At 43.1% G+C, this 72089-nt stretch overlaps 1 protein-coding gene across 1 annotated transcript; it reads left to right on the top strand.

The window, feature by feature from the left end:
- The first annotated feature begins 44131 nt into the window (after positions 1 to 44131).
- Positions 44132 to 46315, top strand: LOC148017598 (eukaryotic peptide chain release factor subunit 1-3). The gene is made up of 2 exons (XM_087662506.1): positions 44132 to 45744; positions 46104 to 46315. Exon 1 carries the CDS (start codon positions 44312 to 44314, stop codon positions 45623 to 45625), a length of 1314 nt encoding a protein of 437 aa, XP_087518632.1. The 5' UTR covers positions 44132 to 44311; the 3' UTR covers positions 45626 to 45744; positions 46104 to 46315.
- Positions 46316 to 72089: the final 25774 nt, after the last annotated feature.

Raw genomic sequence — 72089 nt, 5'->3', positions numbered from 1 at the left:
TTTGCGAAGCCACCGGTAGAAATCCCTACGACCATGCTTCAGCCCGAGTCTGAACAGAAGGAAACTACGGCCTCGTGCCGGGCTCTCGACCCCAGGCCCAAACCCACCAAGAGCGCTCATAAGGCCAAAGAGTCCACGTCTCTATGGGTGCCAAAACGGCAAAAACCGCATCCGGGTAGACCACACAAGTATGATCCTAAATGTCAAAATTATCAACCATCTCGACCTAAGAGGCAATCTAGGCGCTATCGCCGTAGACACACAACCACGCCGCACTAGATTCCCAAAGATCTCTTGCAGGCAAAAGGATACTACGATGGCAATCCCTGGATTTGGGTGCCTAAAAATGGCTAGCTAAGAAGCTCGTCTACAAGCAATCTCACCCTAATGAGGGAGGCTTGCACAAGTGGCGCCCAGAACATAGTCAGTAGGCCATGGCCAACTGTAACTAGCAAGTCTTAGCTCATCTATCAACCAAAGCAAATGCCACAGGCCTTAAACCTACCTAATCCAGAGAACTTAAAAACCACTATGACTGCTCACTCAGAACCTAGCACAACCCCCATGCCCCCGGAGCTTCCTACATCACCTCAACGTGCTTCAGAGTGCAAGGCCCAACCCGTGACACCGATGAGGGAGTCACCACTATATCCAGTCCAGTTGCACCACCCCACCAGCAGGTCTTAAACCTTCATACATGATACGACCTTTTCTCTCCTTGGCTAAGGACCTTGCCGCAACTTCTAGGGATGACTTAATAACCTGCATTAAAACGTTGGATGAAACTTTCACTACATTTTCTAGAAGTTATGAGAGGCTAGACCTAGGTCTTCTTGACAAAACGATTGCTTCGGATGTTCGTGCATTACCATGCACTTGGGAGGAATACAAACTTATGACCACTAAATTCCCCAAAATTGCTGCCGATAGCAAACGATGAAATCTCAAAGGATCAAGCTGCCCTCAGAAGACTTATCACTTTGTATCGTAAGCCTCCTCGTTCTGCTCCTGAACAGGAGTTGCAAGAGCTCACGCAGATGGCAAGCTCACCTTCCACGTTCTTGTAGCAGTGGTTTACACTAAGGATTCAATGGGAGAAAAAAGGTTGTCGAATAATGACCAATGCTGAGCAACGCACGGCAGTTAAAACCATCGAATATGACCCCACTTATGTGGCACCTATCTCGTTTAGGGTCTTGGCCATCACTCGTAATCAGCCTTTGGACGACCATGTGCTTGCCCACCCCTACATTGACCAATTCCTCACCGCAGAGGAATTACATGTGGCCAGTCGCCTCAATACTGGAGATCTCTTCCACGATGTCTTGACCTACATTTTCCAAGTCTCTATCCAACCATCTACTCTTGATTGTCATGCCCAACTCGAATACAATCCAAGCTTCTATGATTGGTTGTTGGCCAAGTAAGTCAACCCACACGAAACAGCACTTACCTTGTCCTCCCTGTGCTAATCCTAGGAAGGATTCCTTGAAAGATCCCCGATGGAAGGGGGAGCAATGTGAGCAAGAGCAGAGCAAAAATGAAAGTTATGCTATCTAGCTAGCAGATTGTTATAATTAAGTAAGTTTCTATGGAAGAATACTGCAAAGGAAAACAATAGCAATGGTCAAGCCTCTAAGCAAGTATACCCATTTTGGGCACATACATTTTTCTCTCAAACTGAGTTTTGATTAGAAATAAGCCGATTGTTAGGCATTAATGTTGGCATGGTGTGTTGACAGGTCACCACCATGGCAGGACAAGACAAAGAGGGCAAACTCCCATTCTCTGAAGAAGAGATGACCAAATTCGGCATCAGCATCGAGACGCGAGGATTCAGTCAGATCACTTTCAAGCACACACTGAATCTAGATGAGGCCATCCTGGAGGAACCTTCAATTAAAGACTTGGTGGACAGATGCCACCTCCACAAGTATGTGGAAAAGGTGGGGCAGGCCGTGGATTACAGCATGTGTGCAGATTTCCTGAGGAACTTCGACAAGAGCAGGAACTGTGGCACTATCATAGTAAGGACAGGGGAGCAGGAAAGAAGAATCGAAGTGCCCCTCAATGCAACAATCATAGAAAAGGCCTTGGGGCTCATGCCCAAGAAAGAGAGACGGCCGAGATGGGATGTTTACGCCATGCTGGGGGTAAAGAAAGAAGTGGTGCACACCGTGGATGTGTATCATTTCTCAGTGGCAACGGAACCAAAATGGAGGGGATCTTCAAGCTCTACCCCAAGACCTACAGACCACTTATTGCTCAAGTGTTTCTAACCGAGTGGCCATGGCTTCTTCTCACATAGCCGATGCGCAATGCCTACCTTACGGGTGTAGTGAGCTTACCTTGAAGTGGTGCACACGAAGATCTATGAAAGAGCCCATGCCACTGAGGAATGATACGCATCCTGTAGACTGGCCCCAGGAGTTGGTCATCTAATGTCAGCGAGAGTTACATAAGAAGCCGTTCGAGCTTTCATTTTCTTTCCCATGCTCTCTAGACCGGGCCCTGCCTCTAGAAGTCGTAGCCAAGATCAAAGATCTAGCTAACGAACTTGCAAACAGATGGATGGAAGAAAGGAGCATGATAATGACTAGGTAGTGCAAAGAGCCACAAGAATACTGGGAAGACAAGGTCAATCTGGTTCCCAAAACCGTCCAAGGAGAGGCACAGCCGAAATGGCGAAGGAGGATTTGGGACACCAATTTTGATGCCTGGACCGCATTTTGTAGTTCACTCCCCGAAGAGCGTAACGATCCCATATACATGCCCTACCCCCGTAGGCATGGAGTGGACTATGATAGAGATTTACATGGGGATTATGACTTTCCGAGAATATATAATGTAAATGCTAGGAGCCCTGAGGAGTGCTTAGTGTTTAGGGTAGAAGATATACTTCCCTCCATAAATCGTTTTCTTGTAGACTTTTCTTCCTGCCCCGATCCGGCATTTTTGACCACTTGTAATTACCTCCGACTTATCAAATTCGTGCTACTCCAGAAACCCGTAGCAGAGAAAGCCCATCTCCCCCCACTCTTCTTTGATATTAACCTAGGAATAGATAGTAGAGCCATGACTAGGTTGATGATGCGGGCTGCTCTCCTCCCTGCCTTCTGCCTAGAGCTCTTAGAAAATATGAGTGACACCCACTTTGCAAGGTGTAATCACCCCTTCTTGTCCACCACTCCTCTGAGAGCTAAAGCTGGTATTAAAGAATACCTACAAAGTCACGCATTTTTATCACAATGCCTGCGACCGCCCCATGACTAAATAGGTGCCATATACCTTGCCAAATGTACTCTCTCCTATTCTCAAAAAAAAAAAAGAGGGCCAGACAAGAGCAAAGACAGCAAAGCTGAAAGATGAATTTACTACTAAACAGGTTGACAGGGAGGACACTTCACATGTGCTTGCAGTCTTTCTTCACTATTATTGTGCACCACACTCACTGCATCTAGAGTCCTCTCTAGCCCCTCCCCCACTTCACACTTAGGGCACATCAAGGGCAGGAGTTTCAGACCTGTCACCCTAAGTTTTGCACCGCACCTCCAATGACGCATGAATTGGGTCCTCAAGAGTGGGACATTACCAAGGGCTTGCCCAAGGTTAGACCCGTTTCCCAGTTCCACTGGCACAGGCACCATGCACTACACAGTGAGACAGACACACCCCCTAGGAAGTGCACAACTTTTCTTGCAAGTTATGTTCATGTCTCCAGAGCTGGCTGTTTGGCTGAAGAAGATCGTCCACTACATCCTCCAATGGCAAGGAATTTTTCCATCAGGACATAACTCCATTCCCACAACTTTGAAGCTTCACCACAAAGGTCTAAAGGGCTCCACACACTGTATGTTGCCAAACATCCGTCTCCTAATGGCTGCCATGACTGAACCAGATCAAGCAGAAGAAAACCCCGGATGGATCTGCCATTGGCATAGATCTTGGAACCTCATCGTCCAACGATCCCTGCCCAACGCCTCAAGATCTACGGATCGCTCATTGATTCCACAGGCCTAAAGACCTTCAACTCAAAATTGAAAACCTTCTACTCAAAGACAAGGATCTCCAACCACAGCCACGGGTTCTCAAGGCAAACAGCAGTTGGGGGTTTTTTCAGAATAAATCCCTCCAATACCATCCTCCTAAGGGATTGCTTATTGCTTCAAGTGTTTCAGATGCTCAAAGGAAAATCGACTACCTAACGAGGTGCCACAATAGTATGAAAGATGCCTAGGATCTTTATGGAGCCTAAGGCACACCGGAATCTCTCCTGGTTATCGTCATCAAACCCCATCACTTCTCATTCACAAGCATCAGCGTTATTTACTCACCCGGTCCACCTCACGACAACATCATCTATCCCACTACCTCCCACCACCGTGCCATGGGACTGGCACTTGGCTAGGAGGGGGTAATGTTTACCGCAGCACAGAGGAGCGGGAAATGGAAAAAAAAAAAAGAAGAAGGAAAAGGCGCCTTAACTGGCAACTAGACCCTGGAAAAAATTAAATGCATGGGCACGACCCTCAAGAAGTCTTAGAGTCGCCCAAGGAGAGTAAAAGAATGAAAAGCACAACATTAAGTGCCAAAACACTTCCAAAACCTTGTAAGAGAGCGCCAGGCTCACTCTTGTGCAAATTGTATGCATTAGTTGGGGATAGGATAGACTAGAATGGTGGGAAATGAGAAATGGGCCTAGGCTAATGGCCAGCCATGTGTGAGAGGTGGAATAGGGAGCTTCTTCTTCTTCTCTTGTTTCTTACCTTCTTGCTTGTGCTTGAGAGAGGGATTGAGAGAGTGTGAGGGAGTGAGGGAGTGATTGTGTGAGAGTGAGGGATCTTGGAGAATAAGCTCTCCATCTTCTCTCTTCATCTTCTCCTCCTCTCTTCTCTTCGCTTGTCTCACGCGTGGCTATGGAGGATGAAGCTCATGGGAGAGGGATTGAGGTTGCTTGAGCTTGCCTCAAGGATTGTGGAGCTACCGGTGTGCAAGAAAGAGGAGGGTACTCGATCGAGTATCAAGGTAAGCTCACTACACCCATAAGGTAGGCATTGCGCATCAGCTATGTGAGAGGTAGCCATGGCCGCTCGGTTTGAAACACTTGAGCAATAAGTGGTCCGTAGGTCTCGAGGTAGAGCTTGAAGCTCCCCTCCACTAAGCATCTAGGATCGTGGAGCTACCAATGTGTGTAAGGGAGGAGGCAACTCATTTTGGCATCAAGATAAGCTCACTGTACTCGTAGGTTTGAAGGCGCGTCGGCTAGGTGAGAGATAGCCATTAGAGCTCACTTGAAATGCTTGAAACAATAAGCGGTCCATGGGTCTTGACGGTTGAGCATGAGCTCCCTCCACATGCCAATAAAAGGGTGTGATATCCATGAGAATAATGAAGAGCTGAATGAGCAAGGACGTAGGATGTTTGTGGCTAATCATATTGTTGATTGTGATAGCATTTTGAGCCGCCTTGAAGAAGTGCATTTGACTCTGTCAAGAGAAAAGTTGGTTTTTGGAGTAGAGGAAGTATTAGTTGTTGGGAACATGTGTGGACCATACGGAAGAAAGCCCTCACCAGTAAAGATTGATGCCATAAGCAGGATGCAGGAGACATGTTCAAATGTATCTAAGGTAAGAAGATTTTTGGGTGCATGTATCTTTTACTTGATATGGATTCCATATTTTTCTCATATGGCTGAAAGTTTATATCAGCTCTTGAGAAAAGGGCAAAAGTTTTGGTGGGGAAAATAGCATACAAAAGGCAGTTCATAAGTTAAAGAGCTTATTGATTTTAGCCCCAACACTAAAGAGAGTAAATTATGAGAATGGGTAGCCTATTATTCTCACCATAGATACAAGCCCAATTGGCATTGGTTGGGCAATGGGTCAGGATGATGCTAATGGAAATAGGTATGCCATTCGGTTTGGAGCAAAGATCCTTAATGAACGGCAACAACAGTGTTCTCAAGTCAAAAGAGAGCTTTGGGGTGTAGTGATAGCCCTTAAGTGCGATTGGGAGTATTTTATGGGAGCTCATGTAGTGGTAGAGACTGATTATCTGTGCAAATTGCTCAACTCCTGATATTGCCATGTTACTGTGGATTGCATATATAAAGTCACTTAATCCTGATTTTCAGCATATTGCAGGTAAAGAAAAACACATGGCTGACATGATTTCACGAGTAAGGTTTGAAGATGAAGAGGAGCTGATGGAAGATGAAGAGGATGATGTGATAGGTGCAGAAAAAGAACCTTGTAATAGTAGGGAATTAGTATGTTGTTACTGCAAGTACAACTGTTGTAACAGGGATTTCAGCAGTAAGAAAAGAACTTACAGCCATGAAGAAGAGATGGTCAATAGAGAGGAAGCATCATCAGTGTTATGCTTCAGTGAAAACACAATTTTTGGAAGAGTTGTATGAGGATGATTGACTGAAAATAGGCCAATATCTCAGCCTCATGACAAAGAAGGTTGAATGGTTTGAAGCTGAATTCAAAAGGATTAAAAGAAATGCTTATGGATTTTTCTTAAAATATGGATATTTATGGAAGCATGCAAAGAAAAATAGAGGAGCTCCAGTACGTGTTTTGGGAGATAGGGCTTCTCAACAACAGGTGATGCAGAAGTTTCATGAAAGCTTATGGACTGGACATAGAGGAGTTTGGGGCACATTTTCCAATATCAAAGAGAAGTATTGGAGGTAAAACATGTATAAAGATGTGAAGCATTATGTGAAATCATGCAGTGTCTGTTAGATGTATTCCATGGTAAAGCATAGAGATGGGTTGCAACCAACCTATCCATTGTCTATGCATTACAAATGGGTAGTTGATTTGGTTACCATGCCTACAGGTTTATGGAATATGAGATATCTTTTGCTTGCACGAGAAGACTTGACAAATCAAGTGGAAGGTCGAGCTCTTAGTACAAAGACTATTCAAGCAGTTTGTAGGTTCTTATTGGAAGAAGTCTTTTGTAGGTATGGTTGTGTTGGTAAAGTGGTTGTAGATAGAGGAGAATTGGATGTGGATGAGGCTCATGACTTCTTTTCATGATTGGGTATCAAGCCAGCTTTAACTTCAGCCTACAATCATGAAGCAAATGGCAAAAGTGAAAGAAGTCATCAACCTATCATTAAGGCATTAGCAAAGTCATGAAAGGGTAGGATGAAAGAGTGGCCAAGGATATTACCCTTTGCCTTGTGGGCTGATAGGACCACTCATAATGCAATTACAGGGTATATTCCTATTGAACTAATGTATGGTCAACATCCAATCATGCCTATTGAGGAGACTATTGCTACTTGGAGTGTTCTACCATGGAAAGAGGGTTTGAATAGAGAAGAGTTGCTGGCCCTACGCATTAGATAGTTAGAAAGAAGGCTTGAAGACATTGAGACATCCATGAAAAAGCTGAAGACTGCAAGGATCACAAATAAGAAGAGGTTTGACAAGCAACACAAACTTCGACCACGAGCTATACAAGAAGGGGATTGGGTGCTGGTTTATGACAGTAGCTTGGAAAATCAGCATAGTGCTAGTCAAAAGATGGCAAAGTGATGGTTTGGTCCATATGTGGTAAGGTTTGTTTTTGATAATGCTACCTATGCATTCAATGAGATGGATGGGATAGCTCTAAGGGTTCCAGTGGGCTAGAAAATGTATCAAGCTCTTTAAACGAAGGGAATCTTTAGCATATGAGTTGAACGAGTTGGATACTGAGCATGAACATGAGAATATGGAAGAAGAAGAGGTAGAAGATGAAGACATTGACATGGCAGAGGTTACTTCTTCTAACATTGTATATCCCTAAGACTTTGGCACATGTAGGAGGATGTACAGGTTAGGAGAGGGTGGATGTCGTGGCGCTACGCGCATATTGTGTGAAAAACTCTAGAGTGTGGCTTTCTTATTAATCTAGAAAGCCAATGCCATTTTAGACATTAGTGTTAATGTCCATGGGATTTTAGACAAGTTTAGCCAATTTTTGATATTTTAGATATTATCTCTTGTAAAAATCTAAGAACTGTAGACAAATTCTAGACTAGGATGACATGTAAAAGAAAGTAGGTAGCTTTCAGTCATTTTTGAGAGGATTTTATGTAAAAAGAGGGATTGGAAAAATCATGCGACACGTGATCATTGTTTTCAGGTAGTGAACAACACTCCGAAGTGGGAGATGAAGAAGGAGTGATCTAGCAGAATTCTAGCGAGGTGTCTTGGCATTTTACCCCCCTTTAGGAGCCAATGGAAGCAGTGAGATTGGTGGTTTGAGCAGCATAGAGGAAGGCATTGTTTTATGTATGTTTTTGTCTACAAGAGATTTGTCTTCTCATAATGCAAAAATAAACTGACAGGCTTCAACTCTGTGAGTATTCTTCTACATCTCCTATTTCTTTTTGTGAGTATTCTTCTACGTCTTCTATTTCTTCAAATCCCTTCTCTTCTGTGTACTTCTCTCTTTGAATCTCCCTTCACCCTGGTATCTCTTACTCCTACAGTAGACTTTCGACCCCAAATGCTCCAATAGCATTGCCAAAAATCGGTGGCACGAAGCGATTTTAGTTCCCACGGTTTACATGCCGATGGAATCGAACGCGATCCATAGGCATCTGATTCCTAGAATTGGACGCTCGGACACCTTAGGTTTGCCCGATTCCTAGAATTGGATGCAGAACACTTGGGCTTAGACCATCTGATCGGCCGATCAGACGAACCAAAATTAGACACCCCAACAATCGGACCACTACCACGTGTTCAATCCTAAGGATTAGACACTCGGACCTAACCTTGTCCAATTTTGAAAATCAGACACTTGGACCACTCTGTCTGATTCGTAGAATCAGACATACACCAACCTGACCTATCCGATCAGACACACCCTGTCCGATTTTTAGAATCAAACAACCTAGAATCGAACACTGCAGAATCGGACTCTACAGAATCAAATCAGATTTTGATACATCAAAATTGACAAAATTAGCACATTTGGGACGATAGAGTGAGTACAACCCGCAATAGGAGAGCTCACAAAAAGCCTTACAGGCAAATCTAACCCTAGAAATCATGGTTGAACAACCAAGCATAGTGTTGATACTCATATCAGTATATTCGACACACCTAGATCCATAAGCTAACCAGTGGACCCCATTTGACCCTAACAATCTGAACGACATAGCACAAGCCCTAGAGACCAGAGGAAGTGGCCAGGAATTGAGCCTAGAGCCTCATTAGGCCAAGTACTTAGACAAGAGTATGAGAGCTGCAATCATCACTTTGTATTCGCACCCACATTGTTTCCCAACACTTGAAGTGCATGCAAGAAAAGCTAAAAGCATGATTCTGCATGGTGCACAAAATGAGCACGCACAAACACACGAAGTGAGTTTAATTGAGGATTAGTTGTAAATAATAAGGAACTCACTTAGACCTAACAATCAAAACGAACCCACTAGTAGGAGAAGACCCTAAAACATAGCCAGGTGATCGAGAACCCCAAAGTATAGGACCAAGCGCAGACTCGACCCAGGAATCAGATGATGCTGTAAGGACTGACACCATTGGAGGAGTAGATCTACTTGACTTGATCAATCTCATCGACAACCTAGTGGAGCATGAGACTGTAAATATGGCAAAGTCAAGCACTAGCCCCAGACATGGCGAAGAGCTTGACCTAGGCGGCTTCCTGACAGAAATCTAGTGGCTAGTCACCAATTACGACTGGCAGACCTTAATAGACCACCACGGTACAATATTTGAGGATATCATAGTAGACCTCGTAGAGAAGAGAAGACTAGCTCAGGAAGCTTTACAGGGCATAGTGACCTACAGGAACAAGAAGCCAAAATCTTGTGATGGAACATAGAAATGCATGAGATTCAGCAAGTGCTAGCCCTAGCAAGCAGAAATAGGACAAGCCTTGATGCAAAGAGGGAAAGAGCACTAGAAGGTGATCTCACATTGAGCGATCTTCTTACAAAGCGACTGCTAGACAACTCGTTAGTAGAGCATAGCACCACTACAATGGCAACCTCGTTGCTTGTAGGTTTAGGAGTTAACTAGGGCTCTAAGAGCCAATCAAGAATCCCTGTTGTGGCTAAGCAACTAGACAAGTACCAGCCAAATGATGACCCATATGGTTTCGTAGAGAAATTCAAGCAAGTCTACGAGGCCAATGGCCTCACTAATCTTACTATGTGCTCACAAGCTTTCGATCTATGCCTAGGACATAAGGGTAGGACTTGGTACATGAGTCTAAATGCTGCTGAGCAGACTAACTTCAACAACCTCAAGCATCTCTTCATTAGGAGATTCTCTAAGCCGAGGTACTCCAACAACCTTCTAGTGTGGCTAATGAACGTCAAGTAGAAGGACAATGAGGACATAAGAGACTACATCACCCACGTGTGGAGTTTCTTCACAAGAGAATCCCTATTGGTGAGTGACCCATCGAAAGAGCGGTCTCCACAGTCTTGATCAATGGGATACGAAGTGAGGAACTCTACAAGGCCTTAGCAGGCAATTCAAGCTTGCAAGGAGATGTGCTAGCTAGGATCTTTGACGAGGCAATTAGAGTGGATGACCAGCTCAAAGAGAGAAGCTCCAAGAGCTCAACCCAAGAGGAGACTAATGCTAGAAACTCTAAGATAGTTTCAGCATCAAGTGAAAGATCAGGCCTAAGCACCCAAGATAAAAGAAGGGGCACGGACGCAAGTCAAGAGCTAGCATGGATGAAGATGGGGCTAGCCAAATTACAAGAAATGATGAGATGACCAACACGCCCTCATGTCCAATGCGTGTATTGTGGCTATTTGGAGTTGAGACATTTAACGGAGAGGACACACCCATCCGGTTGCATGTCATGGCCCGCACGTAGACAAAGCAAGCAGGCATATCATTGCTAGGGCCCAACAACTTAGATGTAGCCTCAATTGGAAAGAAAATCCATAGGCAAAGGAGAAAGAAATCTAACACCAAGGTCATGCTCAAAACCGAGAGTGCCACGATGCTACTTGCTAGAAAAAAGGTGACGGACGCAAAAGCAGAAACATTGGCTCCAAAGACAATCAAGAAGTGGAGTGCAAAGGTCGGGGAGTACCCCAACCCGAAGCACCAACTTGAGGCCATCAAAAAGGTTAAGGAGTGGGTGAAAGAAGCCAAGGATCACCTAAAGGATGCTAAGCCTGTATTGGAAGATGAGATCGATGATCTCTCAAGTGTAAGCACACAAGTCTCCCCTCCACAACCAAAGTCGAGAGACGCAACTATGCCACAAGCAGTGCCTCGTAAACAAATCCTACACACTACGGGCCAGCAAACCAGTCAGGGCCATTGGCCAAAAGATGAAGAATTAGGAGAGAGGCAAGTAGTTAATGACTTGCTCACTACACTAGTGACCACCCCGGTGACTCTAAGCCTACTTAGGCAGCATCTGACGCTATGGCAAGAACTAAAGTAGTGGGTTGAGGGACCAATGGAGCAAGGGGGAGCTGATCTATACAATCACAACATAGTAACTCATATACCCATCCTGTTGCTACACTTGGTGCCCAAGTCCTTGCACGTCAATGCTTTTTGGGAAGGCACCAAAAGGCATGCAGTCTTACTCCTAGCCCTAGGAGACACCACAAGAAAAGGAATTGTAGATACGGGAGCAGGAGTTAGTGTGTTGAGCCATGCAGTACTCCAAAACTAGGGTAATCTGCCTGTTGAGAATGCTAGATTCAATGTCACCCTAGTCAATGGAATGAAAGTACGACCATTTGGAGTGTTAAAGTACTGGCCCTTGAAGATCGCAAGAATCCAATTCTCTATTGACTTTATAATCATGAAGGGAGTGGACTATGACATCCTGTTAGGCCGGCCCTAGATGTGCAATGCACGGGTCATAGAAGACTACGGCAATAGTTTAATCTTCTTGAGCAATTGAACAAAAGCAGTACGAGTAGTGATGGATACATGAAAGACCATACCAATCAACCTAGATGCCATATCCACCATGTTGAAGGGTGACATGCAAATTAGAAACTCTTATGGGGCACTCACAAAGTATATCCCTTGCCCAGAGCAAGATTGGATGCATGTACTTGCTACAATCAATCTGCCATTCTCAGATGAGAAAGATGAGTACAAGCAAGGTGTGGAGAAAGAGAGAGTGCCTAAGAAGGAGCCTATAGTGCCACTCTGCATGATGACCAAAAGCCCTTGCAACTAATCCAAACCTGTCACATTCCATGTCCCTAGCAATAGGCCAAAACTCCAAGAGGTCTTGGAGTACCTAATAGGCAAGTTAGCTGGCAAACCTACCGCTAACTTGAAACCTCTCAACAATCTCTTGGATGAACCCAAGTGGCGGTGGACTAAGGTGCACAACCTGAACTTAATGTACAATCGGACCTTAGTCACTGATAAAGGAAACGTCATGTCAAGACTTAGGAGATGATGAGCAATCAAATGAGAATAGTTCTCATGATGAATACAAGGATTGCTACTCTTTCAATGACGAGAGAAAATATGAGGACTGCTACTCCTTCAACATCGAGGACTGCTACCCACTCCACGAGTCTCCATTGCAAGAATCCCCTGTCAAGGTACGAGTGGCCACTATCACGAAAATCGAAGATGAAGATGAGCAAGCCATACCTTCGGCTTACTTGCACATGACTGTCACTACTCAGCAAATACACACATTTGAGACATTGATCGATGAGAGGACTAATTTTAATAACTTGACTCATGATCATTGGGTTCAAATTGGTAGACCATAGTTACAACCCACCAACACCAAACTCAACCCATTTGCAGATCAATCATATGCACTTCTGGAAAAGTGTAAGGTTGCAGTCTCTATCGAGTTTGAAAGAATACCAATGATCTTTTATGTGTCACCGAATGCGAAGGATGCAAGTCGAAATTGCTATTAGGATGTATGTTTAAAAAGCAAACACTCTACAACATTGACTATGGCTCATAGCGTATTCACCTTGCTATCGATAATGTAAGAATAGTCACCACTTTCACCAAGGCCAACACGATTCCATCAAAACCTACAAAGCCACTGATAGAGCAACCCACCACCAAGGCTAAGGAGGGGGGTTGTGACTTTTCACGACCTGCCAAATCTCAAAGCTAGCAAACCACTAAAATCAAAGCCAGCCCCCAAGCACTACAGTTCAAATGGATCCCTAAACATCAAGGGCCACCACCCAAAAGCGCATAATCACAACCTCGCAAGGCTAGGAACTCGAATTCAAAACTTAGGAGGCAGAGAAGGAACTATAAGCATCAACGAAAAATCAAGCAATGATGGATCCCCAAGAACTTATTGCAAGCACAAGGTTATTACCAGGGGGAATGCCTAGATATGGGTACCTAAAGACAAGATGGCCAAGGGCACTACTCAAATGCCACCTGCAACTTTGACCACACCAAGATACTTCACAAAAAACACCCCAGTGCCACAGATGACTCAAGCAGCAAAACCCATAGAGCCTCAAACACAGAAGCTAGCCAAGAGTAAAGAAGTCTATCAACCAAAGCCACACCGTGCTACTCACACACTACCTCAACCCAATCCTACTAGTGCCCCTAAGACCTCACTAGCATCTAGTAGCACGACAATCCCGACTCTAATCAAGCCCATTACACAAACAACTCAACCACACTCTCAGGAATGACCAGAGCCACAGCCATTAGCTGCCAAATTATCTAGTTCTATCAAGCCTTACCCACCAACAGGTCCTAAACCATCCTATGAGCAATGATCAATCCTCACATTAGCTAAGGACCTAGCTGAAAACACAGGAGATGACCTGGTCACCTACATCAAGTGCTTAGATGCCACTTTCACTCTACTTGCTAAGAGCTACGAGTGCTTAGACCTAGGTCTACTTGACCCATCCTTAGCATTGAAAGCTCGTGCCATGCCATGCACTTGGGAGGAATATGAATTCATGATGGTAAAAACTCCCACGGTCATAAAGGAATTGATCGACGATGCCAAGATATCTCAGGATCAAGCCCTCAAACAACGGTTGATCACCTCCTACAACAAGAGCAAAGCTACTGCCACAAGCTGAAGCCTACAAGCTAGCCGATAATGACTTGTCTTTCTTGAAGGAAGTGGTATTCTCTCAGACTCTAGTGGGAACAAGAAGGCTACTAGATCATGACCAATGTTGAGCAGCGATGTGCCATTAAGACCTCTGAATATGATCCCACTTATGTAGCTCCAACCTCCTATAGGGTGTTGACCGCCATTCGTGGCCTGACCCCTAGAAGAACACATCATGACATGATGGAGGAAGAGTTACACATTGCTAGCAGGATATACTCCGATGACTTTCTTACGAATGCTCTCACCTACATCACTCAAGTAGGCATATGTCCTTTCGACATGGACCACTATGCTAATCTTGAATACAATCCCAACTTCTATGATTGGCTCATGTGGAAGTGAAACACCACAAGCCAAGACTGAATGCCCTTGACCCCTCAAACCTTAATGCTAGGAAGGATTCTGGGGCAAGGTGGAATCAAACATGCAAACAAGGTGAATGAAATGCACAAATGAAACCTCCATCAGTGAGACCAAGAGAGCAAAAGAGAGTGGATAAAAATCAACTCATGGCTGATGAAAAGTCATAAAATCTTTGGAATGAATGGACTACTTGAAGGAAAAAAATGCTCTTCTTTGTAATTAAGCATGTTATTGTTGAGATATCGAGCTCCACTCGTGATATGCCAGGGTGACCGTTGTGCATTTATGTCACCGACTTGTCAGTTGTAGATGCGGTTGGTACACCGCCCATGAATAATAGCTACATGACAGCTATCCTTATCTACTCTAGTTCATGGCTCAGTTAGTATGCCACCTTAGTTAGTTGAGTTTGGTTTGAGACCCATATATAGGGTTCTTCTATTTCTTTGTATGAGACTTCTTTTTTGCTTACACAACTAAGAAGAGGAAAACTGTTTTCAGCCTCCATCTTTGTGTGTATTCCCCCATTGTGCAAGCAAGAAAGCTACAAGTGAGACTCCTTCCTTCTCTCCCACAATCTTGACATTTATTCTTCCCTAGAAAGTGTAATCAATTCGTGCTCACCTTTCTACAAGAAATTACCTTGAGAACACTAATGGTGAACTATGGCATTATGACAGGTACCCATTATGGCAAGTCAAGACAAAAGCAGCAAACTTCCATTCTCAAAGGAGAAGCAAGAAAAATACGGCCTCTCATTGGAGACAAGTGCTTATAATCAACTCAAATTCAGGTATATCGTGAATCTAGAAGAGATAGTCATGGAGGAACTAGCAATCCAACAAATGTGAAGTAGTATAGGCTGCAAAAGTACATGAAGAAGGTTGGTCAAGCCATCGACTATGAGAAGTGCGTCGAGTTCCTATGAACCTTCCACAGAAACTAGGGCACTATCACGGTGCACCTAGAATGAAAATGAAGCCCACCGAGTAGAAATTGAGCTGAGCCCCAAACTGGTACAAAAGCACTAGGTTTACCAAACAAAGTGGAAAAACGGCCAAAGCGAGATGTGTACAATATGCTAGGGATGGACGAAGTGATAGTCCACACAAACGATGGCATCAGCCTAGCTGACATCCCCGACCTTGAGGTGCAAATCCAAGCCAAAATGGTGCATGCTCTATTCTCCAGTCATTAGTGGTATAATGCATTGGTGAATAGAATTGAAGTACCAATGTTGGAAAGCAGTGCTACCTGATCCTTCGACGAGGTAAACCTCAATGGCTTCATGAGGAAGATGATAGAGACGTTGGCAAAAGCCTTAGCCATCGGTGGAAGATCCTCAGGGAGAGAGTCCTTGGCCTCCAAAGTCAAGAAATCATCATCCTCAAAGGCCTCCACCATTGGCTTCGGAGGAATCTTGATAGCCATCATAAGAGAAGCACTAGGGAAAGCACAAAAAGGTGAGCCAATTGGTAAAATGTTGGGCAAGTCCCTTTCACACCAAGACAGGAGCAGTCCAGTGAAAGGACCATGAGTGAGGACAAAGGAGAGCAATAAGCACAATCTGGCCAAGGAGGGGCCACAAAGCCAAAGAGAGAGACTCCACAGAAGAAGAAAGTCAAAGAAGAGAGGAAGCAAAAGGAGAAAACGAACCTACACAAAGCACAAAGTGAGTCCAAAAGCACGAAAGAACGATGAAAAAAAGAAGAAAATGACAAGAGACTAAAAGAGAAATCCTGAAGAGCTAAGGACAACAGAAAGAGAAGAGCTTGTCAAGAATCGTGTGGTGGAGGGACTTCCTTGAGCTACTGCGCCAAACACACACTATATACACAAGAGGAAGCTCACTCAAGAACATAAGAAGAGAGATGGAGGCCAAAACGTTTTCTTGCTGATTTTTTATTCTTCTTCTACACACTATACAATGTCCCAAAAGTATAGATAAGATACAACACAAAGGAAAGTGGCCTACTAACTCAAACAGTGCATAACAGACTACATTAATCGACTGGCACTATATCTTTGCCAATTGTAGGTAGGTGTAACAAACTAAATATAATAAGTGATAAGTTAATGGCCATGTGAGTATCATAATGACCACCAATGTGCTAAGTGTAGACATGTAGACCCATCTAGCTAAGCGGTCCATCATCAATGTCCGCATGTGTTGAGCTTGCTATCTTAACACTCCCCCTCAAGCTCAACTCTGCAACTCCAAGTAAGCTTTGGAACTTTCAAAGCTTCTCTGCATCCAATGCCTTTGTGAAAATGTCAGCTATCTAATCTTGTCTGCTGACATATACCAAGTCAATCTCTCTTGCATGTACCTTCTCTCTCACAAAGTGGTAGTGCACCTCAATGTGTTTTGTCCTAGCATGGAACACTGGATTCCTAGCTAGTTGTATGTTGCTTATGTTCACAATGAATGACAACTGGACCATCTCCCTGCACATCCAAATCACCTAATAACTTTTGCATACATACCACCTCACATGCTGCCATAGCAGCACCTCTATACTTAGCCTTTGTACTCGATAAAGCAAATACAGGTTGCTTTTTGTTGCTCCATGTAACTGCTGCACTACCAAGGGAAAACATGAATCCACTCGTAGATCTTATGTTTGACATGCTACCAGCCCAATCTGTATCTGTGAATCCAAAGACCTGTACATCCTTACCTGCCTCAAAAAAAAAGTCCATAATGTAAAGTGGACTTCACATATCTCAATATTCGTCTAACTGCATCTAAATGAGTCTTTCTAGGCATCTGCATAAACTGACTGACAAGGCCAACATCATAGCTCAAGTCTGGCCTTGTGATAGTCATATAAATCAAACTCCCTACTATCCTCCTGAACATAGTAGGGTCTTCTATCTCATCCCCAATGTCAGTACTCAGCTTCACATTTTGCTCCAATGGTACTGAAAGAGGCTCACATGCTGTCATACCATACTTGGATAACATATACAAGCCATATTGCCTTTGTTATAGCCATATACCATCATCACATTTGATCACCTCAATACCAAGAAAGTATCTCAGCTCACCCAAATCCTTCATCTCAAACTTCTTCTTCAAGAAGTCCTTAACTTTAGCAATCCCATTGTCACTGTCACCTATAATAATCAAGTCATCCACATAGATGACTATAATGACCAAACCTGGATCTCCCTTTCTCACATAAAGTGAGTGATCAGCATCAGAAATACAAAATCCAATATTGACAATATACTCTCCAATCTTGTCAAACCATGCTCTAGGTGCTTGCTTCAGCCCATTGAGTGCCTTCTTTAACCTGCTCACATATGTGGGATGCTCTAAATCCTCGTAACCTACTGGCTGCTCCATATACACTTCTTCTTGCAATTCACCATGCAAGAAGGCATTCTTAACATCTATTTGCTGCAAACTCCAACCTTTGGCTGTTGCCAAGGCAATCACGCATCTAACAGTTGCCATCCTAGCAACTAGACTGAATCCTATGAGACCCCATCATCATCAACTCACACGATTGCCCTTTTCAATCACGGAATCTTCATCATCTCAACACCGCAAATTGAGGGAACTGGCACCTGTCTAGGAGGGGGTAATATTCCATGACAGCTACTGAAACAAAGCAACGAATAACTAGGGAAGACCATGTCAAAAAGTTAATGAAGAAGATCTTTTTTGCTCACGCAAGAACAATGAAGAAGAAGGCAAGATCAAAAAATGTGGGAGAGCCCGAACAATTTTGACAAGGTCTTTGTCAAGGATGAAGGATTTTCTGTCAAGGATAAAGGGGAACCCCTAAGGTGAAGGGATAAGGCAAGAGAGCCTTGGCAAGATGCCCGATTGTGTAAAAACAACGATGGGTGTCCAAGGGATCTAGGAATTCATCCAACACCATCGTAAATTTTCAAAGGACAGATCCCCATACTATCAATGTTAGTGAAGGACCATTCCCAACACCATCTTCAACTTCAAGGGCCGATCCACCTGACACCATCCCCTACAAGGGCTTGTATACAAACTCAAAAAATCCATCCGGCTATGTTGGGGGTAAAGGCGCCTCCGCCTAGCTGCACTTGCACACTACAAGCAGTGGGTGCTTGTCACCATCACTTTATTCTTTATTATTTTAGCGACAAATGAATAAAGGGAAGGCCGGTCACACATTGTGACTATTGGAGTTCCCACATTGTGAGTCTCTCTCTCTCTTGCTCTTGCTCTCCTGCCATAGCTCTCCTGTGCAAGCTTCGATCCTTCTCACCTTTCAAGTGGTATCAGAGCATGGTTTCTTGAGCATTCGAGCTTGGTCCGTGACTCCTTCAACAATCATTTGAATCCCTACACCATTGGTTCTCACTCTTGGCAGTCATACTCGACTGCTTTGAGCTCTGATCACTCCCCGGCTTCCCAAGCATCTACCTGGCCCATTTGGGCACCCTCAGGGCATTCCTTTAGAGATATTGAAGCATTATTTTGAGTGTTTATTTCAGTTTGCAGGGTATAGCAGGAAGGGGCAGCCATAGCTCCAACCATTGGAGCTCCCCCATTTCATATCTTGGCTCTTGCTTGATTAGGCTTGACAAGGCTTTGTATAGGCCTTTTTTAGGCCCTACTTGAGCCCCCCTTCCACCCCATTAATGCCATGTGGACTAGCAGCATATCTAGCAACATCAGCCATGTTTGGGCTAGCTTGAAGACCTACAAAAATTCATTTTTTACTTCAGCCCTCCCTTGGCACTCATTGGCAGCTTGAAAACACTTCATTTTACACTTGGGAACACCACTTGATGCTCAGCATTGATTTGTGGACCAATTTATCTCAATCCAATACTATTTTCCATAGTCCACAGGTAGCCACAAACAATGTTACATCAGCACTTTATGTTTATGCTTGGTTGGCATTGACATTTGATGCCCGGTTGGTCCCTAATGGTCCCCGAATGTTAAAGGAATGTGTCCTTATTGATTGGCCATCATTTGGAGCTGATTTAGTGGCCTAAAATACTCAATTTTACACATAAATCAATGTTGTGCACTCCAGGGTTTAAGCTTATTTAGTCACTTTATGCTTTGCCTATTGATCATGGGTGCTTCCTGGGTGTTTCATATGACTATTGGGATGCAAATGAAGGATCGAAAATGCTTTGGATGGTTTTGGAATGTATTTTGAGCCTTGTTTGAGCTTTGTATTGGTTGACATAAACTTGTGTTCAAAGATGAGAGAGAGAGAGAGAGAGAGAGAGAGAGATAGGGAAACACCATATCCATGAGCCTTCAGGCTCTCAAAGTCTTTTTTTCATTTCCACACCAAACTGAGAAGCACACAAAAATAATGTAAAAGTAACCTAGTCTTAGTGTTGACTAGACTAACTAACTCTAGTCAGGTCACCTACTAACACAAACCCAACTTATTCAATGTAGTCACATGGAGACAGCACACACCTAGCTATCACAGATGTCGGTTACACACCAAGACAAACTAACGGGTGGAGCTTGATTTCTAACACTCCCCCTCAAGCTCAAACCAAAAACTCAAACCATCTGCATCACTCCAAGTAGCTGTCTAAAGTGAATGAACTTATCTTTACCAAGTGATTTGGTAAAGATGTATGCTACCTGGTCTTCAGTCTTCACATGCTCCAAGTCAATCTGATCTGCTAAAACCATTTCCCTGATGAAATGGTAGTGAACCTCAATGTGTTTCGATCTTGCATGATAAACAGGATTGCTTGCTAACATGACACTGCTCAAATTGTCACAGTACAGCTTGACTTTGCTGTCCAAGTGTACTCCCAAGTCATTTAACAATTTCTGTAACCACATAGCTTCACATGCCGCTAAGGCCGCACCACGATACTCTGCTTCCGTACTGGACAGTGCAACTGTAGGTTGTTTCTTACTTTGCCAACTGATCATGCTACTACCCAATCCAAATGCATAGCCGCTGGTTGACCTCCTGTCATAGGTGCAACCAGCCCAGTCAGCATCAGTATACCCCATCAAGTCAAGAGTTTTCCCATATGCATAAAATAGTCCATGATCTGTGATACTCTTTACATATCTCAGAATTCTCCTGACTGCATCCAAGTGTGGTTTGCGAGGCTTCTGCATGAACTGACCGATCAGCCCCACAGCATAACTCAAGTCAGGTCTAGTGATCGTGAGATAGATCAAGCTGCCTACCATCTGTCTCTACATAGTAACATTCTCAATCTCTGTCCCAACATCAATCTGCAGCTTGACATTCTGCTCTAAAGGTGTATCCATAGGCTTGCAATCAGCCATACCATATTTCTGTAACATGTCATGAGCATACTGCTTCTGTAGTAGCCATATGCCTTGAGGTCTAGAGACAACCTCAATCCCCAAAAAATATTTCAGCTCTCCAAGGCCCTTGACCTTAAACTCAACCTATAACCATGTCTTTATTTCAACAATCCCATTTTCATAATCTCCTGTAATGATTAAGTCATCAACATAGACAACTAGGAAAACATAGCCACTATCTATCTTCTTCACAAACAGACTATGATCAGCATCTCCCAATCAGAAACCATGTTGCTGCAAATAATTGATGATGCGAGCATTCCATGCTATGGGTGGCCACTTCCATCCAATAGGTGTTTTGCCCTCAGGCAACTGTATCAAATCCCATGTACCATTTTCAGCCAAAGCTGAATATTCCTCATCCATAGCAGCACGCCAATCCTCATCTGCAACTGCCTCATCAAACTTACTTGGTTCTCTAAAACCTGTTACTTTCATCATATAAGCATAATGACGGGCTAAATATCCAGTGTAAGTGTATCTATCAACAGGTCGTCTGACCCTCTCTGATCTCCTGAGCTGTGGCTCACTGTGAGCTTGCCTCTCATGAGGCGGGACATAACGACTCTGCCTAGCACCTGGCATCATAACAGATGGAATCCCCAATTCACTGTCTAAGCTATCACTGCTAGATGAATCATAACCTGGAGTGAGTGGACCTGTTACATCTTCAAAACCCTTTTCTTTTCCCTTATCTGTTTAATCCATTCAAGGCAACAGCAATCTCATCATCTTCTGATACACTTGAGCCAATGGTAGCAAGTTGATCAGCTATGGTCTTAATCTCAGTGGTATACACCTGGATGCTCCTGCCATTCCTAGACATGTTGTTGAACTATTGTTTCAACTGGATCTTCCGTGCATGTATGGTTCCATAATTTTTCATCAGTATGTCCCAAGCATCCTTCGGAGTCTCACATCTAGTTATTTGAATTACCATAGCATCAGATATACATAGAGAAAACCAATGCAGTACCTTGCATGCTCTCTCATTCCATAGCTTATGAGCTCTTTTCTGTTCGTTAGTTGGATTCATTGCAGGCAATTCAGGAGCAGCCTCATCTCCTGTACATAGATCCCAATAACCTCTGCCAACCAGAAAGTTTTTCATCCTGAATTTCCATAATGCAAAGTTCTTGTTGTCTAACTTTTCTCCAACTATCTGAGTGATATTGTCAGTCCCATGTGCATTAGCCATGATGCAATAGACTGTCTATCAAGCCCCTGACTCCCTGCAAGTCGATAAGTATCACTGACCAAGTTCAGTCCACAACAGTTTATGACAGTTTTCTGCAATTAATTGCAGTAAAAAACCAGGGTATTTCAGCCCACTGATAACCCAAAACAGCACACAAACAAGTGGTCTCAGTTGTAGGTATAACTGTCAATACATAAGCTATGTACTTGCTTTAGCTTAAGCTTCTGCAACCTCACTGCCAGGGTGAATACATGCAGTCTGAAAGTTGTAAACTGTGAGTAACCAGCAGCAATTCCAAGGTCAAAACTGAGTGGTATTCATGTCATACATGTCCCAAAACTTCCCAGATAGCTGCTAGTACATTTGGCAGTCAAGACATAAGCACAGAGGCACAAAATAGTGCATAACCAGCAAGTATACGTGACATAAATTTGCTTACAAATCACCAATAACCAATATTTTGGCAACCAAGATGTATTTCAGCTTCAAATGTCCTCAAGACATGTCATGCATTTACTTTGTAGTGGCAAGTTCAATACATGAGCATTTGAGTAAGCATAGACAACCTGTCTTCATTAATCACTATCAAAGAGTGCATGACTGTTCATAACCATGACTATTCACGACTAGCCCAAGCACTATCAAGGGACTTAATTCAGGTTCAGATTTGAATATTCAGCAGCATCCAATGCTTTCCTCAATCCTCCATACATTCAGCATACATATGTCAGTTCATATAGGTGATAGAAGCTCCAAGGTGACATGTATTGCTTCAGCAAGATACAATACTTGCTATTCACTATGTATGACAGTTTTTAGCCTGTCAATGATTTTCAAATCTGAGTATTCTGAGTAAAAAATCTCAGCTCCAAGACATTTGATCCAATGTATACATGCTTTGACACATTCTTGTGCTTCAAAGGTGCCTTTGAGTGTAGTACAAGGCTCCTGTATGTCAATAATGACTGAATGCATGCTGTCCATTCATGTTTACAGCAATTCAAAACTGATTACAGATTTGTGTCTGTTACTCCAGCTCATAACAGAGCTCCCACACAAGCATTTACCTCTTGTACTCTTCAGATACCTTCAAGAGTGAGCATACATGCCCTATGAGTCTTGTCCAAGTGCCCCATTGATGTTTGACAGGTTGTAGTCCATCCAGCTCAACAGGCGCAGTTCACGCTGATTTCCAAATCTGGTTTGATAGCTGGTCCTCCTCATCATGAGGCTCAATGAGCACTTACATATGCTCAAAGATGCCCACTAAGGCTCCCAGAAAGGCCTCAACCACTGTGATAAAGCATAGAGTCCAAAATTAGCAAATGCATACCTTGACAGAGTAATGGCAGCCTGTTTTGTTTTTTAAAAAACCTTGTTCTTCAGCTTCTTCAAGTCTTCTTGACTCCCTCTTGCTCCAGAGAGCTCAACCTGGCAATGCTCTGATACCATGCTCAAAGATGAGAGAGAGAGAGAGAGACAGGGCAACACCATATCCATGAGCCTTCAGGCTCTCAAAGTCTTTTCTTCATTTCCACACCAAACTGAGAAGCACACAAAAATAATGTAAAATTAACCTAATCTTAGTGTTGACTAGACTGACTAACTCTAGTCAGGTCACCTACTAACACAAACCCGACTTATTCAACGTAGTCACATGGAGATAGCACACACCTAGCTGTCACAGGTGTCGATTACACACCAAGACAAACTGACGGGTGGAGCTTGATTTCTAACAACTTGACATTGGTCTACACTAGCATGCTTTGTGACAAAGGTTATACCTATGGTCTATGTATGACCCGTTTGTACATGCTTGATGCTTATGTTACATACACATGCTAGTTACATTATTTGGACTTGAATGCTACTGGAGCTTCATTTGGGTTTAACTTTGGATATTTTGGAGCTTATTTTGGTCTTGCTTTGGCTCGTCAGAGATTGATTGGGATTGTCTTCATGACATTGGATGCTATCATTGGATACTTAACCGCTCATATGCTCTAGATGTCTTACTGATGTATGATCTTGGATACTCCATCACTGGTGCTCTTACATGCTTTGTTTGAGCTTATTTGCTTGATACTTACGGCTTTTGTGCCAATGGGAGAGTCTTTGTATGTTTATCAAACATTGAGCAATGTGGGTTATGCATATTGAGTTTTTGGATCTTTGAGATCAGGATCTCCTTGTGGATGATGTATGGTTGATATACCTTGGTCCGTATAGTATAGATGTACTTGGGCTGATTCGGCTTTGTATTCACTGAGTAGACACTGACTTGTGTCAGGTCTTGGCAGTGGTATGTACATTTTGCCCTATTGATTGGGGGGTGTACCAACTTTACTGACGAACTTTGTCTGACATGCTTGGGTGTTGGCTCATGTCAGTTTGACTATTACATGCTTTTTTATGCCCACTTGATGTTGGTTTTGCATTGACAATTAGTTATTGACTTGAATATTGGGCTTTCCCTATTGTCAGCTCTCATTGTACACTGTTGTCATAAATTATAACAAGCATATATCTCTATACTGTCATGTAATTTTCATGCTAAATCATCATGGTTTGATGTACTTTTGATGGTACTTGGTGGGCAACATCATTGAATACTCATTTCTCACCATTTTGCCTTGGTTTTGGTGGTTTTTGGGTCATTTTCTGTAGTTTACAACAAGTAGTTTTGAACTGTCTACACTATTTCAGCTTGCAGTATGCCATTTTCTTCCAGTAACAGTGATATCTTCAACATCACTAAGCTTGACGGTACGAATTATGCCTATTGGAAGAGCCAAGTTTGGTAGGTATTGGTGTAGAAATCACAAATAAAGCCAATAAGGTTGAGTGGAGAGCAGCCTAAAACTATGACTAATGACAAATGGATGGAGCTTGATGAGTTATGCAAGTCCACCCTCATATTGTCTCTCACTGAACACGTGCATTACAATGTGGTTGAGGAAGCATAGAGTGCTTGGTAGCTTTGGAATAATATCAAGAACCTTTATGACAATCAAAGTCCTACAAGTCAAATGTATTGTCTAAAACAGCTTATGGATCTCTACATGAAAGAGAATGTGACTATGTCAGCTCATTTGAGCCAGTTTCATGCTATTCTTAAGAACTTGGTTTCATAGGGCATTGATTTCAAAGAAGATGTCACTCCATTGTTCTTTCTTGGAACTCTTAAGAACTTGGTTTCACAGGGCATTGATTTCAAAGAAGATGTCACTCTATTGTTCTTACTTGGAACTCTTAATGAGTCTTGGGATGTATTTTGCATTGCCTTATGTGCTTCTGCCACTACTCTGAAGCTATCTGATGTTGAGAGCTCTCTTCTATAGGAAGAGATAAACAGTAAGAATTTGGATGCCTCTCATGTGTCTCATGCTTTGATAGTTAGAGGCCGACATGATGGAAGTGCAAAGAATGACCGTGGTAATGGCCGTGGACAGGATTCATAGAAATCTCGGTCCTAGTCACGTGGCAAGTCGCACAATAAGTCTCGTGGGAGAAATGCAAATCTGACTTGTCATCATTGTGGGAAGAAAGGCCACATAAGGCCATAGTGTCATGAATTGTGCAATGAAAGGCGCAAAGACAAGGGGAAAGGTAAAGTGGAAGAAAAGTCTTCTGATCACAACATAGTACCTGCTAAGTCGTGTTAAAATTGAAGAGATCAATGTTATGTAACCCGAGGATAGTGATGGGGATTATGTCCTTGCAGTAACTTCACCTATAGTGCTTCGCATATGTCAAAGATACACTCTATGTATGCGTAGTGTTGGCTCTTGGACTCAGGTGCATCCTTTCATGTGACACCTTGCCGAGAGTGGTTCCATTCATATCGTTCTGTTTCACGTTCTATGCACTTAGGTGATGACAGACCTCTTGAGATTGTCGGCATTCGTGATGTTAGGCTGCAATTTTCTTCCGGCAGCAGTTTTGTTATGCATGATGTACGTCATGTACCTGCATTGACACACAGTCTCATGTCTGCTAGACAGCTTGATGATGCAGGATATCATGTATCTTTTGGAGACTCTGCATGGAAGATTACTCGTGGCAGGCTTGTGCTTACAAGAGGTGCCAATGCTGGTAGCCTCTACCCCTAAGCTGTTTTTGGATATGTAGTTTGTCTTTACCTCATGTAACTCTTCGGCATGCCCGTTTGGAGCACATGTCCATTAAGGTAAGGCACATGTCATGCATGAGTGAGCCCTTAGCTTTGGTACATTCTTATGTCTGTGGGCCCATGCCCTGTCAGTCTTTGGGTGGTGCGAAGTATTTTGTTACCTTCATAGATGATTTTTCACATAAGGTATGGGCTTATCCCATAAAGTAGAAGTCTGATATCTTGGTAGTTTTTCAGAGATGGCTTGCTTTGGCAAAAAACCAGTCCAACCATAGACTGAAATGCCTTAGGACAAATAATGGGGTTGAATATGTATCACGTGCTTTTGAGCAATTATGTGATGAGAGAGGTATTAAGCATCAGATGACTGCCCCTTACACCCCTCCCAGAATGGCATGGCTGAGCAGATAAATAGGACCATCCATGAAAGGGTTCGTAGTATGCTTAGCCATGCAACCCTACCTCAACACTTTTGGGCTAAGGCAGTTACGACTACCGTGCATATCATTAATAGATCACCCTATAGTGCCATTGATTTTCAGGTTGCACAGGAGGTATGGACAGGAAAGCCTCCCTCTTATGCGCATTTACGTGTCTTTGGATGTGAGGCATTCTGCCATGTTCCCAAGGACAAGTGTAACAAGTTGGATCCTAAGAGTGTTAAATGCATATTCCTTGGTTATGGAGATGCAAGAGAGATGGGTTACCATCTACGGGATCTGCATGTGCGGAAAGTCATCCACAGCCATGATGTAGTCTTCCATGAAGACAAGATGCATAGGTAGCCTGAGAGAGTCATGGAGATATGCAGGGTTATATTTCAGGAGGAGCCAAGAGCTCCCATACAGCCAGCTGGATAGCCTACAGCAACAATAGATGCTCATGGCCAAGGTGTTGGACAGAATGTTGGGCAGGCAATAGAGCCTGCAGTGCGACGTTCTACTAGAGATAGATGCCCACTTGACAGATTTGAGCGCTCCATGCACTATGTCTTGGTCATAGATGTAGGAGAGCCTCTCACCTATAATGAGGCTACGCGTAGGGGTGATAGTCACTCCTAGGAGAGGGCTATGCAATCTGAGATAGACTCCTCGCATAAGAATATGACTTGGGATTTGGTTTCCTTACCTACTGGCAAGAAGGCTCTGCCATGTAAGTGCGTGTACAAGTTGAAAAGTATCCTGGACACCCCAAGCTGGCATACAAGGCTAGATTAGTAAAAAAGGGTTTTAAGCAGGAGCATGGTGTTGACTTTGATGAGTTTTTCTCTCCTGTGGTTAAGATGACCACCCTACGCTTAGTCTTGGCTTTGGTTGCATAGCTTGACTTGGACTTGTACCAAATGGATGTCAAGGTGGCTTTCTTACATGAGAGCTTGCATGATGAGATTTACATGGAGCAGCCTAAGGGCTTTGTAGAGCCTGGCAGGGAGCACCTAGTATTCAAGTTGAAGAAAAGTCTTTATGGCTTGAAGCACGCACCTAGGGAACGGTATCATAGGTTCGATGCCTTTATGTAGTCACAGGGCTACATCTGTAGTGCTCTGGATTCGTGCTTGTACGCGAAGAAAGCCCATGATGCATCTTTGCTTATTTTGGTACTCTATATGGATGATATGCTATTAGCAGGGAAAGCTCATGATGAGCTAGATGCTCTTAAGGCTCAGCTCAAGAAGAGCTTTGAGATAAAGGATCTAGGATAGGCCTCTCACATACTTGGTATGCACATTAGACATGATAGACATCAATGATTCCTCTACTTGTTATAGAGAGAGCACATTCATAAAGTCCTTGAGTGCTTCTGTATGCAGGACGTGAAGCCAATTGCCTATCCATTGCCTTCTTATGTGAAGGTATCACAAGTTGATTGTCTGCAGACTTGTTTGCGGACAAATGAGCAGAGAGCCAAGATGGCCAATATTCCCTATGCATCTGCAGTGGGCAGTCTTATGTATGCCATGATAGCCACTCGTCCAGATATTGCATTTGCAATTGGTGTTGTGGCACACTATATGGCTACACCTGGCAAGAAGCATTGGGATGTCGTGAAGGGTATCATGATGTACCTAAAGGGAACTGTAGATATATGCATATGCTATGGCAACCAAGATATATGACTCATGGGACTCTGATTATGCAAGATATGCAGATAGTAGGAAATCCACTTTTGGCTATGTGTTCACCTATGCTGGAGGTGTTCTCTTGGATGTCCAGGGTGCAAAAGTGTATGACTCTTTCCACCACTGAGGCTAAGTATGCTGAGTATGTTGTAGCCACCATTGAGGCTTGCAAGGAGGCCTTATGGTTAGGCCGTTTGCTTCATGACCTTGGTATTAATGATATCCCTACACTGTATTCAGATTCTATGAGTGCTATTCAATTAGCCAAGAATCGGGTCTTCCATGCGAAGACGAAACACATTGAGGTGAGGTATCACTTCATACGTGGGGTCGTTGAGGACAAGTCTGTTGACCTTGTCAAGATTACCAAAATCCTGCAGATCTGCTCAATTCGTGCTATTGTCCTTCTTTAAAAACTTAAAATGAACGAATACTATATGTCAAGTTATGCATAAAATCATATTTCAATGGATTCTTAAATTCCCACAACCCTTTTCCCCTACCATTTATGGTTTTGCATTCGTTGGTAGGTATAAATAGTATTTTTATGTGATTTTTGTATCTAAAAACAATAAATACGCACTTTAACATAAAGAATGGCTAAACCTCATGCCCTAGCCCCACCATACATCCACATACACATTCATAATTTTTTGTACTTTTTTCATCATAAAATCTTTTTTATTATTTTTTCTTGATTTTCCCAATATTTATCTTATTATTTATTAATGATTTTTTTATTTTCAGACATGTAGAGCTCGCATGAACTAAGATACACCATTATACATCACATGACCCCATGTGAAGACCAAAAGAACCATGAAAATGCATAAGACCCTCAATTTTTTCAAAATCTCACAATTTTCATATTGTGGGTTTTCTCGGTTTTCATTTTAATTATGTGAACAATAAGAACCAACTAAGAATTCTAATTTTTCAAGCACTAGAAATCATATTCAAACATTTGAAACCATTTTCCATAATATGTGCAAAAAGGAATCATCATAAAATGACAAAATCAAACACTTACGCGCTTTAACTTAATACGCGAATCCACATGTATTGCAAAGTCGAAAGCCGTTGATGCTCTTCCATGGTTGCTGACACATCCTCAACCTTTGATTTATGCTCCGTAACACTCCAGCATCATCACACACCCAAAATCTATTACTTCATCCCACCCCTCTCTCACATAGATTGAGCCATGGGAACAAGGTACAGAGAGGATAGAGAAATATTGAAATTAGACATTTTCATTCCTTGCATCATATTGTGCATGCATATAGTCAGATTGAAGCCTTCAACACGAGATTGAGGATATGCCTTCCATCTCTAATGATCTTACCCAAATCAAAAAGCCACACTTGATGAATCAAATGAGCGTCAGAAAACTACAAACCCCCCCCCTCCTCCAAGCTAAAAAAATATTTTTTGTTTAAGCCCTTAGCTTAATCATTAACCTTAGAATTCAACTGGTTCAATTTTTGCATGTTCACACTACTCGAAAGTGGTTCGACCTAGACGAAGGGCCAAGCGAGCTCAGAATCGCAAGCGGATTGGACAACTGGCTTCATGGCATCAAAATCTACCAAACTAGCCTCCATCATGGACTTTATGACTCCCAAATTCGATAGCTGCTTCATAATTACAAACCTTGGGGGGATTAAATGGGGGGTCAAACGACCTCCGATGGACGAATGGAGACTTGTGTTGGGTTTCAAGTGTCAAAATGCATCTAGGAGAACTTCAACTACTTGATCTACAATTTCATTTTCCATGAATTTTTGCTCTTTTACGTCTCCCATGGACTTTTTCCACTTTAAATCGGCTTCAAAAATTCGCTCTCACATTTACAAAAAATTTACCGTGCTTCCATTTTTTGAGGGAACATCTTGGTCAAACTCCCTTGTAATTCCATTTTTTAACCTTGAATTTCATTCATGTTTTTTAGTTTATGGAAGTATCTAATAAATCCATAGATGAGTCTATTTCTAATATAGATATGAATGACACTTAGTGAGATGAGAGTAAAGATTGAGAAGCCCACCACTATGCCAAAATATAGTATAGACATCACATGATAGTAAATAGGATACACCTTTGTTTGGTCATCATACTTATTCCATCTCTCATAGTATGTCTTATGCATCACATTGTTGTAATTGGTTGTTTTGATTTTGTGTAATAAGGATGACCCTCTTTCTTTTGAAGGTGCACAAAATTTAGAACATTGGATGATTGCTACAATGTACATGAGTATGATGCTATTATCAAGAATGGCACTTGATTCTTGTGTGACTTCCTCTTGACAAAATGGTCATTGGTACGTATTAGTGGATTCACAAGTTGGGAAATAACCTTGTTTTTTAATGCATGCAAGTAATGTAATATATTAAGTTGAACAAGGAAAATATACGACCTCCAAAAGGGAGTGTTCCTCTATACGGATACTTGCTAAAACCCTAAATACCAGATTTCCTATGTTAACCCTATAGACTTGTTTCTTCTTCCCAGTCAACCAAAAGAGACCTTTGACTTCCTATAGGGATAGCTCATAAGCTTGATTTATGTCATTCTTCCCCATTCTCAATGTACCATGGATTCTCCTATTCTATATTATGGACCACACAAAAGTGCTTGTTTGAGGGTAATAGTGCTAAAGAAGTGCACTTGGAACATAGCTTTCTCGAATTTCCTCCATGCTCTCTGCACTAGAGGGCATTCCTAGAACAAGTGTACCACATCCTCCTCTTTCCTATCATAGAGGGGGCACATCAGGCCAACCCTTTTAAACTTGTCAATCTTCTTCTGCATGGGGAGTTTTAGGAAAATAATCCTCCACATGAGCAAATTGGGTCTAAGTGAGGGGCTTGTGGACTAAACCTTTCTCATTCTTCTAGCCCAAACTTCTAGCAAGTCATGAGGGAACTTGGAGTCCCAATCTGCTTTCAACATCGTCAAAATGGCCTATAACTTCTTATGGAAAGAACTCCTACTTTTAGCCGGCTCAAGGGGACTCCTTGTTGTGTGATCTAGAACCCGAGGGGGCATCCATCATGTATTGCCACTATTATGGGCCAGGTTTATTTCTTTTTGTTGAACACCTCCATTAGCCAGTTAAGCTCCCTATCACACAAATGGTATTCCTCTTGCATCTTGAGCCAAGGTTTCCAGTCCTAGGAGTTCTAGTCCCAAAGGTCCCTCCATTTGTGGATGCCCTTCGCATCAATGGACTTGGTGACAATCCCCTTGGCCTTCAAAGATCAAAAACCATCTACAAAAGCCTCGATCTAGGTCCATAGGGATTGCATTAATCCTGGGTCTCCTCTAAGGTTGCCTTTCCAAATGGCATCTCCTATGGTCTCTTACCAACTAGTGACCAATGCTCTTACTCTATCAGAGCCCTTAGCGAGCATCTTGAAGCCTAAACCAAAGATTTGGTCCACAAAGCATAGATTGGACAGGACAAGTTTACACCTCACTTGCAGCGCAAAGTGTTGGAGAATTCCATGCCAAGGTTGGGACTAGTCGAGTCTTTTGGCCAAACTGAAAGTCATTCGATTGATCTTTGCTTTGAGAGGTTCTAAACCCCACCCACCTTCCTCCTTTGGGGTTGATATTTGGGCCTACCTAACCATGGGGGGTCACTTCTAGTCCCTATAAGACCACACAAAGGACCTAAATAGCTTCTCCACTTTCTTCAAGTTGGACTTGGGGAAAGGGGTCACAACACCTACAAAAAGGGTGAAAGATGAGAAGATCAATTGGACTATGGTCACCCTGCCATCTAGGCCTAGTCCCACCCAACTTTGCAATTTCCCCTTGATCTTCTCCTAGAACTAAGCAAATTTCAATGCCATAGTCACCCCATGCCTTATTGGGAAACATAAGTACTACAAGACCTACCCTAGGTAGATGTACTTGATCCCTAGACCCACAAGCCATTTCGGTAGTTGCTCCAAGATAAGTAAAGGAGTTTTGTCTTTCCTTGGCTTATCTTTGAAGCAAAGGCCATAGAGAAATCTTCATAGACCTTTAAGAGGGCACCTACAGACTCTTGTGTGGTTTGAACCACATTTGTGCTATCATTGGCAAACATTTGAGTAGTGAACTTGATTCAATCAAGCAATTGGATTCCCTTGATGAGTCCTGCCTCAACTTTGGATTAAATCACTCTTAGTAGGGGTTGGGTGGCAACTGCGAAGAGCAAAGGGGCTAATTGCCACTCTTATCTTAACGAGCATAGAAGATTGAAGCTATCATATAGGACTCTATATATAGCCGCTACCTTAGCCACAAAGCGTTCGAGAATAGAGCATGCACCATCCTTCTAAATGTAGCCCCAAAACCCATTACTTTCACCACTCCTTCCAGGAAATCCTAGGTAAGTCGGTTGTATGCCTTTTCAAAATCCATATTAATGACCACGTACTCTTCCTAAGCTTACATGGCATAATCCATGATCATTAGTAGATTAACTATTGGGTCTTGGATCTGACAACCATGCACAAATCCATATTGCCTCTAGTTGATCGGGGACATGAGCACATGCTTGATTTTGCATGTTAATGCTTTCACCATTACCTTATAAGAGGTGCTCAGCATCATGATAACCAACCGGTCCATGGGTGATGAGCACTAGGTGTATTTGGGAATCACCTTGATTAGGCCCTTGTTAACCTCCTTGTCCATGGAACCTGACTTGTGGAAGTTGTTTAGCAACTGGCAAAGATCCCCTCCTACCATTGACCAAAACCTCTGGTAGCCGAGAGTTTGTTAGGGCCTAAGGATTTGTTGCACTTTTTAGAAGGGGTGATCAAGAAGGATTTGTTACTCTAGGGCCCATTTTCTTACCAATCAAGGCCAATATCTTCTGCATCTTCTCCTCTAACCTCATTAGTTCTAATTAGGAGGCACCCCACAATCCTTGAAAGATAGGTATCAAAAGCATGTGCTATCTCCTCGTTGTCTATACAAGGGACTCCTCTCTCATTGCAAATAGACAACATTGTGTCTTGCTTCTGCTTAGCTTTCAATGCATCAAAAAATAATTTATGGGGGCCCTCCCCTTCTATTGCCCACCTTACTTTCAATTGGACCTTACATGCCTCCACCTTTGCTTGCTCCTCACGGACCAAGAAGTCCTTGATGGCCTTTAGGGTGCTCATCAAGGGGCTTTGAGGTCTACTTTCAAATTTTCTCAACTGCATTGTAGTAGGGTGTTTCATTGATGAATGAGATATTCCATTTTGGGGGGGGGGGGGGGGGGGGGGCATTCTTGGGTTGAACACATCATACAATGTTAAAGCAATAAAATACAGGAATATGATCAGAGTCCATCACCTCCACCAGGGGCCAAGGGATACTTGGGGTTGAGCCACCATGCATTGCCATTGAAATGTAGTTGTCGTTGAAGTGAGCCACTTGCCAAGTAGGACATACATGCCTATTATGCTACATGAAGAGGGGGGAGGGCATTCTATCCAAGAGGGTGAAGTCTTTCAGTCCATGCATGGCCATCAGCAGGTCTCAGGAAGCTCTATCCTCTTTGATCATTCTATCTCCCCCATGTGAGTAGTTTTTTGGTCCTAGAGTCATTTTCTAGTCCCCCATTAGGAGGATGGGAGTATCATCAATCTTCAATTGTAACCATTTCCACAAGGCAACCCTATCTACCAAAGTGTTGGGGGCACAGATGGAACCTACTATTAGCTTCTCCCCTTCCCAAAAAATTTGGACCTCTATTGTAGTGCCCTTGTTATTAAACCACACCATTGAGGGTTTTAGCCCCTTCTTTGTGAGCAAGGCCAACCACCTTTTCCTTTAAATCTTGCTTCCACAAAGATATCATAGCTCAAGGGTGATCGATACCTTATTTTGATTTTTGCAGTGCTATTAGGTCTAGTTTGCATCTCTTGATCACCTGGAAGCATAGCCTTTTCCTTTTCTCTCCACAGAGCATGTTGGCATCCCATGATAGCACCTTAAGCTTGCTCATAACTCTAGTCATCTTTCAACATAATATAGTCTTCCTCATGATCTACCGGCAAAGCATATATATTCCTCTCCACAAGACACTTGCATGCCATGTGCTTGAGGTTAGGCTTCTTCTTCTTCCCCTTCTTGGGCTTTTGCTTGAAGCCATCATTCATCATCAAATTTCCCTTTTTAGCACCCTCTTTGGGTAGTGATGGAGCTAGTGCTATTCAACCTTTTCTTTGGTGTTGGGTTTACATGTAGGTTCTTCGTCCCATCCCTATTGTCTCCTTTCTCCTTGTGAGAGCCCTTGTCTCTATTAGAGGCGAAGGAGCTTGCTATATGCAACTAGAGATCCTTGGTTGGCTTGTTCTAGTTTTTCTTGGTCTTTGGTTGATTGGGGTGCCAAGTGTTCAATGGGCACTATGGATTAGTGCCCTTGGAGGAGGCTTTGCCTTCATTTCTCTTGGGACATGCATGGGCAAAATGCCATGGCTCTTTGCAGATGTAATAATGCATCGAGGAATGCCAAGAATTTAACTTCCATGCAAATCTTGATTCCATTGGCATTGTAGAGTTCTAGGAAGTCCGATAGCTCCCTTCATCTGTCCCATAGAAGACATGCTCGTTTTTGTGATCTAATCTCCTCAGAAAGGCATGGTGGGATGTATAGCACGCATCCTAAAGCTTTTTCCATAGTGCCCACCTTGCTATCCAACTAGTCCGGTAGTGAAGGGAAGTGAACCCACACAAGGCACTCGTGCTTATGAACCTCGTCAAGATCAAACCTTGTTGACCAGGAGATCATGTATACCAAGTTGCCTACAAAACCCATATATTTCCCTAGCATAAGGTCCTGATCATCAATACTACCTAGCAACAAACCCTTACCCATGAAGAAATATTGAATGGGCTCCACCTTTGCGTGATAGGTGTTCATGAACCATCGTAGGAACTCTCCTTCTATTGGGAGATTCCCCAAGAAATAGAAGAACACCTCCGCCATGATATACTAGGCATATCAAGCTTTGATCTTGGTATGGCTAATGTCTTGTGGCTATTTCTTGCAACTTTCTTCCTCTTCATTATAAAATATTTAGGCTCTCCCTCAACTATTTCTCAATCTCAACCAAAGCCATCTCCAAACCATGTTTAGCACATGACATGCATGTAGTGGATGGAGTTGCCATGTGTCATTCATTCTCAACTTTCCATAAAGATTCTTTAGCACTTGCTCTAATGATCTAGGTGGAACGCAACCTTGATGGTAGTATTGAGTATTGTAAGGCTAGAGTTGTGATGACAAAAGATTGTGCTTAATAAAAGGGCAATGACTTTGAGGAGATATTTGCTCCCACTTGTTATATAATGAAAATTCATAGCGTTTGTGCATTCATTGTAAATTCTGGTTAGAACATACATCAATTGGACATTAAAATTGCATTTTTGAATGGTGATCTACATGAGAAAGGATATATATCATAGTCTCATGGTTTTATACAAAAAAGCATGAAAACAAAGTGTGCAGAGTCAAGAACACAATGTATGGTCTAAAACAAGCATCTCAAGCTTGGCGTGAGAAAAGACATGCAAACTTGAGTGCACATGATTCTCAGAATCATCCAAATACGAGGCCTAATATTCAATCTCAAAGTGTACCACATTAGATTTAAAAAAATATTAATTTATGTTGAGAAGATTTGGATAAATATACAAGATTACATTTACAAAAAGGCATTTTTTAACTGTAATTCAAAAAGACCCATAAGTTTCTTAGGAAAAATGGTTACTCTATTGTCTTATAATATACAAAAGAACTTTTTAATACCCTTTGAGCCCACATGATATAGATAGATTCTAATAGGTATAACCCCCAGGCATTCACTTTGCAATCTCATAGGTGAGCAGGTTTATGCACAGCCTAGGCATGAAGCATTGGTAGGCAATAAAGTGTCTCTTTTGCTATTTGAGTAATACTTGGAACCTTGTGAAGGGTGAGTGGAAGGTGAAAGCATGAGTAGAAGCAAGAGAGTAAGAGCTATGGAGGTCCAAGCAAGAAGAGAGAGATTGGTGTGTGGGAACTCTAGTAGTCAAAATGTGTGACCTACCTTTCCTTATTCTATTTTTCATTAAAAGAATAAATAATGAAGTGATAGTGATGGGTGCTCGCCACCTATAGTGTATAGATGTGTGGGTCTATATACAAGTAAATGTAGGCGACTAGGCACATAAGGCCTTTAACCCCCAACAATCCCATGTCCCATGTCCTTCATCTCAAAGCTCTTATTGAGGTGAGTCTTTAAAGCATCTAGCTTAACAGGAGTACTCCCAATTATAACCATATCATTAGCATGAAGCACCCATATAATAATGCTACCATCACAAGCCTTATTCACATATAGACACGGATCCATATCATTATGAGAATACCCTCACAAATGCATGAAAATACTAAAATTATGGTACCACTCTCTAGGTGCCTACTTAAGGCTATAAAGACTCTTCTTCAATTTGCACACTAGGTGTTCCCTGCCTTTCTCCATAAAGCCCTTGGACTATTGCATATAAAATGTAAGAAAGTTGTCTTAACATCCATTTGATAAAGGTCCAAATCCAACCGATTGCAATGAAGGCCAAGACCAAGCATAGATTAGTCATCTTGACCACAAAATAGAAGATCTCATCAAAATCAACCCCCTTTTCTTACTTAAAGCCCTTAGTAACCAATCTAACCTTATATGTTGGCTTAGGGTACCTAAGGGTACTCTTCAACTTATATACCCACTTGCATGGCAATGCACACTTTCCATCAAGCAAGGAAACTAAGTCCCATGTACAATTCTTTTGCATCCTCGATAACATTGCACCACGCTATGCCAAAAGAAAAGCATACTACATTGGAATTTCCATAAGCCATAGATCCATTAATGAGATGCACAACAATAGTAACTATCTTAGTTCAAAAGTATTGTGAGGTAATAAGCTTGCCTGACTATGCACTCTATGGACTCTTTTCTAAATAGTTTTATTTATGCACTCTACAATACCATTCTAGGGTGGGATGCATGGGGCAGTTAACTAACACTTAATATCCCTCTAATCACATAGCTGCTCAAAAGCCTTAGAGATATATTCACCCCCATTGTCAGATTGTAGGCATTTTAGGCACCGCCAAACTAGTCTCAAACCTTATGTGAAAAATCATCTATGAAAAAATATGTCACACTACCCAAGGATTGACAAGGCTTGGAGCCACAAACATTTGAATGTACAATAGCCAAATTCTCACCCACACATGTAGAACCAAACTTCTCATGTGAATTACAAGTTTGCTTGCCATAAAGACAATGATCTCATGAATCAAAACAAGAGTAATCCAAGGACTGGAGATATTGTAAATGGGTCAATATTTTCATTCCTTTCAAAGATAGGTGCCCAAGGCAACAATGTCATAAAGATACATGTGAAAGATCAATCACAGCCAATACATCGTCAACAAACCCAAAAAACAAGCAAAGGATAGAGGCTACCAACCTTGACACCTCTAGCAAAAATAAGATTGCCACATGTGATCTTCCATGAAGAATCACCAAATGATACATGATATTTATCATCATCCAACTATCTAGTTGAAATAAGACTTTTTGTCAAAGCCAAGATATGACATACATCATGAAGCACAAATCGAGTACTAGTACCAAACTACAACTGAAAATCACCTATGCCAATGATATCCAATGTAGTGTCATCTCCTAGTCTAACTGAACTCTTAGCAGTATAGTAGCTATGAAACCAATGGTGATATAGGGTAACATGAAAGGAAACCCTGAATCAAAAAGCCAACATTGACAGTAAGTGGACAGTGTATCAATCAACTGAGTGGTATCAGGAGATAAAGCTGCAAGAATGTAATCATCAACACTATACTCTAATGCATTTATCTCCTCAATCTTTACATTGGGCTTAGGTACAACCTCAATGGACTTTGCATATTCTTTTACTTTCCCCTTGCCTTTCTCATTGCACCTATCATTGCACATTTTATGGCATTATGGCATAATGTGACCTTGTTATCCGCAAGAATGACATGTCAAAGAGGACTTACAACTGCATGACTTACTACAAGATTGCCATGAGACTAAGACTTGTCCCTATTAGGTTGTGAGTCTTGACCACAGTTGTTTTTTTTTTAAATTTACCATTTTTGCTTCTAATAGTTAATGCCTAAGAAGTGTGGGCTTCATCAATATTCTTCCTATTTATTTATTCTATCAATAGAGCACTCTCTACATCACTCCATTTAAAACCACCCTTAGTGGGGTTAGCACGCATAGCAATACAAAAAGTATCTCACAATTTAGGTAGCATGACAACCAAGAACAACGATTTTATGTTATCCTCAAACTTGATGTCCTACAAAACAAGCTATCTGAAAATAGAGTAAAACTCATTCAAATGAGTAGACATAAGCATACCCTCCTTCATGCAAAGGTACACAAACTTGTTCAACCAATACAATTGAGATGTATGAGGCTACTTGTTATAAAGATCACAAATCTTTTTTCATAATGCATAAGTACCACCCTCAATCAATGACATTGAAGTACACATGTTTAGATAATGACAAAATAATAGTGGACTTGCATAGCTCATTAGGCTCTTTCTAATCCTTTGCATCATAAAGCTCTAGCTTTATGCCCTCTAACTTCAATGGCTTAACTTGCTTCTTCTACAACAAAACTTGCCATATTTGCATCTTACACATTGGAAGCTATTGCAATCAAACTTTTCAATGTTGAAAATAGCAATGCCAATTGATGCATGAGAAGTACCTACCATAATGACTACAAAGGATTGCAAATGATGAGAGTATGTGCTACTATAATTATAGCAAAACAACCCCAAACTGATCCAAAAGGGTGGACAAAAAGACAACAACAAATGAGGGTATAGTTGTCCACAATCTGCAATCAAAAGAGTGTCAAAGCAAAGTGTTTGTTCTTCACAAGAATGCTAAAAAAATAGGAATTACAACACTCCTATAATAAAAGTAGCAATGTGTGTCAATCCAACTTTGGGCAAATAGACAAAATAGTAAGCTCCCATTGCCAGGGATATCCAAATAGCAATTGGAAGATAAAAAATGCAACTAGCAATGAATAGGCATACACCATCAGTACCAAAGACTATCACAGACTCTAAGTGTCAGTAGTAGACAATACATCCCATAAGCATATACATCACTAACAAATTGTTGATAGAGGTAAGTGCCAATGTCCAAAGCATATGGAATCAAATTAGTCCACAAGTCGAAGTATTTGCATCAAGTAGAATACATGAGATTATAGACATAAATCAAGATAGTCCCACTATCTCAAAGAACCAAGCTTTGCAAGAAAAAATACAAGTGTCTCCCATCTCTCAATACGTAATGCTCATAACATTCGAGTTTCTAATGACATGAATCAATATATCCAAGAGCATATACGTGCAATAATCCTTCAAACCCGTAAATGGGAAACCATCAAAGGAAATAGCCACTGCAAGTATATATCCAATAGAGCTTAAAACCAAAGCTTTGAGCTCAACATGAGTATATCCAGGCATAATAATTAATGCCAAGAATCAATACATCCATGCAGTATACTAAAAGTGCATGTAGGCATGCAATACATAAGCTTTCAACCTATAAGCTTGCTATCTACAAGGTATAGTAGCAAAGAACCTTCCAAATATTGAGCTAAACAAGCTCTAATTGATCTAAAAGCATTTTCCAAGCATCAATGCATCATTTGAGCATAATAACAAACTTGCCCCATAAGCATCATATAGCATTAAACCAATCAAATACTTGCCCTAACAATACAATAGCCCTATCCTAAACAATAATGAACAATAGGTCTATCCTCAACGCAATGAACAGCAAGTCTGTTTGCAACACAATGAACAATAGGCATGCCTTGCAACACAATTATCACTAAATCTGTAATAACAATAGGTTTGTCCTACAACATAGTGAACAATAGGTCTATCTTGTACAGAGTAAACAACAAGTTTGTCTTACACAAACTAAATAGGAAGTTTGAAGAGCATATCTATTCTATGCAGAGTGAACAACAAGAGTTGGAAGAAGTGAAAAATGTCAAGGATAGGAGCAGTAAATTAGGTGCAAATCACACTAATGGTTGTTGGTTGTATACTGTTGCTATTGAGCTCAATATTCACTTAACAAAGCTTAAAAGTTTTAAAGAAAGGCCCTAATCAATGCTAGAAAGGGTGGAAGTGATTAGGGAAGCAATGGGACTAATGCATACCTCAATGAGTGGTTGCCATGGAAGTTGCGAATGAGGCTTTCTTCTAGGGTTGAAGTGAATGTTGGTGAAACTCGTCGAATGCCCACTCTAATACTAGTTGAAAGGTGAGCAGAAGGTGGAAGCATGAGTGGAAGCAAGAAGAGAGCAAGAGCTATGGAGGTTCGAGTAAGAAGAGAGAGACCAGTGTGTGAGAACTCCAATAGTCACAATGTGTGACTTGCCTTCCCTTATTCTATTTGTCACCAAAAGAATAAATAATAAAGTGATAGTGACGGGCACCCGCTACTTGTAGTGTATAAGTGTATGAGTCTGTATACAAGTAAATGTAGGTGACCAGGCAGCATAGATGGCCTTTAACCTCCAATACCTTAGACTATTTTATCTCAAGGGGGATCATTTTCACCAAATTCATAATCTTTTTGGGATTTTGTTTGTGTTAGTTTTTAATTTATGCTTGGCAACTCATGCATCATATTTGAGCAAGAAGCAACCCATTATGGCTACTTCTAATTGTGAAGAAGACTACATTATAAATTTCATAGCTACAATTGAGTCTATTTGGTTAGACATCTTTTGGTTGGTTTGGGTGTTAGATAGTCATCTAGTACCACCTCTTCACTAACAACTATTGTCCATTGACTATTGCATAGAACCTAGCATTCCATGCTTGCACTAAGCACATTAAGGTGCATTATCATTATGCTAGGGAGAGACTATAGGAGAGATTAGCTTGCCTATGTACCAACATAAGACAATCATATAGAGCTTTTTGGAAAGGCATTGCCTCATGAAAGTTCAAAGCTTTGGGCTTACTTTGCTTTGTGGATTGATCATAGTCCATAGGCTTGACACTTTCCTATAGATGAGTGTCAACTCTTGTTCACTGATGATTCTTAGGGGATTTGTTACCATATTTTTGTGGTGGTGTGTGTGAACACACTTAGGACTGTTGAGACACATTTTCCCTCATTAGGAGGTTTTTTGCTCTCAACTTTGTATACATACCCATTCTCTCCAAGGCCATCCGACCAATTGCCATCTTACCATATTTGTACCTAACTATCCTCAACTATGCCCTTGAACCCCCGCTCTACCCCCATTGTTCCTCTATCTAGATTCTCACCTACCATCACCTATTCTTCACTACCAATGCCCACTCCTCTCTAGCCCTGATTCCTTTGGCCTACCCCTTTTTATTGTGCCCATTTCCACCTTTCACTATTTTCATTACTCTCTATCCTTGGACCCCCACCCAACCCCTCTACTCCCTCGCTCAACCATTATCTATCTTATTAATACCCTCAGTTACCTTCTATTGTCGTCAACTACCCCCCTTCTACCTTCATCTACCCCCCCTACCCACCCGCATTACTCCTTGCTCAACCACCCTCCCACCATAATTTATATCTCCCTTAAGCTCACTTACTTTATTAATACCTTCACCTACCCCATCAGTTATCCTCATCTTTCCTTTACCCTAAAGTGGATCCTTCTCTACCCCCACACTCTATCCTTGCCTACCCCTATCTACCCTTCTCTACCAACTTTCACCCCTTATAATGCTTCTTTTGGAGACCTCCCCAAAATATGTGCTCAAAGATTTTGGTGATCAAAGTTGTCTTAATATCCAACATGATCAAATTAGCCTTTAAGATGACTTTTTGATAATAAAATTCTTCAATAAATACGATTTATAGCCACTTTGGCAAATGATTTTTTTTTCTTGAAAAATAGAAAAAATTTGACATTTTGGGCCTCACTTATAGCAAGAAATGTGAATTTTGGTACAAAAATATGTTAAAGCCCTCAACCTACTTATCCCCACCCACATCCACCTACAATCCACTATCCTCATCTATCCTCCTCTACCCCCTTGTTACCTTTCATATCCCTCTCTATATTGTTGCCACCTTTTCTTACCCATGTATGCCCTCTAACCACTTACCCTACCTACCCATCCCTCTTTATTGTTGCCCACCTTTCACCATGTACAACTACTCTCCTCTACTAAGCTTTGTCCTCATGCATACCCCCTTCTACCCTCGAGTACTCTTCTCTAAACTCTGTACTCTTTTTAGTCCCACTTACCCCAACCTATCCCTCTTCATCCTCACTTGCACCAATCATCGTATTATATCCCACTACCCTCATTTATTTCACCCTACACACACCCACCCTTCTACATCTTATCTATCCCTCATCTACCCCCCTGTTGCACTAGCCTTATCCTTTGTCCTATTGCCCACCTTTCATTACACATACTTATCTCTTCAATCCATCTCCACCCTTGTTTGCCCCATCTACCCTTTTATGCCCCCTTCTAACCCCACTTACACCAACCTATCCCCCCTCCATTTATGTGCACCATAAACCACCACTTCCAACTCTACCTTCCACTATCAACCCTCCATCCTCTCACTACTATTTGGTCACCTTCGCTGCCAATAATACCATTGACACGAAATAAAATCTCCTCTTTCTTACCTTCCATTGACTACTGCTTGCAAGTAAAGTAAGCAAGTGGCCACACATCTAATGCTTGCTAGTATACCTTAGTGCTTCTCAAAATTGTGTTTCTTTCGTTATTTGCATTTATAACATGGATAAAGCAAGCATTATGGATGTCAATCTTGTATCTTGTTCTTGCTTCTAAAAGATGATGGACGCATGCACATCAAATGCAACTAGGAAATAAAACGAATAAGCATGGCCATGTGCATATAATATGTACAAGGATATATATATATATATATATATATATATATATATATATATATATATAGAGAGAGAGAGAGAGAGAGAGAGAGAGAGAGAGAGAGAGAGAGAGAGAGAGAGAGAGAGAGAGAGAGAGAGAGAGAGAGAGAGAGAGAGAGAGAGAGAGATGTTTTTCAAACTATGGGGACTAGTTTTGCAAGTTGTTTGGCCCTAACTTTGAGGCTTAACCCAAATACAACCAAGCAATTGAGCAAGAATAGTCTCATTGCAACCTTGGGAGTTGTTCCCCTAAAAAGGGTTTCCTAGAAATTGTTTATCGGGGTTTTTATAAAAAAACTCAACATTAAATGATTTTCTAATTAAAAACCCATGCTTCACCCCATAACATGCCCCATCTCAGTTGGCCATATTGGTCGTTATAGAGGCATGATTTTCTAGTTGAAGAATGGATGTGTTGATAAGGCATATAGAAGGGAGACGGGAGCATCATGATTTTTGCAATTAAAAAATTTATCTTGAAAAAAATCAGCTAATGCGACCCTGAATAGAATTCGAAAAGTTAGAATACAGCTAAAAACTAGTTTCCGAGCAACACCCGCATAGGAACAGCTCCCTACATTTCTCTACTTGCCTCATGGTGCTCTCAAGTTCACGTGTGCGCCAGCCATACGGTGCGTTGGGCCAAAAGTGGGGAGCAAGTTGGCTACTGCAAATGGGAGTCTACAAGGGGAGAAAAACAGCTTTACACTTGAGAAACGGGGGGCAAGGTCGGCTTCACACTAGGGATTAGGAATCTAAAAGAAAGTGAACCACACCATAGGTTGCTTTTCCTGTTCATCCAAACCCTAGCCAGCCCTCTATCGCCCTTTGCCCCCTCACCCCCCAAAAAAATCTCTCCCCCTCTATCTCCTTCTCTCTCTCTCTCTCTCTCTCTCTCTCACATTCGATCGTTTCAAGCCCTAGCGTCCCCTTCTCAGCCGCTGGTGCGCCTCCCCCCCCCTCCTCCGTCCCTCCTCCTTCCCCTCCTTTCATCGGAAGAGGCACCACCTGCGCTTCCGCCATGGCCGAGAACGGGGAAACCGACCACAACATCGAGATGTGGAAGATCAAGAAGCTCATCAAGGCCCTCGAATCCGCCCGCGGCAACGGCACCAGCATGATCTCCCTCATCATGCCCCCCCGCGATCAGGTCGCTCGCGTCGCGAAGATGCTCGGTGACGAGTTCGGCACCGCCTCCAACATCAAGAACCGCGTCAACCGCCAGTCCGTCCTTGGCGCTATCACTTCCGCGCAGCAGCGCCTCAAGCTTTACAACAAGGTGCCGCCGAACGGCCTCGTCCTCTACACCGGGACCATCGTCACGGATGATGGCAAGGAGAAGAAGGTAACCATTGATTTCGAGCCGTTCAAGCCGATTAACGCTTCGCTGTACCTCTGTGACAACAAGTTCCACACGGAGGCCTTGAATGAGCTGCTCGAGTCCGATGACAAGTTCGGATTCATTGTCATGGATGGAAACGGTGCCTTGTTTGGCACGCTGAGTGGCAACACCCGTGAGGTTCTCCACAAGTTCACTGTGGATCTTCCAAAGAAGCACGGTAGAGGAGGTCAGTCTGCCCTGCGTTTTGCAAGACTTCGGATGGAGAAGAGGCACAACTATGTAAGGAAAACTGCTGAATTGGCCACACAGTTTTTTATTAATCCAGCCACTAGTCAGCCTAACATTGCTGGACTAATCTTGGCCGGATCGGCAGATTTCAAGACTGAGTTGAGCCAGTCTGATATGTTTGATCCTCGGCTTCAGGCCAAGGTTCTGAAAGTTGTGGATGTTTCATATGGAGGGGAGAATGGATTCAATCAAGCCATTGAGCTCTCTGCTGAAATTCTTGCCAATGTAAAGTTTATTCAGGAGAAACGGCTTATTGGCAAGTATTTTGAGGAGATCAGTCAGGACACTGGGAAGTATGTGTTTGGGATTGAGGACACTCTTAAAGCTCTAGAAGTGGGAGCTGTTGAGACGCTTATTGTATGGGAGAACCTTGATGTCAACCGATACACCCTTAAGAATGCTGTAACTGGAGAGATTCTGGTAAAACATCTAACAAAAGAGCAAGAATCAGACCAATCTCACTTCAGGGACCCTGCCTCCGGTGCAGAGCTTGAGGTACAGGAAAAGGTCTCTGTGCTGGAATGGTTCGCTAATGAATACAAGAGGTTTGGCTGCACTCTAGAGTTTGTAACCAATAGGTCACAGGAAGGCTCTCAATTCTGCCGAGGGTTTGGAGGAATTGGTGGAATTCTTCGCTACCAGCTTGATATGAGGACCTTTGATGAGCTTTCTGACAATGAAGGGGTGTATGAAGATTCAGATTGACAATACAGCTCATCTGCACAGCCTCGCTGGAAAGTAGGCCATGCAGAGGACACCAGATATGACTGCACCGTAATTTTCGATCTGCAGGCTACTTAAGCAGGCATTTTCCAGGGGGTTTGGTAAGTACTTGACCCTTTCTGTCATAATTTCAATTTCATGTGGCACAGATATGTTTGATGTGTGAAGAAAGTAATGCTTTCAATGGTATATGCCTTCAAATACTTGTAGAAAACCCGTAGATACTTTGTTAGTGTTTGTTCTTTTTGTAAAGACTGTGATGCAAATGACAAAAATCTCTTGTAGGCATGCATCAAGTACACTTTAACAGAAAACTACTTGATGCACTCTATTAGATCTCTGATTGAAAACTTCCATTCTTAGTTGCTCTGAACGACATATCATGCATAGTGGGCCTTGTTGAAAGTTGTAACAATCCAGTGTCGAGTACTAATACTTTCGTACCCAATGTTTATTTCAGGAGGCAAAGGGTCTTTAATGAATGTTACAGTGGCCTGTTGAAGTTCCCGTGGCCTTGTCAAGTTTCTTTCAAGTTGTCAACTTCTGCTTAAAAAATTTAGTAAATCTTGTACTTGCAAGCACTTATATCACTGAGAACAGCTTTTGTGAATGTATTATGATCTGAAAGCCATGCAACAAGTAAGAACTGGTCTTTGTTCTTGTGAAAGAAAACTATGTGCTATGGAATAATCAATACTTGTTTGCAGACTTAACTGGACATAATGGTAATTTTAGGAGGAAATGATTTACTTATTTCAGCTTGTAGATGATTCAGTGGTGTCAAGCTCTCGGACTATCTTATATTTTGGATATTACACACTGATGTCAGGTTACCCTTCTTTTTGGATTTGAATTGGTACTCAGTGCATACACAAGAAGCATGCTTCAATATCTCAGTCTTGACTAATGCAAGAATGGTACTTACATCCATAGGGTTGTAAATGTTTGTTTTTTGAATTGGAAGTGATACTTTGCGTTGTGCAGGATTATATTGGTATACACGAGTGGTCTGTTGATGTATATGTTCTTAGAGCTTAAATTTTACCCATGCAGTTTTATACCACCTAATATAATACAGCTTTAGGTACGTGGCCTGTACCATTGGTATACACGAGTGGTCTGTTGATGTATATGTTCTTAGAGCTTAAATTTTACCCATGCAGTTTTATACCACCTAATATAATACAGCTTTAGGTATGTGGCCTGTACCAAATGCTGTCTTTGCTCTGTTAAAGTTACGTTTCTGGCTGTTACATTATTGATGTCTCTTCAAAACAATTTAACTCTGCAGCCCCACTGCTTTTCAGCAGCGCAGACTTATGGCGGATGTATTCCACTCTGGTTGCGCAAGTCCTGCTTGCAAGGTGGTTTGGTAGAAAGTGCACATGACCCACCCTATTAATTGGTACAAAGTGTAGGTTAGAGAGCAGCTGAGCCATACTGGACCCTTGCATCTTTCTTTACTTTGTTTTTGGGGCTTTCAAGTTTTTGGTAGTGTGTTAAAAGCCTAGTTTTGTTGGAGAGAAGCTGAGCCATGTGGCATGAACGATTATGAAGCAACTGGATCTTCTAGTTGGACCCTTGTGTGATGTGACTCAGTATCTTGTTATGAGTGCCTCAAATTTAATTGATAGATCTGAAATTTGTGCGAAGAGCAACCACTAAATGTTAGTTTGGAAGTATCTTAAGATGCAAAAAGATAGTTTAATATATTATAGAAAATTTAGTGGTTTCAAAAGTAGGGAACACTAGGCAAAAGTCCACAGCGCAATTGGCTGTAACAAATTCTTCTGAGCATGCGCTACAAATTGAGAAACCATTTTTTTGTGCGTATTATATCTTCCTGTTTAACATAAACATCCAGCTTATCACCCTAGAATCATGCATGCCAAGCAGGATAGTGTCTTTTGCAGTTTGATGTTGGCCAAAAGTCCCGAACAAAGTATCTTTTTGATTGATTCCTCTTGGGCGCAGTTTAGGCGAACCCGGTGGCAAATAGTCACAGCCTTGACTGACTTGCAACTGGTTCTCCTTATTAGATGTTGCATTTACAAGAACAGTCAACTAAGTGATAGTTGACTCTTTAGAATTAGGTTTCCTTTTGTGAGATTGTATGGGTAGTTGCATCCAAGAGTTCTTCATTTTCATCCACTTCCATCATATGTACATTGTTCTTCAAGTGATGGTGGATATCTTCTATAGTGTGCTTGCAGATGATCTCTTGGGCAAGCTCCCTTGCAGATGGTTGCATGGGAGGCCATGTGGCTCCATTGATGGATGTGGAGTACATGTAGAAGTGTGAGATTAATGAACTCCTAACCCTTTGGTACGAATTGCCTCTATTTCTCCATTATTTTGGAAATATCTTGGAAAGCACGCAAGATCGTAGTTAAGAGCACTCCACACTAGGCATTTGGTGAAGGCCCTTGAAAAAACATTGCACCAAACTCTTGTAGAAAAATCATTGCACCTACTCACATTGCATTTCAATTAATTTGCCATTTTGCTATAGCAAGTATTAGCACCAATGACATATGATGGGCATACTTTTAGGATTGTTATGGGTATAATGCTGGCAATTCCACTGCTTACAAGTGGTGAAATGGTCGAAATGGAAAAGTGGTATCCAAACCTTTGCTATTGGGTCAATGTGGGGTTGATCTAGGATAATTGAATTCCCTTAGGGAGGGGATTTCCTTTTTGAGGAGTCAATAGTTGGAGTTAACAAGGATAGCAAAAAGTTATACATTTAATGATAGTCCCCAAGAAATGGAGAATACTGTTGAAAGATGGTCCAAAATAGTAAGTATAAGATTGGATCAACTAAGTTTGTAGGTGAAATAGGAATAGACAAGCTAAGGATGATCACCAAATCCAATCTTTGGAATCCATTCTATATGAAAGGCCTTTGCCCACCATTAATAGGAATAATCATTTAGTCACAAGAGACTCTAATTGCTCATTTGGTGTGGATCTACTACAGAACTAGTCCACAAGCCATCTTAGCCATTGTATGGTTGTATCTACTATATATAGACACACACAATTTGTTTATGGCATACTACAAATTTTGCCAACCATTCATTAGGGCAAAAAGCAAAAATAAGGGTTCCCATAATCCATAGCGCTCTGCCCATTGTTTTCTTATTCCATATAGCTCTTATTTGTGCTTTACTTGCTTCCCTAGCTGTTTTTGTTACACAGATGATCCATCCTCATCTACAAATAAGTTACTCAATTTGGAATCTCCAACTTTGGTTTGATGGATTAGGATTTAGGGAACTATTTGAGATTTGGGGTCTTTCAATTTCCATTAGTTCTTTCAGAGTTTTCCTTTGAATAACAATTAAAATAGGGTGTAATGTCGTGTTGCATCTATCAGAGAATACAAAACATTGAAATTTTCGTCCTTTTGGAAAAATAATTTTCAACCTGAAGTATCGAACATGACGGAACTCAAAAGACCAAGACAAAGCTTAAGGACTTAAAACAATGAGAGAAGGAAGTATATCAGCCTTTGACAACAAGGATATGTATATCTTGTAGATCCCAAATTGGCAATCAAATTGAGATTTGAAAACTCAATAATGTGTTTCTCTTAATTATGTAGGGAAAAAATGGTAATTTAGGATATTGTGAATACTAGAAGTCTTCAACATACAATAATGTGGATATTATGAAGAAATGTTTGGATAGAGAATAATAACTTGAAGTGTATGACAAGAGCGTAATGAAAATAGTCAAACCCTTGGAGAAGAAAACTTAGAATGAAGAGTGATTGAATGAATCAAATTATGTTGGTACGATATAGTGGGCCTCAAACATCTCTCTCTTGGGTGATTGGATGAGGTGACATTGATAACAACTATGAGAGTGTGTTTTATGTTGAATGGAACTTGAAATGGAGCAAATAATCTTTGATGATGGAAACCACAACTTATTTTGCAGATCTTGTTCAAATTAGGTTTTAAGGACAAAGAACAATGTTAACCCCAAGCCAAGAAGGTAGAATAATGCCTAAGCCAAGAAGCAAAAGAATGAATGAAAAAGTAGGAAGATGGAAAAGGAACAAAGATACGCAGGCAGCCTCTAAAGCTAAGCTGGGGCCAAAAGCATAATTTTAAATGAAAGGCGCCTCAAAAACTCTAAAAACTCTTGTAAAAGAGTGCCAGGCTCCCTCCTGTGCCACTTGTAAAAGAATACACAGGTATAGGCTTAGGGCATGAAGTAAAAAGAGAGAAATAGAAAAAGGGACCTTGCCACAATGGGTGGTTGTGTAAAAAGGGATGGGCGCCCATGGGGTTTTAGGGTTTGTATATATAAAGTTCAAAAAATAAATGGAAGCTCATTCTTTGGTGTGTGGCTAACAAGAGCTTTTCTCTTCTTCTCTTCTCCTCTTCTTGCTTATGTGTGCTCTTGAGAGGGAGTGTGAGTGTGAGGGAGTGAGTGGGGGATCAAGAGGGAGAAGCTCTTCACCATCTCCTCTTCTCTTCTTCTATTTTCTTCTCTTGCGCGTGCGGCTATGGTGGATGGAGCTTGGAGATGGAGGAGGCTTGAGGATGCTTGAGCTAGCATCTAGGATCGTGGAGCTACTGGTGTGTGTGGAAGAGAAGGCAACTCATATCGGCATCAAGGTAAGCTCACTACACTCGTAGGATCGACGACGCGTCAGCTATGTGAGAGGTAGCCATTAGAGCTCGCTTGGAATGCTTGAAACAATAAGTGGTCCGTGGGTCTTGGCGGTTGAGCGAAAGCTTCCACATTTTGGTTTCATTGCCGGGACCAACGAATTCAAGCTTGAGCGCTTGTGTGCCTCATATTGAGCATTGAAGTAAGGGATTCATCCCCGAAATGGAGCTTGAGATAGATAGAAAGGTTGGGTGTTTTGATCTTCGAAACAAATATTTTGGGTGGGTTAGTTTGTTTGATGATTGAAAAATAGGGAGAAATCATTTCAGTTTGTTGCTTTTGATATCATGTAAAAAATGGCAAAAAGCTTGCTTGGGATGCTTAATGTTGGCAAGTAAGTGATTGGGAGCATCAAAGCCTTACTCGGGAGAGGGTTTAAGAGCCAAGAGGCCAAGGGAGATCTCATTTGCAACCATTGCACAAAGAGAGAGAGAGAGAGAGAGAGAGAGAGAGAGAGAGAGAGAGAGAGAGAGAGAGAGCTCTCGCAAAGATTCGATTTGATCTCGTCATCGGAGAGCCTACCGCTCACCCCAAGTATACCAATCACTTCCCTTGGTGCCTTAGTTGGGATCTGGAAGTTTGTGCTTGGAGTGATTGCCTGAATTGCAAGATTTGATCGAAATCGTCATCGCGCCGCGTTCGGCCCATGCGAGTGGCCGTTGTTAGGTCGAGTCCTAGACTCAACCCCCTCGGACCTTGCCATTCGGTCTGCTCGACCCGAAAACCCTAATTGGCTCTCGGTCCATAGTCCACTCAGTACGTCCAAGTGATGGCACTCGGCCCTTGACCAACTCGATACTCTGCCTGAAGTCCACTCAGCCCCATTTACCAATTCGGCCCTCAGCCCAAGACTTGACTCGGCCCTCGGCCCAATACTTGACTCGGCCTAACACTTGACTCGCTCGTCCGAGTCACGCCACTCGGACCTCGGCCCGCGAAAAGCTTTTTGTACTCGAACCAGTGCGATTCGGCCCATTCGAGTCACCCACTCGGACCCTGCAATTCGGATTAGTTGGGTCGAGTGTATTTACCTCAATTTCTCAGAAATTTGACTTGACCCAGTTGGAGCTTAGCAGCGCAAACTGTTGCAAGCCCTCTTGACTCTCAGAACTTGATTCTGGCGCGGAATAGACAAAATTGTAAGGCGTAGCTACTTAGCAGTTTGACTGGGCTATCGCGATACCTAGAAACCTAAAGACCTAGAGGCAACCCCCTGAGCCATAAAACCCTGATTGGATCCAAAAACAGGCAAGGCAACGTAACCGAAAAGCCCTAAATCCCATTAAGACGGCCAGAGAATTGATCGACAAAGCCTATCAGGCCCAAAACTAAGCGAGGGTGCGTAAGACACTTAGAGGCTGTTTACCGTACTCACCTTGAATTTTCGCACTTGAAGTGCACTTAAGGAAAACTGAAAGCCTGATTGAGCACAAGTGCACTAGAAAGAACACACGCACTGATTGGAGATAAATTGAGGACTGTATTTAATAAGTCAAGGAACTCACTCAGATAAGCCATTCAAGGAACCCACGAATAGGAGAGAATCCACAGACAGAGACAAACCATCAACATGCGAAGTAGGACCAAGCAAGCGGCGCAAACGAAGTGGATTTGACAAACCTACTCAATCTGATTGATAGCTTGGTGAAGCACAAGAACTCGACTATGGTAGAAGAAAATTCAGACCGTAGATCTAACGAGGAACTCGACTTAGGCGTCTTCCCAGAGGCTATTTAGTAGCTGGTCAGTAGCTACGATGCGCATGTATGAGCAGTGCGGTCGGACAGTAGATGCTATCATCGTAGACTTAGAAGAAGAAAGAAAGCTAGCTCACAAGGCGTTACAAAGCATAGCCGCATACTATAGAGACCAGCAGGCTAGGAGTCAAAGGCAAAGCACGGAGTTGCGTGAGGTGCAGCAAGTGTTGAACTTAGCCGACAAATCGAACAGATCACGAGAGAGCCCTAGAAGGAGACTTAAATGCTGAGCAAGCTTCTTATGAAGCGATTACTAGACAACACCGAAACAGAGCAAAGTGCTGCAGCATTGACAACCTCACTGCTGGCAGGATTAGGAGCAACCCAAGGCTCTAAGAGCCAGTCTAAAATCCCAATAGTTGCGAAGCAGCTCGACAAGTACCAACCCCACGACGATCCATACAGCTTTGTAGAGCAGCTCGAGCAAGTCTGCGAAGCCAACGACCTTAGCGACCTGACTTAGCGCTCTCAAGCATTTCGGCTCTGCTTAGGTGACAAGGGCAGGACTTGGTATACAAGCTTAGACACCGCAGAGCGAGAAAATTTCAATGGCCTCAAGAATCTCTTCATTAAGAGATTTGCTGAGCCTGGATACTCTGACAATCTGCTAGTACGACTGATGAATGTCAAGCAGAAAGAGGACATTCGCGATTACGTAACCCACGTGAGGAGCCTCTTCAAGAGAATCCCTACAGGTGAACGATCGACTGAAATAGCAGTTTCAACTGTGTTCATCAGCGGAATTCGAAACGAGGAACTGTATAAGGCTTTGGCAGCCAACTCGAGCTTGTAGCGAGATGCGCTAGCTAGGGTTTTTGAGGAAGCCATCAGAGTTGATGATCAGCTGAAAGAGCAGAGCTCTAGGAGCCCCAACTCACAAGAAGCCAACTCGCGAAGTTCGGAAAGAGCGTTAGCCTCTAGTGAACGACTAGCCCCATCATCCCAAGATAAGGGGAAAGCCACCGAGACTAACCAAGACTTGGCTGATGTCAAGGTGGAGATAGTCAAGCGCATAACGACATTAAGCCGGCTGTCCCTAGGGTGGACATAAACCCTACAGGTATACCTAGACCGCTTGGTCCCTATGTGATCCATCCACCGAGTGACGCTCTAGTCCACTACGTGGAAGAGCCAAATGAGGAAGAGACTTACTTATACCCTTATGTCTCTCACGACGACGAGTGCAACGCAGTCCTTATGGACTATCGACCAGTACCAGTGATGGCGTTGGGGAGAGGAAAAGGTAGAGGCCAAGGAGGGTAGATGCAGGATCCAATTATTGGTTGGACTTGTGGTCATCCGGGTCATGTCTCATCACGTTGCCTCGAGAGGGAGCAACAGAACAGAGACAAAGCTGACCTAAGGTGCGTTGAGTGCGGAATCATCCATCTCTTTATCGATTGCCCAAAGCGGAAACCTTCTTCAAGTTCAACCAACGTACTATCTGTTCCATTGGGGCCGTTTGGTGTCGAGAACCTTGATGGGGAGGCCACACTCATCTCGTTGCAGGTCATGACCCGTGCCCAGAGACAAAGCAGGCCGGCATATCACTACCGGGATCCAGTAACCTCAATGCAGCCTCGATATGAAAGAAGAGCCACATGCGAAGGAAGAAGAGGTCGGAGGCTAAGATCGCATTGAAAACTAAGAGTGCTACAACTCTGCCTATTGGAAAGAAGGTCACGGACGCAGAGGCAGAAACTTCAGCCCCCAAGATGGCCGAAAAGGGAAGTGCCAAGGTAGGGGAGTATCCGCATCTCGAAGCGCCAACTTGAGGCCATAGAGAAAGTGAAGGACTGGGTGAAATAGGCCCAAGAGCACTTAAGGGATGCTGAGCCCATCCTAGAGGACGAGATCGATGATCTCACCAGCATGAACACGACGGTCTCACCCCCCTTGACCAAAGTTAGGAGATGCAATCGTACCGCATGCAGCACTCCTTAGGCCAAGCCTTGGTGCTGCAGGCCCACAAATCAGTCACGGCTGTTGGCCAGGACAATCTGGTTTAGGAGAGGGACGAGCATCCGACAACCTCCTTACCACGCCAGTGACCACCCCTGTGACGTTAAGCTTGGGAGACCTGCTTAAGCAGCATCCCATCCTATGGCAAGACCTCAAGCAGTGGGTTGAGGGGTCACGAGAACAAGCTGCGGATCTGCATGATCATGATGCAGAAACACAAATATCGAGTTTAACGTTGCACTCTGTGCCAAAATCCTTGTACGTTAATGCTTTTCGAGAAGGCACTGAGATGCATGCAGTGTTACCAGTCCTAGCCTTAGGTGACACAACGAGAAAGGGGATTGTAGACACGGGAGCCAGGGTTAGTGTGCTGAGCCACGCAGTACTACAGACCTGGAAAAACCCACTTGTTGAGACTGCTCGATTTAATGTCACATTAGCAAACGGCATGAGAGTGAAGCCATTCGGGGTACTTAAAAACCAGCTAGTGAAAATCGCAGGTGTCCAATTCTCTATCGACTTTATAGTCATGAAGGGGGTGGACTACAATATCTTGTTAGGTCAACCCTGGATGTGCAATGCCAGAGTTATCGAAGATTGGGGTAACGGCTTGATCTTCTTAGGCAATAGGACGGAAGCTGTGAGGGTAGAGATGGACACTTGGAAGACCTCACCAGTCGACTTGGCTCCGCGATGCTCAAGGGTGACGCTCAAGTCAAGAAGTCTTATGGGTCCTTGACCAAGTATATCCCATGCCCAGAGGATGAGCGAGATTGAATGCATGTCCTTGCTACAGTCGACCTACCATTCTCGGATCAAGAGGCATATGAGCAGGCCATCAAGATGATGGGCACGACTGACGGCACACCCTCTGTACCAGTTTGCATGATGGAAGGAACCCTTTTTGGGAGACCTAAGCCCATCACCTTGCAATTGCCAAGCAACAAGAGAGAACTCCAGGAGGCTCTGGAATACTTAACAGACAAGTTGGCTGATAATTCAATAGCAAACTTCAAACCACTTCAGGATCTCTTAGGCGAATCCAAGTGGCAATGGACCAGGGTGCATGACTTGAACCTTATGTACAACTGGGCCCTAGTCCCTGATCAATGACAAGAGATATACCAAGCCCTAGGAGATGATGAGTAGTCTAACACAGAGGACTCTGATAACGAGTACAAAAATTGCTAATCCTTCAGTGATGGAAGTGAGGGTGAGATGGACACGGTAGAATACGAAACTGAGGGACACGAAATAGAACAAATACGGGCAGACTCCAAGCCACAAAAGAGAAGTGTCTACAGGATAGAGCGAGGAATCATGCGCATAGATTGTGATCACGCTTGGTTAAAACACGTAGGAGTCATAGACCTTGAGCAAGTAGGCCGAGCTCAACTAGGAGTGACACCGGTGCTTAGGGCAAAATCACCATCTGAACAGTGACTACCAGGGGAGACTCCCTCTTCTAGCGAAGACGGCGAGTTCGACTCTGAGTCGGAGGTAAGCTTAGATAGCGACCCAAAAATACCTAGGCCACCCAAGACCCGATGCACCAACGAGGACCTACCCGTCCACTTGAGACGCAAACGATTGAAGTAGGAAAGGGCGAAACAACCCAGGGACACACGAACAGACGAACAACGAAAACCGCATGACCTCCCTAAAAGATTTACGAAATTCAAGAAAGGAGATAGGGTAGTGATTCTGTTGGGTGCCAAACGGCAAGGGTAAACAAGCAAACCAATTGAGAGACCAGCTAGGGTCAAGGAGGTGAACTTAGCATAGGAAGGGGAGACACCCTGACCAGCCTTCATTGCGGATGACTTGACTGAGGAAGAGGAAACGAGTCTTGTCGCTCTCCTGCGAGAGTACGTAGATGTATTCACTTGGTCCTTGGAAGAGCTTAAAGGGGTAGACTCGAGTGTAGTGACTCATAATATACCCATGACACCAGACGCAGCGTCGGTAAAGCAGTGACTGTACCCAATGAATCCAAAGCACGCTCATGCTGTCAAGGAAGAGATTGATAAGCTGATGAGAGCAAGATTCATTTACGAAATTAAGCACACGGACTGGGTATCACCCATAGTCATCGTGATGAAGAAAAAATGGAAAAATTAAAGTGTGTGTCAATTACAAGAAGGTGAACGCTGCTACTAAAAGGAACAATTATCCATTGCCATACACCGAGCACATGCTTGAAAGAGTGGTGGACAAGGAGGCCTATAGTTTTCTAGATGGCTTCTCAGGATACAATTATGTGCAAGTGCATCCTGCTGATAGGCATAAGACTACCTTCGCCACTGAGTGGGACGTCTTTGCTTACATAGTCATGCCTTTCGGGTTGACTAATGCCCCTGCCACTTTTCAACGTCTCATGTGCACCATATTTAAAGACATGCTTCGCAAGGAGTTGGAAGTCTTTGTCGATGACCTCTGCATTCACTCGACTTGGATGGAACACTTAAACAAACTCCAAGCAGTCTTTGAGCGGTGTCGCCTATATCATTTCTCCTTAAACCCCTTGAAATGCAAGTTTTGGGTGAAGCATGGATGCATCCTCGGCCATGTGGTGTCGAAGAACGGCATTGCCACTGACTTCTTGAAAGTCAGGGTTATTGTCGACCTTCCACCCCCAACCAACTACAAGGGAGTTCAATGCTTCTTAGGCCATATGGGATACTATCGGTGGTTTGTGCTGAATTACGCATTGATAGCCAGACCTTTATACAAGCTGCTGATTGTCTTTGAATGGATTGAAGCATGCCAACGAGCATATGAAGAGTTAAAGAAGGCTCTAACCACATCACCAATTCTATGAGGCCCAGATTGGACCATTACCTTCCACGTGCATATTGATGCTTCTAAATTTGCTATGGGAGAAGTGTTGTGCCAACCTGGCGAGCACAACCTAGACTATCTAGTGAGCTTTGCTAGCAGACAACTCAATGAGACGGAAATGAACTACTCGACGACAGAAAGAGAGGGCTTGGCCATGGTGTTTGTTGTAAAGAAGTTCCGGTATTATCTATTGGCTACACCCTTTACCTTCTTTGTGTGGACCATCAAGCCTTACTATACCTAGTGAATAAACCTTGCACTACAGGACACATAGCTTAGTGGCTCCTTTTGCTTTTGGAGTTTGACTTCTCCTTGGTTGTACGGAAGGGAAAACATCACTATATGGCTGATCATATGTCACGTATCCCCACAGGAGAAGCCGCTGGAGAAGGCATTACCGATGAATTGCTAGATGTCCACCTCTTTAATCTCTCTAGCAAGAGAGATTTATTCAAGGCCGATTTAACGCCATATTGGGAAGATGACGTAGTCCAAGTGCTTGAGCACGGACTGGCTGAACGACTGATAGAGAAGGCAAGGCTGAGGTGACTTATTCTCAAAATCCAACCCTACCAATTGATAGTAGGCCAGCTGTATTGCTTAGTGCAAGATGGATTGCTGGATAGATGCGTGTACAAACATGAGATGCACGACTTGCTCTCAAGGTACACAATAGAATTGCTGGTGGATACTTTAGGGGAGACACGACGGCCTGCAAGGTGTTGTAGTCTCAACTATGGTGGCCAACGCTGTTTCGTGATGCCACACGATTTGTTAAGCATTGTGACAAGTGTCAGCGGGACGAAGGTCCTGATTCGCAAGGATCAAATGGAGTTGACCCCAATCATTGCATGACAACCCTTCGAAAAATGGGGAATCGACTTCATAGGACCCATCAGTCCCGTTGAACAGTATTCGCAGGCCAAATACATCATTATGGCCATAGACTACCTAACGAAGTGGGCAAAGAGGCGAGAGCAACACGAAAGAACGATGCTCGAACCACTGCCAAGTTCTTGTGGGAGCAAGTGATCTCACAATTCGAATGCCCCATCGAACTAGTCAGTGACCAGGGGTCACACTTCATCAATGAAGTGATAGCGCATCTCCTATCCACCTTTCTAATTATCCATTGGAAATCCTCTCCATACTACCCTCAAGCAAACGGACATGCAGGATCCACAAATAAGATTCTTATCAACGTCCTAACCAAGGTAGTCTCTGCCTCGCGTAGTGACTGGGATAACAAGCTGATGGCAGCCTTGTGGACTTACCACTTAGCTTATAAAATGGCTGTTGGACGACAGACCCCCTTTCGGTCAACCTACGGAACCGAAGCAATTCTCCTTGTAGAATTCTTCATGGCTAGCTTGCGAATTGCACTTTAGCAGCAATGGGAAGGAAAGGAGGCATGGACGCAACGCCTAGTTGAGCTTGAATGCCTCTCGGAGACTCGCCTTCTAGCCATTCATGCACTCATATGTGAGAAGGCATGATGCAAGAGTTGGTTTGACAAGCATATCAAGCAACGCGACGTCGAACAAGGTGACTTAGTGCTCCTATACTCAGTTAAGGGGCATAAGCAAAAAATGAAGTTTAGGGGTCTTGGACCTTTCAGAGTCCGTGCGATCAGTCGAATGGGCAATGCCAAGCTCGAGATTCTAGACGGTGAGAGAATAGGCTTCTTCAATGGCAGTCATGCCGATAAATACTATCCTCCCACGTATCCTTTGCATGAGCCACCAATGTTGGAACCGCCTGTCAAGGTACGAGTAGCCACTATCATTGAAATCGATGACGAGGATGAGGAGACCATGGAGCGTGCATACCTGCACATCACGGTCACAACCAAGCGAACATGTGTCTTCAATGCCTTAATTGACGAGGGAGCGGACTTCAATGTCTTGACTCATGATCATTGGACACAACTTGGCAAACTACCACTACAACCCACTAACACCAAATTAAGCCCATATGGGGCCCGCTCACACGCACTTCTCGGCAAGTACAGGGTTGCCATTTCTATTGAGTCTGAGACTATACCAATAATCTTCTACGTGCTGCCAGACACCAAGGACGCAGGCACGGAAACGCTGTTAGGGCGAACCTTCAAGAAGCAAACTCATTGCAACGTTGATTATGAGTTGCAACGTATTCACCTCGCCATAGGCAACATTCGCATTGATACAGCTTTCAGCAAGGGTGCGTGATCTCACCCTAGTCCGCACGGCCACCGTATTAGCAACCAAATCTAAGGAGAAGGGTAGTGCTTGACCATCACCCACCACCTCTCAAAAACCGTTGCTCGTGGCAGTAAAAGCTAAATCTCAATAGCCTAGTTTTCAATGGAGGCCTAAATAGCTGCAACCATCGCATAGGAGTCGTCGCACACAACCTTGTAAGACCCGAAGCTCTAAACCTAGGTCACCAAGGCGCAGTTATAGAAATCGATGCATAATTAGGCAAAGGTGGGTCCCTAAAGCCCTCCTGCACGCGCAAGGCTACTATGAGGGAAATGCCTGAATATGGATCCCTAAAGCTCACATGGCCAAGGGCACCACTCATACGCTACTCCCAAGCCTGATCACCCCTAGCCCCATAGAACCTCAAAACCATAAACTACACTGCTCTCCAGCCCCACATCCATCAAGCTCATCCACACAGATGCCCAAGAGAGTCGAACAAGCCTATCGGCCCAAACGACAGACATCGTCACATGAGCCATCACGCGCTAGAGCCCATCCGACTACAATGATCCACTCTGAAGGCCGTAGTTCATCAGAAGTAGCTGCTATTTCCCCAGCCCTAAGCCAGGAAGTTCAACCGCAACCTCAAGAACACCCGCAACCACAACTATCCATTGTCAAAGGCTCTAGTGCTATCAAACCCCAACCACGAGCACGTCTTAAACCCTCCTACGAGCGGAAATAGTTTTTGACACTAGCCTTAGATCTAGCCGAAGATACAGGGGATGACGTGGTTGATTGCATTAGATGGCTCGATGCCACCTTTAGAGAGCTAGCTCTGAGCTATGACTTCTTGGACTTAGGCTTGTTGCCCGAGCCTTTTGCAACCGAAGTTCGCACGATGCCTTGTTCTTGGGAGACGTTTGAACTTGCCTTCGCAAAGGCAACAAACTCCACTGCTGTATTGCTCAACAGCGAGATCTCTAAAGAGCAAGCCCTCAAACAACGCCTCATCACATCATATGATCAACGAATCACTTCTGCCATCACCGACCAAGAAATTGCAGAATTATCCAAACTTGCTGAGATTGAATCCCCATTCTTGAGGCACTGGTACACTCTTAGGTTGCAATGGGAAGTAGAAGGGTGTCGAGTCATAACAAATGCTGAGCAGTGTCGCGCAATCAAAACAACGGAGTACGACTCCACTTATGTTGCACCAACCTTGTATAGCTTGTTAACCACTCTTCGCGACCGCCCCCTGGAAGAGCACATCAAGGGACACCCTTACCTCGATCACCTACTGATTGAGGAAGAGCTACATATTGCTAACCGTGTCGCCTCCGGTGACTTTCTAATAGATGTTCTCACTTACATTACACACGTAGGCACTCGACCTTTTGATCTAGACCTCACAGCTAAGTTAGAGTACAACCCCGATTTCTACACTTGGTTCCTACGCTGGTAACTCCTAGGCTCATTGTAGAATGTCCTCAACCTCCAAAGCCTTCAATCCTAGGAAGGATTCTTCTCGAGCTGGGAGGGGAGGGGAGAGGTGAATCAAATTAAAACCAAGGAAAATCAAACAAAACGCATAAATACGTAAACAACGAGCGAGGTAGGAAAATGGCAAGAGAACTTTGAAATAAAGGACAGAAAGTTAAAATCGAAAGGGAAGATTCTACATTGGATGGGATTTTAATGCTTTCATTCAATAAACATATAGAGTTTTTCTTTTTAAACTATGACTTTTCTTGCGAATTGTTAATTTGGAAGCACTAATGGAAACTTGGGAATACGACATGAACAAAAGATGTCGCAGCAAGACCGTGTCCATCAACTTCCGTTCACGGAAGAGTAAAGAGCGCAATACAACATCACTCTTGAGAGCCGCGCCTACAACCAACTTAAGTTCCGAACCATTCACAACGTAGAGGGTGTGGTGGCCAAGGAGGATGCGTCCAAGAGAGTCATTGAACAATGCAACTTCACCAAGTACCTCGAAAAATTTGCGTAAGAACTGGACCACACAAAGTGTGGAGTTTCTCAGGTCTTATGACCTTGACAATGAGTGCAGTACCATCACGGTAGAAAGGGGAGAAAATGCCAAACAGGTACATGTTCACTTAACCCTTGCCTTGGTGGAGAAGGCGTTGGGACTGGAGCCAAAGATAGAGAAGAAGCAGAAGAGGGATGTGTACGACATGCTGAAAACGAAAAAGGAGAATGTGCTAACTAATGACAGTATCAGCATCCAGGACATCCCTGATGCGGAAGCCAGATTGCAAGCAAGGCTAGTACACACGCTCTTCTCTAGCCAGTGCTACAACGCCTTAATGCATCGAATCAGCGTGCCTGTGCTGGAGAACGTAGCGGCTCACACCCTGCATGAAGTCGACTAGAACGATTATGTGCGCAAAACCATTGACCAGGCAGCTAAAGCAATGGCTTTAGGAAGCACACTAGCAGGAGGAGAGTCCCCAGCTTCCAAGGCCACGGAAAGAAAGAAGGCCTCGTCCAAGGCCTCGTTTATTGCCTATGGAAGCATTTTGACTGCGCTCATCCAGGAGGCAGTGAAGGAGATACAAGATGCAGAAGAAGGTGAAGGAGAAACGCCTGACAGGTCACCCCCTTACCAAGACCAAGAGAGGTCCAGCGAGACAGGACTGAGATTGATAAGGAAGGACAGGAACAAGAAGAACAATTGGGCAAAAAGTAGGCAAAGAAACCCAAGAAGACGACAGCACAAAAGAAAAAGAAGCCAGATGAAGGCCGTAAGAAGAAGAAAGAGGATTTGGAAAATGCAAAAAGACAATCCCTCAAGGAGGCCGAGGAGAGGGAGAAGAAGAAGAAATAGGAAGAAGAAAAAACAAAGGAAGAAGTCAACAGGGCTAAAAAGGTGTCAAAACAGGAGGCCGAGAAGAGGAAAAGGGAAGAACAGAAAGAAAAAGAGAAACTGGAGGAAGAGTATAGGAAAGCTGAAGAAGAAAGGCAAAGAAAAGCTGCTGAGGAAGAAGAGGAACTAAGAAGGAAAGAGGAGGAGGACGTGACCGAAGCCACATGGTGGTCCATTGAGCAGCAATGCATGGCCGATGATTTGGGAGCCTGGAGCCCGCTGAGGGAAGAAGGGCCTAGTTCTAGCACTCAGGTACTAGAAGTCACGCCACCCGCTGTCTTTGAAGGCAAAGGCAAGGCCCTTCTTCATCCTATCCCCACCCTCATGGTGCCCTCCACCGAACCAACCACCCTCACCCCTAGCATCCCCACCAGCATGGAGGTCTCCAACTTCGTGGCCTGGATGCAATATTTTATCAATAAAGAAATGGTCTAGGGAAAGAGCACAAAGACCACGGCCATGGGGCAAAAGAGACCAGCCATAGATGCTAAGTAGAGACAAGACCAGAAGCATTCGAGAGTGGAAGCCTCGACCACCCCAACCCACACAACAATGACGCCACTAGCCAATTACGATGAGTATGTCGCTGAGTTGCTCTTCCAATTGGAGAGGGCTAAGGAGGAAAAGAGGATGGCTATGGCTGAGTTGGTGGTGGAAAAGGAGTCAGTAGCCGCTTTCTAGCTTGAAAAAACCCGCACAATAGCCATGCAACAACGACAGATCTTTGACCTCAAGCAGGAATTAAAGGCCAAGGAGGACATGGAAGAAAGCTACAAGTAGCGGCTCGAGGATGAGAATCAAGAACTGGTGCAGATGTAGCGAGAATATAAGATTCTCCTGATGCAACATGGGGAATTGGAGGCAAAAATTGCCAACATTGAGCAAATGATGGAGGAATTGAATGCCAAAGAAGAGGAGAGAAAGCAGGAGAGGGAGCAACAGCAAAAGGAGATCGAGTCTATGACCGAGCAACTACACTTGGGAAGGAAAGAGCACGAGAATATGAGCAGGGAACTCAAAGCCCAGGAGCCGGAGCTCGTAACTCTGGCACAGAAGCAAGGGAAAGCAGGGAAGAAATGAACAAAAGAGTAGAGGAATGGGCAGCGCAGAACGAAAAAAGGGTGAAGACACTAGCACGACGCATCGCTTTGGTGAAGAAATAAAAAATACATGTAGAAAGTAAAGCAGACGCCGTGCCCAGACAACCTTCAGTGCCCAGTGACATGCCTTCATCAACACACTATTGGACACGACCCGCCAGAGGGAAAGGAGTCATTGGAGGTAGTGCAGAAAAAATTGAGCATCGCATGCAGAGCCCTGCATGCGGGGCTACAGATGCCACCCCAACTTGCGGAGGTTAGGTTGAGCCTAGAAGAGAAACGAAAGTATCTACTACTGGCCGGCCTAACCCCCCAAGAATTGGATGCACTGGGCTTTGAAGGAGCGCAACTAGAAGACCAGTAGGGGGAGGAGGTTGACCTTGAATTCATTATGGGGAGAATTAGAGAAGAGGTAATTCCACAACCCCCCTCGTCGCATGTCCAAGAACAACAACAGATTGATCCATTCGCGGAAAGATAAGCTGCATTAAGGGAGAGATGGAGAAAGTTAGTTGAAGAAACCAGGAGGCAGCTAAGAGCCAAACTGGTTGTGCAGCCGTCTGCACCCCTCCCACCGTGCCCCAATGACCTTCCTGCTGGATTCCACATGGAGCTGGTGATTTGGGAATGGCAAGAAAAAGAAAAAGACCCATTCACATTCAACTTCCTCATGCCTAATAGTCTGCGGAGGGTCCTATCGATCAAGGTGATGGAGGAGGTGATCGCGACTGGCGGCCGACTGGGACAAAAATGGCTGGAAGAAAGGGAAGGGAAGAAGTAGAGTTTTGGCAAAACAAGGTGTTCGAAATACCACATACTGTACAGGGCTACAACTGCCAACCCCTATGGAGGAGGCGAATGTGCGATATTAGCATGCTCGTTTGGATGGCTTTTTGTAACACCCTGCCCTATGAGAGGAACGACCCCACATTCATGGCGTATCCTCGTAGGGTAGGTGTGGATTTTGTTGTCACCCTCCATGGGCCTTATGATTTTTCCATCATCTACAACTCCAATGCCGTCTCCTTTGAACATGCCCTCCTCTTCGACTCGAGAAGCCTAAATGATTCCATGACACGTTTTCTTGCGGACTTCTCTTCATGCCCCAATCCAGCCTTTATAACTACCTGTAATTATCTTAGGTTACTTAAGTTACTACTCAAGCAGGACCCGACTCCACAAGAACATGGCCTGCCTCCCCTCTTTTTTGACCCTAACGCCATTGATAACTGTGCCATGGCACGTTTAATGATGAGAGCTAGCCTTCTCCCCTCCTTTTACCTAGCTCTCCTAGAGGATATGAACGACAGGTAGTTCACTAGGTGCAACTATCCCTTCCTCTCCACCACCTCCCTCCACGTCCGCATGAACCTCAAAGGATACATGCAAACCATCAATTTTTGAGCAAATCCATCTGACCCCCTTCTCCACCTAAATTAGACGAGGAAGATTAGGTACAAGATGCCATTCTACTAGTGTAATACTATTTCAAAAAAAAAAGCAAAAGAGAAAAAGAAAAAAGAAAAAGCATCCAAGGAAGAGTAAGCGAAACATTACGCATGGAATGGACAAAACAACTCACTTACAGAAGTACTTAGCACCACATAAAGTACGATCACTGCACCTAGGGGTCCTCAAGTTAGGTGTGCTCGGTGGCTTCGGTTGGCTGGCTCCGCTCCTAACCCCCTAGCCCTTTTTGCTTCCCCACTTCACGCTTAGGGCCCATTAAGGGCAGGACATACCTAGGGAGGTAACACTTGCCTATGGTTAGACCTGTCACCCTAAGCTACTTGCACTGCACCTCCCTTTGCAGGAATGGGGTCCCCAGGTGTGGGATATCACCCAGGCTAGCTTGTGGTTAGATCCAACTCCCCATTCCACTAGCACGAGCACAATGCACTACACAATAAGATAGACACCCCCCTTAGGTAGAGCACTGCACCCTTTCCTTCCAAGCATCACAAAGGCCACCAACCACCGACTTCGGAGGCCCTCGTCAACCACTTGCTATCCGTTTGGCTTCTCCAACAAACCTTATTACCAAGCTTCCACGAGCATCCGAGTTTACACGTGGCCATGCCCTTACATGCCAACTGCCTCTTAAACCCCAACAGTCGCCAAGAGTGCCATGGGACTGGCACCGGTCTCGAAGGGGGGGTAATGTTAACCCCAAGCCAAGAAGGCAGAAGAATGCCCAAGCCAAGAAGGCAAAATAATGAATGAAAAAGCGGGAAGAAGATGGAAAAGGAGCAAAGACACACATGCGGTCTCTAAAGCTAAGCCGCCAAAAGCGTAATTTTAAATGAAAGGCGCCTCAAAAACTCTAAAAACTCTTGTAAAAGAGCGCTAGGCTCCCTCTTGTGCCACTTGTAAAAGAATAGACGGGTATAGGCTTAGGGCATGAAGTAAGAATAGGAAATTAGAAAAAGGGGCCTTGCCACAATGGCTGGTCATGTAAAAAGGGATGGGCGCCCATGGGGTTTTAGGGTTTGTATATATAAAGTTCAAAAAGTGAATGGAAGCTCATTCTTTGGTGTGTGGCTCTAACAAGAGCTCTTCTCTTCTTCTCTTCTTCTCTTCTTCTCCTCTTCTTGCTTGTGTGTGCTCTTGAGAGAGGGAGTGTGAGAGTGTGAGGGAGTGAGTGTGTGAGAGTGAGGGATCAAGAAGGTGAAGCTCTTCGCCATCTCCTCTTCTCTTTTTCTATTCTCTTCTCTTCTCTTCTCTTCTCTTGCACGCGCGGCTATGGTGGATGGAGCTTGGAGATGGAGGAGGCTTGAGGATGCTTGAGCTAGCATCCAGGATCGTGGAGCTACCGATGTGTGCGAGAGAGAAGGCAACTCATATCGGCATCAAGGTAAGCTCACTACACTCGTAGGATCGACGGCGCGTCGGCTATGTGAGAGGTAGCCATTAGAGCTCGCTTGGAATGCTTGAAATAATAGGCGGTCTGTGGGTATTGGTGGTTAAGCGAAAGCTCCTACAAACAACAATAGGATGGCCTGTTGGTTGCAAAATGCAAGGTAGACGGTGATGCTGATAGCGACTTATGATATGTACTACGTGCAAGGCGGCAAACTGGCAGCAGTGTTTAATAAACTACCTCAAATGAATCTTGAAATGCAACAATTAGTCTTTGATGATGGTAAACACAAATCATTGTGTAGATCTTGTTCAGATTAAGTTTTGAGGGTAGAAAGCAACAATAGGAGGCATGTTGGCTACAAAACGTAGGTGTTAGTTAATCCAAAATGCAAGGTAGACAATGATGCCAATAGCAGCTATTGGTGACATTTATTAAGTGCAAGGCGGCAAACTAGCAACCGTATACACATCCAAATTTGGTTTGACTAAGTAGTCGGGAATGCCTAGGCAAGTAAGTCGCAGTTGGAAGAGGTAAACATAGATGCCAAAGATGACCAACAGCCTTGGGAGATTATCAAGTCACCTACAGATAATGATATAGAGTACAGATGTAAATGAACTAATGGAGACCAAAATTTTATAAGCACTAAGAGAAGCTGTCGCCCTCTCTCACCACTGGACAGTGGTTGTACATAACCTCATAGATCCATAAGTATCTTCTCATAGAGGAGAGCTTTTGAGATTAGCTCCCATCCCCCTAAACTATGATCTCATCAGTAGTCTCATTAGTCAAGAGTAGCAAGCTAGGATGGAGGATGGGAGAATCAATCATATCCTTGAGCACTCCTAGGTTCAATCGTCAATGAGTACTAAAGGGTGTATGCAGTGTAGAGTTGGATGAAGTCCCCAACATGAGATCCTAGATTCCAAGCAATTCTTTCCAATGCCTAAGAAGAATTGTACATAACTACTATTGCATATATTGCGAAAAAGCACATGAAATCCATTCACTATCACCATAAACTTAAGGGTCAATAATAAATAGTAGTATGGTCTCAAGAAGGCCACATTCAATCCTCTTGTTAATGGCAATATCATCTCTAGGGTCTAATAAACAATAGGGAAAATGTTTCTAATCCAACATGTTCAGTAAGGAATAGGAAAATAGTCTCTAATTTAACATTGACATTCAATATGTGTGTGTGTTTTTTTGAAGGGTCTAAGGGTCTAGGTATTTTGGGTCAACTTTAAGATTTGATTACCTACTTGTTAAAATGTAGGTGGCAGCCAATGGGTTGTAAGATGCAAGTCAAGTAATCATGGCAACAACTATTGGTGGTAATTTGGGTGCTAGATGAAAGGTGGTGGTAGTAAGTGCAGCCAAATATCTCCCAAACAAGTAGTCAAAAACACCCGGACATGCAAGTTACAGCTCAATCAAGTAAACATGGATGTGGAAGATGACCAATAGCATTGGGAGATCACCTAAATAGGTAGGCAATAGCCGTAAACAAGTTGCGTAATAGTAGGATGTTAGAAATCAGTGGTAGTAGCACTTTGAGGTCTATACAAACTAAGGTATCCATTGCAAGGGGCATGAAGATGATAAGGAATTGAGGGGGCAAAGCGGTTGCCAGTTGATTTAGAATGATGGAATGGTTTTGGGATAAGGGTTGCACTCACTAGGCTCTTAGTTATGGAGGATTGAAGATGCATTTGACCTATTGCAAAAAAACCCATTTAATTTAATTAAATTTTTTGGCTTAATAGATATGTTAGAAATAAATTTCTATATGTTTAGATAAGAAAATATCAAACATAAAGCTTGGTTTAAGTGGGTCGAAAGCAACCCTCGTGGTATGAGGAACACAAATCACAATTAAAGATTTTGGGATCTTGCATCATGATTTGGTTGTTCTATGTGCTGCAACGTGTTTTGGGGGAGTTCAGTGATGAGTCAAAGGATTTGATGCAACCACAATACATGGTTGAAGAGCACATGGTAATTCATTTATAAGAAAAAATGATTATGCAATAATGCTTAGGCTTTGGTAAATGGTCTATGCCATCATTAGCTAAATAATCACTAAAGAGGGTCGGTTTTAGGAGGACTTGCTTATTTGCAAAAAGAGAGATAATGCTAGAACATGTACATTTCAACACTAGTAGGTCTATACATGCACACGACAAATAATGCGTTTTCAAAAACATAAGAGTATTGTTGCAACTAGATTAGTGTAAAGAAATGTTAAAGACCTTAGGCTCAAATCATGTTTTTGCATTGAATTCTATAATTCTAATAAGGTATTAGGTGCCTCAAAGCTTACCCAAAGCTGACCCATATTACATAGACCCTTAGATCCTTCAAAAAAACATGCACATATTGAAGGTCAATGTAAAATTAGAGACTATTTTCCTATTTCTTGGTGTTGAACCTATTGGATTAAAAATATTTTCCTTGTTGATTATTAGATCCTGGACATGATATTGCCTTTAAAAAGGGGATTGGATGTGACCCTTCTTAAGACCATATTTCCATTAGTTGTTGATCATAAGTTGTTATGCAACTAGTGAATGGATTGCATGTGCTTTTCTTCAAGTTAAAGATATTAAATGTTTGTTATGTACAATGCTTGTGAAGCATTGTCTTCAATTTAGGAAAGAATTGCTAGAAAACTTTTAAGTAATCTAAAACTCCTTGTTGCATTTCAAGATTTGTTTGAGGTATGGGACACTCTCAGAGAGTTGCCATTGACGTCTTTGACTCGTCTTCCAACTCAACTCATCCCCAATACACCCAAACATAGAGGTTTGAGGTCCATTGTATCATACTAGCATATTGCAATTCAATCATTTATTCACTTTTTACTTCAAGTTCTCTTCTCTTTGGATTCTATACTTTTCACTATGTTCTTGTTGTACAATTTGACTTCTCATTCTATCTTCAAGGATTTCTTTATACAATATCAGAGTTGGATATACTCGGAAGATACCTAAGCCTTGATTTGAAAGCTTGACATTGAAGAGAAGTAAGAAGGAAAAAATGGAGGATATGTCATCCATTGTCACCAAAGAAGTCTCCTCAAGAGACATTCTTTATTATCAATACCAACAATTTCCATGGAAGCTCAAAGAGATGTTCAACAACCTCCTTAAATACAAAATTGATGCCTGAATTGCTTGAGCGATCCAAAGAGGTGTAAGCACGAATAGGTGGACTTGCTACCTATGTCCTGTTGGGTGGACATCACTAGCAAGTTGGTAGCCTCCTCTTAATGTAATGGGAAACTTTTTCTAAAAGGTAAAGCATCTTCAAGTTATAGATTTAAATTAACATAACTGAACGTGGCCAATTCATGACCCATGACGTTCTTTAAGTTAGTTACAATACGCTCTCTCTCTCTCTCTCTCTCTCTCTCTCTCTCTCTCTTAAAGAATCCTTTGTCACTGTTTCTCTTGCATATCTACTCTATGTGTGTGTGTCTTCCCTGGTATTTGCACACACACACACACACACACACACACACACACACACACACACACACACACACACACACACACACACACACACACACACACACACACACACACACACACACACACACACACACACACACACACACACACACACACACACACACACACACACACACACACACACACACACACACACACACACACACACACACACACACACACACACACACACACACACACACACACACACACACACACACACACACACACACACACACACACACACACACACACACACACACACACACACACACACACACACACACACACACACACACACACACACACACACACACACACACACACACACACACACACACACACACACACACACACACACACACACACACACACACACACACACACACACACACACACACACACACACACACACACACACACACACACACACACACACACACACACACACACTCTCTCTCTCTCTCTCTCTCTCTCTCTCTCTCTCTCTCTCTCTCTCTCTCTCTCTCTCTCTCTCTCTCTCTCTCTCTCTCTCTCTCTCTCTCTCTCTCTCTCTCTCTCAATATAGAAACACAAATTGCATTCGAAACCCTATGGTGTGAGATAAATTATTTTGCCATTTTACTTTGCCTCCCAAAGACCCACAAGATGGAGATTTCGATAGCAAATGTGAGCAATTCTATTACTATATGCCTATGCAGTGGCGTAGTTTAGTGCAAGTCATGAAAAAAGCTCTAATCAAGAAGTACGAAGCAAAGAGGAAGAAAGAATATTGTGCAAAGGTTTAGGCTAGGAATGCTGTAATTACATAGGTTAGGCTAAGTGACACTAAATGACACAAAATCTGTTTTGAGACGTTGAGGTATTTCATGCATTGCACAAAGGGTTTTGGCAAGTTGGAGAAGGTGGAGATCATCATAAGGTTTCTTGAACACCAAGCGTTGAGAGGCTTGCAGATTCAGTGCAACTGACTCGAGGTTTCCAGTGCTAAAGCAAAGTCTTTTCATGAGTGGATTGCACAACACGCTTAAGGCAATGAAGAAACCAAAAAGCTTGAAAGAGTTGTTCTTGAAACATGCAAGTATCACGATGTTGTTGAATTTTCCAAACTAGATGAGGAAACCAAATATAGCAATTGCATCATGGCTTCTTGGTATACATCAAATAAACCTCTGTGCACCTAGATATTGATTGCAACACAAGGAGACAATGCTACCACTACCTTTGTGTGAGTAACAACCACACGCAAGGAGTGTAATTATAGAGGAAGTCAAATACATAGTAGTGTCCTTTTGGACAAAAAATACACATGTCTTGCCCACTAAAAAGGATGTTTGTCAAAAGCTTATTGGGAAAAAAGTGTATACATAGCACCCATCTTTCTATGAGTGGCTTGATTGTTCTTCAATTGAATGTGATTGTGCATTGAGTCCCACATGCAATTGCATTGTCCATGATACATTTTTCCCATTGACACAAAACTGTTAACTACTAGCATATTGCAAGATTCCTATTACACATTCAACTACTAGTCCACTACCACCTAATAGCTAGTAGTCCAGTATTAGCTCTCACTCTACTACCAAACTATAGCTAGTACCCTGTTAGTGTCATAAGGGGTACGTGTCTGATATAAACTACCACCTATGCATATTGGAAGCCAACCAACAAAAGGTTTGGGTGATTACAAATTGTAATCTACCATCTTGTTAGCACATTGACTACCATCACTGTAGTACTAGTGGAAGGATAATTTTCAGCATGAGTATGACTTGCTAGTCCATTACACATCACTACATTTTGATCACCATACCATGATACCAACTCATCAAATACTACATTCCTATTGATCAATAATATCTCATGAGTAGATGGATTATAGTACTTATAGTCTTTTATTTCCTGTACATAGCGAATGTTGGGACCTAAAACGGGCTCGACATTGGCTCTAGGACTCTAGTCGGGCCTCCTATGCCCACCAAAGCAGCCTCACGGCCTCGCGGCCAAGAGTATCAGATGGCTATACATTACTCTAAATAAATAATGTGTTTGTATAGATTTTAGTCCAATGGTTCCCCTTCGCAAATCCATCAGAGGGAGTATTCAAAGATACAGGTGATCAACATCTCAATTCACATACATAAAAAGCTCCCCCTAGTAGAATGATATGGCTCCTATGGCTCTCCTCGCCTTTGTAAGGTGTCTGCCTGGCTCATTCCAAGGCGCACCTTTTTGTAGTCCATTAGTAAGTTTTCCAAATGACGCCGCCCAATGCTCCCTTGGAACATCACAGGGTTGTCACTTAGACCCCACTAAGTCTACATCACAACAACGAAAGTGTTCCAGCCGAACCCACTAGGATCAACATGAATTTCCAGGTTCCTAAAATTAGACGGATCTTCTAACAACCACTAGCATCAATAATTTTGAGTTTCCACTTCCTACAGGATTACTCGAATTGAAGCGGACTTGCCATTGCACTTGGTTCAAAGAGAATGGGAGATGGAGGGGAGTATGATGGTACGTCAATCCTCCTACCCATAAGGCAAAATCCCACTCCACCCCCCTAAAATAATGCAAATTGGTTCTACCTAATGAGTACTTGGTCAATTTATCGTCTTCATGTTTCTATTGCCG

Source organism: Lygodium microphyllum, chromosome 22, assembly GCF_053477565.2.
Source record: "Lygodium microphyllum isolate KBCC chromosome 22, Lygodium_microphyllum_v1.1.10, whole genome shotgun sequence".
Classification (NCBI taxonomy): Eukaryota; Viridiplantae; Streptophyta; class Polypodiopsida; order Schizaeales; family Lygodiaceae; genus Lygodium; species Lygodium microphyllum.
This window is presented reverse-complemented; position numbering and strand designations above follow the sequence as displayed.

Coding starts and splice junctions, on each gene's coding strand:
- LOC148017598 (XM_087662506.1), top strand. CDS start 44,312: ATGGCCGAGAACGGGGAAACCGACCACAACATCGAGATGTGGAAGATC.